General features: G+C 37.3%; 2 protein-coding genes and 1 pseudogene across 2 annotated transcripts; all 3 read left to right on the plus strand.

Annotated features, from left to right (window-relative positions):
• The first annotated feature begins 29,568 nt into the window (after positions 1–29,568).
• On the plus strand, positions 29,569–30,830 carry LOC133308944 (ribonuclease 3-like; annotated as a pseudogene).
• Positions 30,831–33,738: 2,908 nt separating this feature from the next.
• LOC133308945 (uncharacterized) lies at positions 33,739–35,094 on the plus strand. The gene has a single exon (XM_061509675.1). It carries the CDS (start codon positions 33,739–33,741, stop codon positions 35,092–35,094), a length of 1,356 nt encoding a protein of 451 aa, XP_061365659.1.
• Positions 35,095–40,773: 5,679 nt separating this feature from the next.
• Positions 40,774–41,505, plus strand: LOC133308942 (citrate-binding protein-like). The gene is made up of 2 exons (XM_061509673.1): positions 40,774–41,040; positions 41,125–41,505. The coding sequence occupies exons 1-2, from the start codon at positions 40,774–40,776 to the stop codon at positions 41,503–41,505; spliced, it is 648 nt and encodes a 215-aa protein (XP_061365657.1).
• Positions 41,506–62,641: the final 21,136 nt, after the last annotated feature.

Here is a 62,641-nt window from a genome sequence, read left to right on the forward strand (position 1 = left end):
GGCAGAAAATTGACATTCCACCCAGGAGACGGGACCCAGAATTTGAGACTTGGACCAAAATGGGGGAAGTTGAGCCTATATTGCACACCATAGCCAAGCCCGGTGAAAAATGGGAGACGACCAAGGATAAGGTGAATCCTAAATTGCTTTGGTTGAGGCAGCTGAATGGGAAAGCTAGAGTCTGGTTCCATTTTTAGTCTCAAATGTTATGCCCTCCTCCAACCAAGCGGAGGTAATTCTGATGAGAGTTGTCTTGATTCACACTATTATGACCAAAGGGAAAATGGGCTTCCCATCCTTCTTCAGGACAACATATATGATATGGCTCACTCTGATAGCAGTTCTACTGCTTTGGGTCACTGTTCTCTGATCCAGCTTCTGTGCCAGAAAGCTGGTGTGGATATTACTGATAATGGGGTGCCAGTCAAATTGCACCCAACAATTGATGCCAAGATGATCAAACAACAGTTGAAGATTGGAGGAGATGGACCCACAGGGCTGACACCTCGCAGGAAATCCATGGCTGAGGCAGATTCTGAGCTTGAAAAGAGGATAAGATCAGGGGAGTAGTGGCTGATCAACACTGACATTCGTATGGGGCATTTACGCTGTCGTCTCAAGTTTATGCAAACGAGTCAGCAATCATTTCAGACTCACATGATTAAGATGCTGACCGCTATCTGTGAGGCCCAGGGCTTAGAGACAGCTGCATTCCAGCCTGCTGTTTACCCTCACTCCGACGAGGAGGATGCATTTGAGGTAGCTGTCCGAACCCATTATGACGATCATGCTGATACGAGTGAGACTGCTGATGCTGCTACTTCTGCCCATGCTGCTCAGGCCACTGAGGGAGAGACTCCTGCTGCCCAGACTGCTACTGATGCTACTGATGCTGATGATCTGATTGCTGGTGATGCTTCCGCTATGGATGAAGACCAGGCCGCTGATAATGAGTACAACCCGTTGCTTGCTACTGATCCAGGATCAGATCTTCTCTTCACTGATGAGGAGGAGTCAGAGACTGACTAGTCTCCTGATGTTTTTACGTTTTTTGTTATATGGTTTTATTGTGGTTTACTTTAACTACATTTTGTTATTGGTTTTATTTTGTACATTGGTTAAGAACATTGAGATTCACTGTTTTGATTGATACACATTGCGATAGTATTGATGCTATTGAATGATATATGAATGTGTTTTAGTGATCCACTGCTGTTTAGATTTAAATTAGTTGCTAGGGACAGCAACGTTTAAATCTGGGAATTGGGGGTGTGATTGAATGGCATGCGAACTTCATGGAGATGTCACACGAGTGGATGAGCCAAAACAGGGAAACATCTCAATCTCTTTTCTTTAGTTTTTCTTTGTGAATAAATTTTTAGTGTAGTTTAGATGTTAGTTTAGTTCGGAAGTTGGATTTCAATTTTTTTTATGAAATTCCATGAGGATTTGACTGATCAAAATTTTAGATGATTGATCAAATTAAGGATACAATCTTATGCCTTGCATGTTGAGAAATGAAATAATTGCATGACTCATTCAATGTGTAAGAGTAGAGAGATTAGTTTTGATGCATAGAGAGAAAGTCAAGCATGCACTCTGAACTATGAGGAAATTAAGCCTATACAGAAAAAAAATTTGTTCAAAGAGCACTTCATTGCATGAGTAACTCTAGAACTTGCCATGTTTCTTGCTTGAAATGGTTGATGATGTGTAGGGTAGAGGCATTTCCTTCTTGAACCAGTAAGTCAAATGGCCAACTTTTTAGTTCCCATTGCATGAAACACTTGAGCCTAGCCTGTTGTCTATCAAGCCAAGAACCACATTTATTCCAACCCTTCAGATGAAAAGTTTCAGAGAAGTGATAAGGGACGAAGTGTTCTGTGGGGAGGAAAGTGTTTTTGCAATAAGTGAATGCAAGGTGTTGGAAACATAAGAAAGAAAGAAGGAAAAGAAAGAAAAGGTTGTGAAACACAAAGTGTATGGAAGAGCCAGATGGAAGTATTAAAGACACAAAGTGTCTGAAAGAAAAAGAAAAAAAAATTGTTAAAGACACAAAGTGTCAGTGATGCTCACCGGCAAGTGTACCGATCGTCTCCACAGGGATTGTGAGCGAATATCTTATAAACGTCCTTTCAAGATATAAAACTCAAGTGATTTGAAGAACAATAGAAATCAAAGACAAAGACGTATTTTTGGATTTTAAGATAAGAGAATGATGCAAAATAATTTGGATAAAAATATGAGAGATATTGCAGGTAAGTACACTCGCCCTATGATCCCCTCTTTTTACTACGGATTGATTCACAATGTTCTATTAAAATAAACAACCAAACAATAAAAAGAGATCTAGCCAACCATAGTCATAACTGATCTCGAAAAATAAAACATAAACTAGAAAAGACGAAGAAGAAAAACTAGAAGAAATCTGAATGGATTGGAATTCTGAATTGTCTCCAATGTCTTGGAATGGTGGCGGAACACCCTTTAAATAGGCAACTGGTCAATCAGGTTATAATCTTTGAATTTAATTTCATTAATTTTTCATTTTGATCATAATTCCACAATTCAAGGACAGCATTTATGACGCCCACGCTATCAGCGCAAAATCCGCGATCCGGTCATAATTCCTGAATTTATTCTGATTAATTTTCCATTTTTCATCATAATTCCACAATTCAAGGATTGCATTCATGACGCCCGCACGATCAGCGCCAAATCCGTTCCTTGTTTTTTTTCAAATTTCGAATTTCTTCACCTTTTAACCTAATTTCTGTGCAAAGTCTCCTATTTATAAGCCTCTTTTTCTTCTTCCAAAAATACCCTCGTGGAATCGCGTCAACAGGCTTTTTATAATTTTATAATTTTCACTTCTTTTACCTGTATAAACACAATAAATAGGTGAGAAATATCATTGACGTAGAAAGAATCAATATAATAAGCAAATATGTATTTAATTTGCTCTTTTATGACTCAATCTTATCAATTTTAACTTAGAAAACTACACCTGCCAGAGGCATATCAAATCATTCCCAGATTTAAACGTTGCTGTCCCCAGCAATGTACAAGACTCAATCCAGAAAATATTCAATTATTCCAACATAACATCACACAGACAATCAATAGTTCTTTATGCTAAGCATGACTGAATCAATGCAAAGAACTCCTAGCAATGCCTTCTATTCTCATGAAAATGTCAGAATCTAGCTTGAACACCCCTCACCAAGATAAACATATAACGCTCAGCACTCAAGTGTTTGGGGGAGTAACAATCACTCAATCCATCACAGCAATAACACTACCATAAGCTTGATCATATTCTCAAGTTCCTAAAGATGAGGAACATTAACACATGCACAATTGATCAAAAAGACTTCTCATGGATATAATTTGGTCGGGCTTAAGGGTAGGAATTTATGGGAAGTAGCTAAAATTGTGAGTTGAGATTGAAATACTGATATATTCTTGAAAACAATCAAATCTCAAACAAATTTTCAGCTCCAATATTCTTTAAGATCAGGGGTCCATCCCTTTTTATTTTCCACCTTTTTTTTTCTTTTTTTTTCTTTTTTTTTCTTTTTTTTAACATTGCTATAGACCCTTTCAAACTTTTTTTTTTCAAAGAAATATTTTATATTTCTTCTTTTCTTTTTGACATATTACTTTGCTTCAATGGAGCTTACACCAATCAATTTTCTTTTCTTGTCAAGTATTTCAATCTCAACAAAGGTAAGACAATAGGAATATGGCTAAGCAATCAGCAGGAATTATGAACAAAAAGGCTCAGGCTCAAAGGGGTTAACAATGGAGAAATCAAACAGGTGGGCTATCTGGCCATGGCTAACAGAATAAAATTGCCTTAATCATTTCAATCAATGCATGCATCACAGAGAAACAGAGCAAGTTCTAGAATGTTATCACAGTGAGGTCTCTCAGAATAAAATAAGTGTTTAAGCACAAAACCTCACCAGCTATGATGTCAAGCTAGACTTCCAAAAGAAACATCAGGCATCATTAATCATTCAAGCACAAAATTCAGACAAACGAGCAATCATGACTACTCATGCCTATACAATATCATGCCAGAAGTTCATACAAAACATGTTTTCTATGATGAATCAGTCAAGAGCACACAAAATACTAACTAAAATAAAAACAACAAAAGAGTTTAGGATATCTCCCCTGATAAGAAGTGCAGTTCCAAGGTGCTTTCCAAAAGCCCACCATTCCCAGATTTAAAGAATTGTTGTCCCCAGCAATAGTCAAACCAAAAGATGGATGATAAACCTGCACCATGGAACAAACTATGGCATATAGGATAAACTATAATGCGCACGAATAAGCATCAGAATGTTGGGGAAATATACAAACTTAAAACAGCAAAATACTAAAAAGAATAATAAACTAATATACATTAAATCTCCGTCAGCAAGGAGATATACTCAACCCTCCATATCATCCCCCTCAGCAGCGTAGGATGACTCAGCAAATGGAGGATCTGGTGGTGCTGGATGCTTTGGTGTATGAGACCACCATTCCCAGATTTGTTCCAAACCATGAAGCCATGTTAAGAACTCTTTCAAGCTTTGATTTTTCCGAGAGATAGAGTCTCAGTGTCTCTTGTCAAACTTCAGCTCCCGGTGTCTCTTCCAACTCGTATCAAAGAGTTTCACCACTTCCTTTCTTAGTACCTTCTTCAGTATCGGATTACGCCTCCTTTGAGACGTCTTCACCTCTTTGACATCATCTTTGACATCCACTTTTGAGGTTCCATCTTCCTTGTGATCATCTGCTTTTTCAGGAACCTCAACCGCTACATCTTTTTCTTTCTTTACGACTTCAAAACTAAAACAATCGTCTTTGTGAGAAGACTGTTTTAGAGAATCAAAGACGTGAATAGTAACGGTTTCATCATTCATTCTTAGCTCGAGCTTCCCGCTTTCAACATCAATCAGTGCACGAGATGTAGCTAAGAAAGGTCTACCCAGCAAAAGAGGCATTTCAGCTCCCCTTCCATGTCCAACACCACAAAATCAGCAGGGAAGATGAACTTGTCCACCTTCACAAGAACATCTTCAATAATACCACTAGGCTTCCTCAAAGACTTATCAGCAAGTTAAAGAGATGCTAAAGTAGGCTTCAACTTGGTGATCCCCAAGGAATTACAAATAGAAATGGGCATCAAATTAATGCTAGCCCCTAGATCACATAATGCTCTGCCAATTTTTGTGTTACCAATTTCAACAGAAATATTGAAGCTCCCTGGATCATGACGCTTAGGCGGGAACTTCTTTGTAATAATAGCACTACACTCCTCAGTGAGTGTCACCGTTTGGCATTCTTGCAACTTGTGCTTTCTTGACAACAAATCCTTCATGAACTTGGCATAATTTGGCATGCTAGCCAAGGCTTCAGCAAAAGGGATATTGATATGCAATTTCTTGAATATATCAAGAAACCTTCCATATTGTTGCTTCTGATCCTCCTTCTTGAATATGTCAGGATAAGGTGCCATGGCTCTCACATATTCAGGACTCAGCTCAAACTTCTTCTTTTCAACTGGCTTCTCCACTTCAGCAGGTTTTTCAGTTTATTTTTATGCCTCCTTAACCTCCTTTAGCTTCTTTTCAGCTTCCATATTTATTCTCGGCTTTTCTGGAGCTGCTACTACTTTTCCACTTCTAGTTGTGACAAACATACAATCCTCCTTGGGATTTGTAACTGTGTTACTAGGAAAAGTACCTGGAATTCTTTCTGAAACTTGCTTTGCCAAATGGCCTATCTGATTCTCCGGGTTCTTTATGGAAGCATTTGTATTTTTGTTGTTGGCTCTAGTCTCCTCCATAAAGGTATTAGTGGTCTGAGCCATCTCATTCGAAGTCTTGGCCATTTGTGCAAAGGCTTTTTCCCACTCAGCAGGCTCTCGTTGTTGATTCTGTGAAGGTTGAGTATAATTATTAGATTTGAAATCCATTCCAACTCCCTGAGCTCTCCGCTGAAAATTGTTACCACCACCACCAGAAAAATTCTGATTTCTCTGAAGATTTGGCTGCTGAGGGCGCTGGTCATACCATATACCATTCACCTGCATTTGTTGAGGTGAATCAGAAGAAGCAAGAGATGGACATTCATTAGGAGCATGACTGTCCGTACAGTAGTCACAGACAAAGGCAACAGACTGAGCTTGAACTCCCGTGATCTGCATCTTGTCAAGCCTGGAAGTCAAACTAGCCATTTGTTGAGCTAGCAATTTATTTTCAGCCAGAACTGACTCATTACCTTCTAGATGAAGGCTACCTTTCTTAGACTTTGAAGATACCCCTTGATTTTCATTCCTGGCCATCCTCTCTATCAGCTCCAGAGTTTCATTCACCCTCATGGTTTTAATAGTACCACCAGCTGCACCATTCAAAACCATTCTATCTTCAGGTGTGATGCCATTGAAAAATATTCTTACTTGATTACCAGCAGTCAAATTATAATGAGGGCACCTCCTCATCAAGTCCTTGAACCTGTTTCAGGCTGCACACAATGTTTCACCCTCAGTTTGAGTGAAGTTGGTGATATCATTCACCATTTGATTGTATCTCTCCATGGAAAAGAACTCCGCAAAGAACTTTGTAGACAAATCATCCCATGTAGCTATGCTCCGTGCAGGCTGCCTCTCCAGCCAGCTAAGTGCTTCTCCCTTTACAGCAAAAGGGAATAATCTCAACCAGATAGCATCATCAGACACCTGAGGGTGCTTGGTTGAGTCACAGATCATTAAGAACCAGTCTATGAACCTATGGGGATCTTCATGCTCATCTCCTCCAAATTGAACTCTTTCCACCAACTGAATTATGGAAGACTTCAACTCCCAATTATTATCAGCAATATTCGGTTGGACAATACTTGAATTAGGCCTGTTGAAGGCTGGAGTGAGGATGGTATCCATGAGTGGATTTTCAGCTTCATTATTCGCTGCCATGGTTGGGATTTCAGGTGCTTCTTCAGATTGAGCACTTGGCACTTTTGATTTCTTCTGAGCAAGTCTTCTGTTTCTCCTTTCAAACCTTGTAATTTCAGGATCAAATAACAATTTTGTAGGATCAACCCTGCCTCACATAAAACTTCAAGAGAAGATTAGTAGCAATGTTCAAAACAAATTAAAACAAGAACAGAAGAAAATAAAATAAAATAATCACAAAAAGAAAGAAAAATCTCGAAATTCAAGAATATAAGATATAAGAAATCACAATCCCCGGCAACGGCGCCAAAAACTTGATGCGTACCGGTAAGTGTACCGATCGTTCAAGTAATAAAGTGATAAGTAAATTATCGTCTCCACAGGGATTGTGAGCGAATATCTTATAAACGTCCTTTCAAGATATAAAGTGATTTGAAGAACAATAGAAATTAAAGACAAAGACGTATTTTTGGATTTTAAAAATAAGAGAATGATGCAAAATGATTTGGATAAAAATATGAGAGATATTGTAGGTAAGTACACTCGCCCTATGATCCCCTCTTTTTACTACAGATTGATTCACAATGCTCTATTAAAATAAACAACCAAACAATTTATCATCCAAACAATTATCAGCTAAACTCAATTCCTTGCAAATTTAGCCCTTTAATCACAATTAAAACCCCAATTCCTTGCAATGTTTCAATTGAGATCAAGCATTACACAGATAAATTAAACGTTTGTAATCAAAAATGCGTCTATTCCTAGCACGCATGTTAATTATTATCCTACCCCCTTTCTGGACCAAAACCCCAATATTTTTATCTAGGGTTCTAACCCTCAGATTATCGTTCAATACTAAACTGATCAGATTTAATATAAATGATAAGCAATCCGCACAGAGTAGGCATAAATCAATTAAATTAAAGAGCGAAAAGTAAACTGATCCATAAATAAACAAAAGTTTCACATAGGGTTCGTGACCCTACCCACAATAAAAAGAGATCTAGCCAACCATAGTCATGACTGATCTCGAAAAATAAAACATAAACTAGAAAAGACGAAGAAGAAAAACTAGAAGAAATCTGAATGGATTGGAATTCTGAATTGTCTCCAATGTCTTGGAATGGTGGAGGACCACCCTTTAAATAGGCAACTGGTCAATCAGGTTATAATCTTTGAATTTAATTTCATTAATTTTTCATTTTGATCATAATTCCACAATTCAATGACAGCATTTATGACGCCCACGCTATCAGCACCAAATCCGCGATCCGGTCATAATTCCTGAATTTATTATGATTAATTCTATGTTTTTCATCATAATTCCACAAATCAAGGACTGCATTCATGGCACCCGCACGATCAGCGCCAAATCTTTTCCTTGTTTTTTTTCAAATTTCGAAATTCTTCACCTTTTAACCTAATTTCTGTGCAAAGTCTCCTATTTATAAGCCTATTTTTCTTCTTCCAAAAATACCCTCGTGGAATCGCGTCAACAGGCTTTTTATAATTTTGTAATTTTCACTTCTTTTACCTGTATAAACACAATAAATAGGTGAGAAATATCATTGACGTAGAAAGAATCAATATAATAAGCAAAATATGTATTTAATTTGCTCTTTTATGACTAAATCTTATCCATTTTAACTTAGAAAACTACACCTGCCAGAGGCACATCAAAGAGCTATCTACAAAGGATTTTATCAGGCTGAGTGTGTCCCCATGGGGAGCACCGGTAATATTTGTAAAAAAGAAGGACGGTAGCATGAGATTGTATACTGACTACCGACAGCTGAATAAAGTTACAATTAAGAATAGGTACCCATTGCCACGTATTGATGATTTGCTGGATCAATTGAGGGGTGCTTGTGTATTTTCTAAGATTGATCTCCGGTCCGGGTACCACCAGATCCGAATTAAGCCGGAGGATGTTCCTAAAACGGCGTTATGATCCAGATATGGACACTTTGAGTATCAGGTGATTTCTTTTGGGCTTACTAATGCCCCTGCGGTGTTCATGGATTATATGAATCACATTTTTAAATCGTATTTGGACCAGTATGTGATAGTGTTTATTGACGATATTCTGATTTATTCCAAAAGTAAAGAGGAGCATACAGAGTATCTGAAGACTCTGTTGCAGGTGTTGAAAGTTAAAAAGTTGTATGCTAAGCCATCAAAGTGTGAATTCTGGCTATCTGAGGTACAATTTCTGGGTCATGTAATTTCTGCTAGTGGTGTTGTTGTGGACCCAAGTAAGATTGAAGCGGTAAAAGACTGGGAACGACCTAAGACTGTGACTAAGATAAGGAGCTTTCTGGGTCTTGCTGGTTATTATCACAGGTTTATAAAGGGGTTTTCTGCTATGGTATTGCCGTTGACCCAATTGACACGAAAGGATACCCCTTTTGTGTGGACCCAGGAATGTGAAGACTGTTTTCTGACACTTAAAGAGAAGTTGACTACTGCTCATGTATTGACCCTTCCCGATCCGAAAGGTGAGTTTGAAATGTATTGTGATGCTTCCAAGAAGTGTGTTGATTCAAGATAGGAAGGTGGTTGCTTATACGTCTAGGCAATTAAAGCCTCATGAAGAAAATTATCTGACGCACGACTTGGAGCTTGCTGCTATTATGTTTGCCTTGAAAATCTGGAGGCATTTTCTATACGAAATGAAGTTTATTTTGTTCAGTGATCACAAAAGTTTGAAATATTTATTTGATCAAAAAGAGCTAAACATGAGACAACGGAGATGGTGGAATTCTTAAAGGATTATGACTTTGAACTGAAATACCATCCGGGTAAAGCGAATGTGGTGGCAGATGCCTTGAGTAGGAAGTCTGTCAGTGTGTCCCAGATGATGATATGGGATAATGAAGTGATTGAACAGTTCCAGGATTTCAAAATAACGGATTTCTTTCCAGGTAGAGTATATGATATTGAGCTGACACGAACTGAGAATGAGCTACATGAGAAGATTAAGGAAACTCAGATATGAAATGACAGTATCAAATACTTGAAAGGCCAGAGTGGCATATCTCTTAATGAACAGGGATTGTTATTGTATCAGGGCATGATTGTTGGGCCCAAGGAGCTTGCAGAGGAAGTTATGGTTGAGGCCCATAAGGGCCAGTATGCTATCCACCCAGGTGTTGCAAAATTGTATCAAGATTTGAAAGTTAAGTTCTGGTGGCCTGGGATGAAAAATGATGTTGCTGAGTATGTGTCAAGGTGTTTAATTTGTCAGAAAGTCAAGATAGAGCACCAGAAACCTGTTGGTTTACTTCAGCCACTGGATATACCAAAGTGGAAATGGAAGAGCATCTTTATGGATTTTGTTGTTGGTTTACCTCAGACTTGGGCTAATTACGATTCTATTTGGGGTATAGTGGACAGACTTACCAAGTCTGCATATTTCCTACTAGTGCGAGTGGATTTCTCTACGGAGAAATTAGCAAAATTATATGTAAATGAGATTTTAAGGCTCCGTGGGATATCGATTAGTATTGTCAGTGATCGGGACTCGAAATTTACTTCTCGCTTTTGGGGAACCTTGCAGAAGGCTTTTGGCACTCAACTCAGGCTGAGCACTGCGTATCACTCGCAGACTGATGGTCAGAATGGGAGGACCATACAGACACTTGAGGATATGCTGAGAGCTTGCACACTGGAGCAGGGTACTACTTGGGATAGATATTTGTCATTGGTGGAATTTTCGTATAATAAAATTTTTCAATCCAGTCTGGGCATGGCACCGTATTAAGCATTGTATGGACGGAGATGTCGTACTCCTACTTGTTGGACTGAAGTAGGTCACAAAGAGAGATTTGGTCCAGATTTTGTGCAAGAAACTATAGTACAAATTGAAATGATCAGAGAAAAGCTGAAACAAGCACAGAATCGACAGAAAAGTTACTATGATAATAGACACAGATCGCTGGAATTCGAAGAAGGTGACCATGTATTTGTGCGGTTATCTCCGGTGATAGGTGTTGGCCGTGCATTGGGTGTGAGGAAGCTGATTCCTCGATTTATTGGGCTGTATCAGAAAATGAAAATAGTGGGATTAGTGGCCTATCAGCTTGCCTTGCTCCTACAGTTGTCGAATCTGCACGACGTTTTCCATGTAACGCAGCTGCGGCGTTATGTTCCGGATGAATCACATGTGGTGATACCGAATGACATTGAAATTTGGGAGAACATGAAGACTCTTGTAGGTCCTATTGATATCCTCGACCGCAGTGAAAAGAGGCTGAGAAGCAAGAATATTCTAATGTTAAAGATTCAATGGGAAGGGCGTACACCTGAGGAGGCTACTTGGGAACGGAAAGATGAGATTTTCCGGCTGTATCCTGAGTTAGCGGACATATATGATTTAATTTTGCAGACAAAATTTCTAAAAGGAGGGGTGAATATAACAACACCTCACATTTCTAAAACAAATATTAATATATTAAATATGGATTAAAGGGTAGGATTAGTGAAAATCTCGAAAATTAGGTCAAAATACAAAGGAAGGGTAAACAGTAATTAGCCAAACACGTAACCCTAAGAAGGTAAAATTGAGTAGGAGGTCTTAAATGATAAAAACAACAGTGGAAATGGATTCAGAACGAAAAACCGGGTAAAAATACTGCGGTACAGTTGAACCGTAAAGCGTGCCGATTGAATTTTGAGCTCTAGGTTTGGATATAAGTTATAAATGATATATAGAACTAGAAAATATGATTTCGGATGAAAATTGACAGAAATTAGTGAGTTTGGGGAAGCGTGCCCACGACGCGCATAACAGCTTAAAATTGCGTTTTCTTCGAACGACCGAAAAACTCTGGATTCATCTGATCAAGGGCAATTAAAAGGACAATGGTTAATGTTAAAAATTAGAGTTTCTAAATAGGTTATGAAATTATGGACGTTTAGTGGAATATGCGGGAGATTTGAATTAGTTTGAAATCGCGTGAGGTGGCGGTGGGGCCCACCTCACTTAAGTGGACTTAGCCACATGTTAATTCACTATTCATCATCACTTTCAAACCACTTTCTCTCTCCAAAAACCGTGAGCTTCACCCAGAATAGGGGAGGAGGAAAAATCGTTGGTTCTTGATGATTTAGCCACCTAATCCAACGAAATTTGTCATCAAACTTCAAGTAAACGACGATCCGGACACAACCATACCATCCACAAGCCTTGAAACTCACTCATTTGGGAGAAAGGAGGCAAAATCAGCCACGAAAAAGGAAAGAGATTTGTGTTCTTGGAGTTGTTTGGTCCTCCAATGCTTTAGTATGTTATGGAGGAGTCCTAGACCAAGCTTTTGAGTAAATTTTAACAGTTTCCATTGGTTGCTTCATGAATTTTAAAGTTTGTGACCTAAAGCTAAATTGTGTGATTGATGTAGTTAGAGAGCTCAAATGGAAATTGTGTATTAGATAATTGTGGCTTAGAATGATGTTTTAGAGTGATTGATGTGATGAAAATTATTGGTGAATTTGGGATTTTAACTTAGTGAATTTTGAGTATGGTTTCATGACTTTGTGAAATTGATGTGTTGTAGGATTGTGTAATTGAGATGTTGAGTGTTTGTATGAGTTAAAAGTGGGATTGTATGATGTGTGGAGTTGTTGAATTGAGTTGGATATCCCTTGGTATAAGGCCTTGAACAATTCGGCCAAGAGAGCAATTTAGGGAGTGTGATGTTGTAAAATCATGTAATTGATGTGTTGTGTTGTTAAATGGTATTTAGAGTTGTTGTGTGTTGAGTGGATGCGTTGAAAATCAAAGGAAAAATACTTGGATTGTGTAGAGTGTGCAATTGAACCTAGAGTGGATTAAATGGAAAAATGGTGTGATGGTGTAGGATGGAAAGTGGGACCTAAAATGGGGTTGTGATAACCTTGTGATGCTAAAGAAAAATTAAAACAAAATTTAGGAAAATATTTTGTAAAAATGGCCTATGTTGGCCGAACCATGTGTGGGGAGGAGGAGGATTTTGGTGTTTTGTAATCTTGGTGGATTTCACCTTGTATTGATGATCCTTATGTGATCGTTGTAGGTTGCCTCCCTCGGATTTGAACTCGGAACCATGAGCTTGGTAGGTTGCCTTTGGTCCCGGACCAAAGGGATTTTGGTAAGTGCTCGTGAACCTATGCATGTATACTTGATAAACTTGCATGTATTTGGTTGGTTGAAATTGAGATGGAAATGCCTATGTGTAGGCATTTCTGGTGGAACCAAGCTTGGTGATACTGTGATTAGAAGCTATCAAGCGGAGGAGATTATTCAGGTAGTCCCTTGGTACTGGGGTTTGATCCCCGTGTGTGCTCCACCATGCTCCACCATGCCCGTTAAGAGTAGTGGTTGGAGGCGTATGTAGAAAATGTAGTATAACATGCTCATGTATATTGCATGTATAGTGGTACATAGGATGTACCGAGTCTCTGGCCAGTAGATATTTTGCCTTCGGGCGTTACAGACTTCCACTGGATGGGTCTCCATGAGAGAGTTCAAGTTGAGTTGGGATCGTGGTGTGTCATCCGGAGAAGAGAACAATAGGAAGTCTCGGGTGTATATGGATGGAGGGTGCCTTGGTTGATGTTCCGGGAACACTCCTTGGTTTGAAACCCGTAGGCTATGTGCCGAGGCCACTAGGCTGAATGTTGCGAGGTATTGGCATCGACCATTCCAGCTTCATCGTATTTTGTTCCCTATGCTTTCCTACTTCACTAAATCTCTTGCTTTATCTTGTTTTAAATGTTGTATTATGTTATTGATATGCATCGAAGTGAGACATTGGGCGGAGTATTCTCCAGAACCTCTGGGTTACTGAGATATATCCGTATATCTCACCCCGCTTTGGGAACTTTATTTCAGGTAGTGCCAGTGGTGTGGGAGCGGCGGGCAAGAGGCCCGTGGGATGAGCTTGGACATAGAGCCATTTTGCATTTTGTGGCCATTGGGCCTAGGCTAAACTTAGGGCATGAACACTATATATATGTAGAGTTAGTATTATACATTATCATCGATGTTCATGCCATATTTTGTCTAAGTTTAGCTTATGTTTACCACATTTTATTTGGAGGATTTATGTTGTATATTGATGTTATTTCTTTAAGGTTGATGTAATATTTGTAAGGAAGTTGTAATTTGTATTATGGACACTTGATGTAATATGGAAGCATATGTATATGATGGAAGGGCAATAGGCCTATTCTAGGATTGATTTATGTTTTATGTTTCAAGATGCATGCAAATGAATATTGTGATTGAAATTAGTTAACTTTGAGAAAATAAGCATGAATTATGAATATTGATTAAATTGGATATAAATTGTGAAGGGTTGTAAGAGCAACAAGACATTGCTGGTCCTTGAGTGCCACCCATGATTATTAGGTACAAAATTGAGGTTAGATAACACACCTTCAAAGATGAGATTTATTGGAAAAACAAAGGAAACTCTAACGAATTTTTTAGAAATTGGCAGAATTTAGGTGAACTTTGGGAGAGCATATCTCCCTCCACAAAGTCCAATAGGGATGTGCCATATGTCATTTTAAAGCTTGAGATGTCAACTACCTTGTGTCAAAATTTGAGAACCAAAGGATAACCACGTAGCCCTGTAGGAGGCAGAGAACGCGGACTGTGCAGAACGCCCCTGCACATGGGGCTGTTTCTTGCAGTTTTTGGGAAATTTATTCCTGCTTCTTTGCTTGGTAAAATTAGGTGCATGATATGTCAACTTGAAGCTTGAGGTGTCTAGTTTACTGTGTCAAAATATGAGAGAAATTAGTTGAGTGGATTGTCCAGAATAATTGATAGAGTGAAGGCTGTTTGGAGCCCTGTTTGAGGTTGGCTGGCAGATTTGCTTGTCCAACTTCAAACGGTGATATCCGAAGCAAATGAGAACTTTATGACTTGTTTAGAAATTTAATTAAGTCTAGAATAACATACTAAAAGATGAGAGGTTCGCGGCATGCGGTTTATCCGCAGTAATTAAAATACCAAACCATGTTCGAATAGGTAGAAAACGTAAAAGTGAGATTTTAGTTAAGTGGGTTTATGGGAACCCCTTAGTGACTTGAGAGAAGTGTTATATGATATTTAGGAAGTTTAATTAATTATTCCGCAAAAAGTTTATAGTTACGGTCACAACTCTTATTTATTACGCTTTATTATTATTTTAATTGCTCGCGTAATTAAAAGGAGCAAATTTTACTCGCATTTTTATAAATGAATTGCTGTGATTGTAACTGCGCTTAATATCATAATCAAGGTTAACAATACCGGTACGTAACAGGCTATTACAACACGCTTCGCCAAAAACCCTAATTTCATTCAGTTTTCACCAAAAATCATATTTCCTAGTCCTATGTACCATTTCTAACTGATTTCCAAACCTAGAGCTCAGAATTCATTTGGCACGCTTTATGGTGCAACTGTATCACGATATTTTTACCTGGTAAAATACTATTCATCATTTTTCAGAAAATTTCCTAACCACTCAATTTTTCGTTCTGAATCCTTTTCTAGGGTTAGTTTTTCCATTCGAGACATTCTACTCAATTTTCCTTTCTTAGGGTTACGTGTTTGGCAAATTACCGTTTTTCCCTTCGTATGTATTTTGACCCAGATCTCAAGATTTTAACTAATCCTACCCCTTAATTCACGTTTTACATATAATTATATGATTTAGAAATACGAGGTGTTATAATAGCTGTGGCAAGGTGATTTTCTCTCTCATGCCAGTTTTTTTGTTCCTTGTTGCTTTTTTCCTATTTCTTCCTACATTCCTCGTCAGTAGTTCACTGAGCCTTGGAGATATGGGCTAGGGTTACCTAAAATAAACCAACACATAATAAGTCTAAAATTAAGCAAAATATATGGTTTAGCTCCCAGTTACATATGAATTTCCACTACAACGCGTGACTCTTGCTCAAAACATACAAAAAATGCTCCTGACCATAAAAGTAAATATAAATGATAAAAATAACATGCAAAACAGGGGCTTCTTAATATAAAATACACTAGATAACTCCATTTTGGGAGCTATCAATGCCAATCTTTATGAATTAATGAATGGAAAAGGCATGACATAATAAGGATAGTGGAATGCATGTGATGTACTTATGTTAGCTTTAAGCCAAAATTGATATATCCATGGATGTATATTGTATGTTAAGCTTTTGGATAGCTAAACATATATATTTAGTAAAGTTAAATTCTATATTTAAAAAAAAAATGAATTCATGTTCTTAAGGAGAGTAATTGATTAAGTTACAAGTATAGGTGGAAAAGTAAACCAAATTTATTATTATTTTTCTTAATTATTTTTTTGCGCTTAATACCATAATGAGTTAATATACCGGGTATGCACGGGGTGTTACATTTACTCTTAGATAGAAAGGCATGGACATGACTTAGGACCATGTATGATAGTTCACACCATTTAGATGAGTTGAAACCAGAACTTGTGCAGGACTTCCATTGGGATGGAAGAAGTAAGGGTGATATGGATTTGTTAAGAAATTCAGCGCTAAGCTCTAATTCACCATTGTCGAGCACAAAGCTCGTCAAGAAATCTTTTTAATGGAGATGTGAAGAATCAAAGCTTCTGGAGAAGCTATGATACCATCCTATGAAATAAAAATCTCTATATTTTCATATTATGATTCTTGAGTTACATCAATACAGGATACAATATACATTGATATTACAATTAGTCATCAGAAAGAAAAAGAGCGATGAAGCACTAGAAACTTTATAACAACTTGAACAAAAATCTAACTACTTTCTGGTAGGATCAGAAAGAAAAAAGAGAGAGGGAGTGAGTGAGAGAGAGAACTCTAGTAACTATTTAATAAATTAAATAGAAACTCTAACTCTTTTTTGGCAATTTATTTTCATCATGTGTGGCTTTTTTTTCATAAGCTATAGGGCTCCCCGAATTATTTTTAAGGGTATGAGTGGCTTCTTCATGGTCTTGGCCTTTTGTTATTCCTACATGACTTGGGCTTGGTTGATTTGGGCTAAAGGTGACAAAATAGGTTGGCCCATCCCGATCCATAAAAATCGGGAGGAGACGAGTTTATCCACTTATGAGAAGTAATTGAAAACATCAACCCGCTACGTTTTATGACGAGTTAGCGGGTCAAATCATTTAAATTAAAAAATCTTATTTCATAAATTTTATAATGTTATGCAATTTCATCTCACACTTCCGTTCATTTTTTGGGGTCGATGTGCGACTTTAAAAAAATTAGTTTGTCCTATGTACTTTGGAATTCTTTATACATGGGCTTGTGGTCCATTTTGATGTACGACTTTGTTCTTAGCCCTAAGTCCGATTAAAAGCCTACTTTTAACAATTATGAATTTTTTATAATATGATATTTATTAACCATGATAGAATAATTTCTTATTTAAATGTCTCGACCATATTTCAAATTCAGTGTATTGGATTCTTTATTTGGATTATGTTTCATGTAAAAGGAAAAAAGTTCATTAAACTTAGCCATGCGTATCTATTAATGTCCTGACTTCTGTTTGCAAAAAAAATAAATTAATGTCTAGACTTCTTGGGAAATATTTTGTCATAAAAGTAGTTTGAAATAATTCTTAGGTAATATGAGTTCTTTATGCTTTGTGTTGCTTTCACATGTAGCTCCACTAGTTTTTCAATTCTCCAGTTATCATGAAAGTGACATAAATGTCATGACTATGAGAATCTTCTTCATCTACAGTTGTCACCCTTGTGCTATTGTGGGATTAGACTCACCATGAAGAAATAGTGGCCCAATTTTTCTGAACTTTGAAAGTCCAAGAAAATTTAATTTGCTACTTGGAACTCAATTTTGTGCCTTATATCTAGCTCTACTCTTATCGTTATGAAGTTGCTATAGGAGCCTAGTCATCGCCACATTGCCTATACATGACACTAGTCATCTGTTCAAAAATTTTGAACAAGTATTTTGCATTATCAACAAAATGATGGCTTTGCTTGTTATCTTTCATAACTATCAGTGGCAGACTTAGGAATTTTAATGAAAGGGGAAAAAATGAAAAATACTATATCATAAACAAAAGTACTTGAAATACAATACAAACTTAAAATACAAAAACTTGAAAAAAAATCTGTTATAGAAATTAAGATCATTCCATTTGACTCATACTCTACGCGTTTCCATATCGTTAAACTCATCTGTTATTGAATCCATGCTAAAACTCAAAAAAAATTCTTTTTCAATGTATGTAATTAAAAAATCATTAAGAAATTAGTCTTCCATTCTATTTCGAAGCCTAGTTTTGATTATCTTCATAGCTGAGAAAGATCTTTCAGTAGTTGCTATAAAAATTGGAAGAGTAAGTACAAGTCTAATCACTCTATCAATAAGAGGGTAAATGATGGACTTTCCAGTTCTTACTAACCCTTGACACAATTCGGATATAGTTGATAAATTAATCAAATCTGGATGTTTACGAATGTCAAACTCAAAATGTTGTAACTCCATCTTCAAATGCAATTTTTCTTGTTCTGTGAAATCTCTAGAATAAAATTTATCAACAAGTTGGCAAATATCATCAATATTAAATGACTTGTACCTGTTTTGTGGATCTAAAGACATTCTCAAAGCAAGTAATTCAACAATATTATCATTGAACTTGCTATATAATTCTTGCAATTTATAATCAATTGTAGGACAAAAGATATTTACCTACAAAAGTTTTTAGTAGAAAAATCATCTTTTTCATTTCGAGCACGACCTCTCCTTCCAATATATTTTGCACACATATCTGGAATGTCAATGTCATGTTTTATGTAAAATTCTTGAACATGGACCAAGAAAGCATCCCAACTCGTCTATCTTAATTTCTGAAGTAGCTCTTTTGTAGTTGAAACCGGATTTAAAACATTTGAAATATCTTGAGACTCTCGTTGCAAAGCTTGATAAAGGACTTCAGTGATACCCATAATTTCATTCATAAGGTGCAATATGATGACAAAATCAAAAGATGTCAATGATGAGTATGCATTATCTGCATCTCCACGATGTGGCGGTGTCCTTCCTTCATTAGAAATATTGTCAAGAACTTCACATGCGACTTTAAACATTTTAAACAAACCACATATGAAATTGTAATGAGAACTCCAATGAGTAGCTCTAGCTCGATGCAAAGTACCAATCTAATTAGGACCAACTCCTGATTTGAGTTCATCAATAGCAACCATTCTTGCAATTTCCTTTATTTGGGTAACCTTTAACTCGTCATTACGTTTACAATAAGAAGTAACAATATTAATTATGAAGTTCAATTTTTCAAAAAACTGATGAACATGTTTTACCTCATGAAATGCAGCAACCAAGGCAAGTTGTAGGGGATGAGCTAAGCAATGGACGTAATAAGCATGTGGACACTCGGAGCAAATTAAAGCCTGCAATCCATTCCATTCACCTCGCATATTGCTAGCTCCATTATAGCCTTGTCCTCGAATATTGTGAACATCAAGATTATGGTGACAAAGAGTGTTGAATATTCAGTTTCAAAGTCTTATCACTTGTATCTTCCACATGTACAAGACCGAAAAACCTTTCCCATATAAAATAATCTTTATCTATAAATCTCAATACAATAGTCATATGCTTTTTTTCTAAATACATCACTAGCTTCTTCAACAGTAATACAAAACTTGGCATTGGAAATTTCTTCTTGTATTGTGTTCTTTATCTTTTGAGAGAAAACATGAAGAATTTCCTTTTGAATTCGAGGGAAACTATATGATGCATTTTGAAGAGCTTTTTCTAAAATAACTGCTGCAACTTCTTGATTATAGGAAGCTAAAAAATTTATCATCTGAAGAAAATTACCCCGATTAAGTGAATCTAAGTTTTCATCATGACCTCTAAAAGCACATCCTTGAAGAGCAAGCCATCTAGTCACGTCCATAGAAACTTGTAGTCTTAAACGATTAGCTGCAATCTCCTGAGAAGTAAGTTTTTCAACTAGTATCTCAATATGTTGAGATTGGTTCATAAGTTCACTACATGATCTCACATCATTTTTATGCATTGAGATAATATTTTTCCCAACATGGCGTAGAAAAGCACAATTTTCTCCATCATGAACCTTTTTCCAACTTCTAAATCTCTCATCAACAAATGTACTAAGTCCAAAACGACCATGCCACCTGGTTTATTAAATAAATAATAGGGAAAACAAAAATACAACATCTTTACTTGGAGAATACTCTAACCAAGATGGAAACAAATCAAACAAAGAAGAGCAAAAATGACTTCGATTCTTCTCTAACCCATAAAAGGATAATTTTGAAGCTTGCATTGAAATGGACCAAGTTTAAGATAAGCACGACGAATTTCATCTTGTTGATTTGTAGGATATTTCCATATTAGAGGACGTAGTGCAGAATCTCTTTCCATTGAAGCAAGATCAACTTCTTTAACTACCTCTATATTTTAAATTCTATGAGACTTTGAAGAAGGAGTCTCAATATTGGATAATTCAATATTAGGGATACATGAGGGAAAAGATTCACTATTCTTTTTCTTAAAATAAGTATCAATGGTAGCACTCTTCCCCATAATAATCATCTACAAAGAAAATAAAAAATATTCACTTAATCCTTTTTTAAACAATGTGAAACTTCAAAGCTTTTATTTAGATTCTCAATAAACAAAAATATATATAATCAAACATTTGAGTGAGATATATTTATTGGTTTTTAATGGTTAGAAATATATGTCACTTTCCATACTTTGCAAGCTTTATCATACAACTTACTAGCATATTGAATTAAAAATGAATTAGTGAAATTACTACACCACAGTAAGGCTACTATGAAGACTGTTTTCATTATTAAAATTCATAAAATAAAATAAAAACAAAATTTGGCATAACATGTTTCTCTTTGTAAAGGTTTATCCATCATAGCATTTTATCCAACATAACAATTGTCAGATAACGAGGGTAAAAAGATATATTAAAAACAACATAACATTTTATTTGGCCAATCAGATATTTCTTTCTCCAATGTTCTTTATGGTAGCATCTACATAACTACATAAATATAAGGCAAGGTCAATCAACTTACTTGCCCCTAAAACAGAGGCGGATCCACCAAAGCCAAGAACTCCCAAAAGATAAGTCACGGTCACCTGAATATTTATAGAGAGGGAAAAATATATATCAAAATTGAAAATTGTTTAATATTTACATACCCAATGACCTTACAAGATTTAAATAAAAATAAAATAAAATAAATCAGAGATTCATCCTCATAAGAATACACAAGTTTAAAACACTACAACTAGAAATTAAAATTAAATAACTAAGTAAAATAAAATAAAAAAAATAAAAAATAAACAACGCCATATTTACATGATCATACCACAGAGACTCTAAAATCCCGAGATTTCCTTAAAACAAGATTTTCTGATAAAAATAAAAATAAAAAATGAAAAAGCTGTGAAAGAGAAAGTTGTAGAGTTACAAGCAATGAAACAGAAACAACGTCATATTTAATAGTTACAAGCGATGATCAATCCCCACACTATACTAATTTCACGGTGTGGATCCTTACAGGTAACATATGCTTACAACCTTCCTTACATCTCCAAAATACTCTTCATGTTCCCAAACTCTATACTAATCTTCTTTCTATCTGTAAAATTACCAAATATTTGAATTGCCATGTAAACTTCTTCTTCTAACTCACCATTAAGGAAAGCATTCTTCATATCAATTTGATTTATATCCCAGTTGTAATGGGCAACAAGGGACAACAAAGCTTTCACATTAGTAATCTTTGCAACTGAGGAAAAAGTTTCATCATAGTCAATGCTGTAGGTTTGAGTGTAACCCATGGTGACTAACTGAGCCTTATATCTTTCAAGAGTACCATCAGAATTATACTTTAGGGCATAAACTCATTTGCACCCTACTGCTTTCTTTTCATCAGATATATCAACTACCTCCCATGTTTTATTTTTCTCCAAGGCATTCATCTTCTTTTGCATGGCTTGAACCCAATTCTCATATTTTAATGCTTCATGTACTGATTTTGGGATTGAGATATAATCTAGTGCTAAAACAAAGCTTTTGTGCAGCACAGAAAAGTTAGTAGAAAAGACAAAATGAGAGATAGGGCGTTAGATACAAGATCTTTTTCTTTTCTTAGGGTAATAAGTATGTCATCAAAGACACTCATATTAGGTTCAGAAACAAAAGGTTCAGGACTTACCAGTTGTTCAGACGATTGACGTTGCTGGTGAAGCAGTGTGGATTAGTTCTTCCTATGATATACCAAATCGGGGGGGGGTCATAATCTTCCGTATCTCTGGTGTATTTGATGGATCAGACACAGGAGGGAGAGGTGATGAGTCTACTGAACAATTGCAATCCCCTTAAAGATGAGGACTTGGGAAAAATGACTCAGATTCATGAAAGGTAACATCCATAGAAATAAAAAGTTTTCGACTGTCAGGATGATAACACTTGTAGCCTTTCTTATCAAGGGCATAACCAAGGAAGATACATTTAAGAGCCCTATGATCTAACTTACTGTAATGATGTTTATGAACATGGACAAAGACAATACACCCAAACACTCGTGGTGGAAGACTCTACATAGTGGGAACAAAGGGAAAAAATAAAGTCATTGGGTGAATAGGACTTACATTGTCAAGGACTCGAGAGAGTAAATGATTGATTAAGAAAGCTGTAATAAGAATGACATCTCCCTAATAGCAATGATGTACATGTGTTTGAAAAAGTAAGGCACGAGCAACTTCAAGAAGATGACGATTCTTCCCCTCAGTAACCCCATTTTGCTGAGAATGTCCACACAAGTAAGTTCATAAATCATCTTGGATAAATTGGAAAAGACGCTGGATAACATATACTGTACCATTGTCAGATCTTAGTCTTTTAATTCTTTTACCAAATTGGGTCTCAATGATTTTATAAAATTGAAAGAATAATTGTAGTACCTCAAGCTTTTAATGCGTTAAGTAAATCCAAGTTACAAGAATGCAATAATCAATAAAGGAAACAAAACATTTATTACCAAAAACAAGAGGGACTTTAGAAGGACCCCGAACATTAGGTTGAATGAGATCAAAAGGTTTGACACTTTTAATGGTACTAGAAGGAAAAAATACGCGATGGTGTTTAGCAAACCCACAAACATTACAATGAAAAGACTCAATAGACTTAAACAAAAAAAAATATAGAAACAAAGACTTAAGCAAACTAAATGGACGATGCCCCAAGCTTTTATGATGAATCCTAATCAAAGAATCAGCAAGAAACTAGTGTTGTGATCTCGAAGAGTATATTGATCGTTTCAAGTAATAAAATAGTGAGTAGAGTTTATCGTCCCATGAGGATTGAAGAACCAAGTACTATTCGTACTAGTCATTTTAATTTGGACTAATTGATTTAGTTGTAGAGAATAATTTTGAATAAATATAAAACGAAAAGTAATTGTAGAAGAAAACAATCAATAATATGCAAGACCGATTAAAGAACAATTTAAGAATTATATTAAAGAGCTGTAGTCAAGGCATACTTCACCTTTGATCCCCTTTTATTAATATGAATTAATTCTTATAATTAATTAACTCAATAGTTCTGAGAATTCATCTTCTTTAAATTAATCGGTTAAACTATAATATCTTATTGTATTTAACCTTTTAACCCAATTAGAATCCTAATGTCTTAGTAATCCTTCTTGAATTAACCATTAAGTTCAATGAATTAAGAAGTCTACAATTCATACAAGCCTATGTTCAGATCATGCACAAATTATTATTCTACCCTAACTAGAATTAAAACCCCAATATATCTATTGTGAGCTCTAACCCTCAAAACCCTATAAGATTGATCAAGTCTAATAAGGATATATAAATTTCATTCAAGGTAAAATAAAACTGATTGAATTAAAAGAATTATAAAAATAATTCAAATATCAAAAAGGGTTCACATCAGATCCATGACCCTAACTACAAAATAAAACTAGTCAGACATATTCATATCTGGCTTAAATAAAATAAAGAAAGAGTAAAAAAATATCAAAAAGAAGAAGAAGAAACAATGGTTGATCAATTTCTTCACGCTTCCTTCTCTCTGATTCACTGCCTCAGGAAAAACTTTCGTTTGTTCTTTTTCAATTCTCTCACTGTCAAAAAGCTCCTTAATTGGGTTTCTTTCTCCCTACTTATATAATGCAACAAATCTTCACCAAATCTCTGAAGGAATCCTGTTTTAATTAAAAGTCCACTATAACACCTCGTATTTCTTAAACCTATATTATATATATTAAATGTGGATTAAACGGTAGGATTAGTGAAAATCCTGAAATTAGGGTCAAAATACAAAGAAAGGGTAAAACAGTAATTATCCAAACACGTAACCCTAGGAAAAAATGGGAAAAATAACCCTGGAAATGGATTCAGAACAAAAAATTGAGTGGTTAGGCAAGTTTCTGGTAATTTGGTGAATAATGTTTTTACTGGGTAAAAATACCACGGTACAGTTGCACCGTAAAGCGTGCCGAATGAATTTTGAGCTCTAGGTTTGGATATAAGTTATAAATGGTACATAGGACTAGAAAATATGATTTCAGGTGAAAATTGATAGAAATTAGAGTGTTCGGGGAAGAGTGCCCACAGCGCGCATAACAGCTTAAAATTGTGATTTCTTCGAACGACCAGAAAACTCTGGATTCATCTGATCAAGGACAATTAAAGGACAATGTTTAATGTTAAAAATTAGAGTTTCTAAATAGTTTAAGAAATTATGGACGTTTAGCGGAATCGGCGGGAGATTTGAATTAATTTGAATCGCGTGAGGTGGCACTGGGACCCACCTCACTTAAGTGGACTTGGCCACCTTGGACGACACAAATTTCTGAAATTTCTCTCTCCTTCCCCCATCCAAAACCCGCGACCACCATTGAAGGAGAAGGAAACTTTGCTTCAAAATTTCAATCCTTCCTAACTCACTCAAATCAAACAAAGTTTGTCACCAAAGTTGAAGTAAATCACCATCCAAACACAACCATACCATCCACAAGCCTTGAAACTCACTAAATTTGGAGAAATTCCCCATATTCAGTCGCGGCCAAGGTGGTAAATTTGGTGTTCTTAGAGTTGATTGATCTTCCAATGCTTTGGTATGTTGTGGAAGAGTCCTTGGCCTAGCTTGTGAGTAAGTTTCAACACATTTTATTGGTTGAATCATGAATTTGTATTTTGGTGACCTAGAGTTAAGTTGCTTGATTGATGTAGTTAGAGAGCTCAAATTGAGATTATATATTAGATAAAAGTGGCTTAGAATGATGTTTTAGAGTGATAGAAACCATAAAAATTATAGATGAATTTGGTTGATAACTTAGGCAATTTTGAGTTGGGATTTCATGACTTTGTGAAATGACTTGGTGGTATGAATGTGTAATTGAGTTATGGAGTATTTGTATGAGTTAATTATAGGATTGTATGGTGGGTGGAAGTGTTAAATTGGATTGAATACCCCTTGGTTGATGGGCTTGATCAATTCGGCCATTGTGGGCATAAAGGATGTGATGATGTAAAAATTATGTTATTGGTGTTGTGTGATTGTGAATGATGTTTAAATGAGTTGTATGTTGGTGTGGTGAAGTGGAATTGGAAGAAAAAATATTGGATGTGTGTAAGAATGTGCATTCGACCAATTAGAGGAAAATTAGGGAAAATTGTTGCTTGAATGGTTTTAAATTAAATTGATGACTTGAATTGGGGTTATAGTGAACTTAAGGAACCATGGGAACCTTGAAAAATAATTAAGAAAATTGTTTGGTAATTTAGGCCATAATGGAAGAACCTATGCATGTGGGGAGGGTGGAATTGGGTGTTTTGTAAGCTTGTTGGTTGCACTTTATATTGATGATCCTTGTGTGATCATTGTAGGTTGCCTCCCACGGAAGTGAACTCGGAGCTTTGAGCTTGGTGGGTTGCCCTTGGTCCTTGACCAAAAGGATTGTGGTAAGTGATTATGAATATGTGCATGAGTTCTTTAATAATCATGTATATGTATTGGTGGATGGAAATTGAAATGAGAATGTCCTATGTGTAGGCATTTCTTGTGGTACCAAGCTCGGTGACGTATTAATTTGGAGTTGTCAAGTGAAGGAGATTAATCAGGTAATCCCTTTGTACTGGGGTTTGATCCCCGTGTGTGCTCCACCATGTCCCTTGAGGGTAGTGGTTGGAGGTCTATCTTGGTAATATAGTATAACATGTTCATGCATTATTGTATCTTTAGTGGTACATAGGAGGTACCGTGTCTCTGGCAAGTAGACCGTTGCCTTCGGGCGTTATGAACTTCCATTGGATAAGTCTCCATGAGGGAGTTTCAGTTGACCTGGGGTCATGGTGTGTCATCCGTTGAGCAGCACACTAGGAAAGTCTTGGGTGTATATGGATGGAGGGTGCCTTGGTTGATGTTTTGGGAACACTTCCTTGGATTGAAACCCGTAGGCTATATGCCGAGGCCAATAGGCCGGATATTGCATGGTATTGGCATCGATCATTCCAGCTTCATCGTATTTTATTCCCTATCCTTCCCTACTTCATTAAATCCCTTGCTTTATCCCGTTTTGAATGTTGTAGTATATTATTGATATGCATCTGAGTGAGCCATTGGGCGGAGTAATCTCCAGAATGTCTGGGTTACTGAGATATATTCGTATATCTCACCCCGTTTTAGGGACTTTATTTCAGGTAGTGGCAATGGTACCGAAGCGGCGGGCAAGAGGCCTGTAGGATGAGCATGGTAGCTTGAGTTTATTTTGCATTTTGTGGCCATTGGGCCTAGGCTAGACTTAGGACATGAACATTGTATGTGATCTAGGATTCAGATTGCCATCTTTGTTCATGTTGCATTTTGTCTAAGTTTAGTTGATGATTTACCATATTTATTTTGGAGGTTATTATGTTGTGTATTGGTTATGCTTTATTTGAGGTTATTGTAATATTTGTAATGAAGCATTGTAATTTGTAATATTGTGACTTTGTGTAATATTGAAGCATGCTATATGATGAAAGGGAAATAGCCCTATTCTAGGATATGATTTACGTTTTATGCCGAAAGAATGCATGCAAAGGAATTAATGTGATTGAAATGGTTTAAGATTTGATAATGTAATTGATTAGTTGTAAAGTAAGCTATTTGATGTAAATTGTGAAGGGTTGTAAGAGCACCAAGGCATTGCTGGTCCTTGAGTGCCACCCATATTTATTAGGTACCATTTGAGGATAGATAACGTACTTTGAAAAGTGGGATATGTTGGAAAAACAAAGGAGACTCTGGCAAAATTTCTATAAACTGACAGATTTTGAGTGAGCTTTGGGAGAGCATATATCCATCCACAAAAGTCCAATAGGGACGTGCCATACACCATTTTAAATCTTGAGATGTCAACTACATTGTGTAAAAATTTGAGAACCATAGGAGTATCACGGTGCTGTGTAGAAGCCGTGGAACACAGACTGCCCAAAATCCCCTGTATTTGGGAGCTGTCACTGTCTGTTTTTGAGAAAATTATTCCCGCTTCAATTCTTTGTCAAATTAGGTTCATGATATGTCAAATTGAATCTTGAGGTGTCTAGTTTTCTGTATTAAAATTTGAGAGCAATTGGTGTAATGGTTTGTCTGGAATCTTGCAAAAAGTGAGGGCTGTTTAGAGCCATGTTTGAGGATGGTTGACAGATTTGCTTGTCCAACTTCAAACGGTGATATCCGGAGCAAACAAAAACTTTATGAAGCGTGTGAAAGCTTTTATAAAGATAATTAAGTCTAGAATAACATACAAAAATATGAGAAGTGCATGACAAGCATGTTTTTTGCAGTAACCAGAATACAGAACCATGTTCGGATAGTTAAAAAATGTAAAAGTGAGATTTTGGCTTAGTGGGTTTATGGGAACCCCTTAGTGACTTGAGAGAAGTATTATATGATATCTAGGCACTTTATATTATTATTCTGCAATGAGTTTTCAGTTACGATCACTGCTTTTATTCATTACGCTTTATTATTATTTTAAATGCTCGCATAATGAAAAGAAAAAAGTTTACTCGCTTTTTTATAAATGAATTGCTGTGATTGTAACTGCGCTTAATATCATAATCAATGCTAGCAATATCGGTGTACAACGGGATGTTAAATCCACGTTATTTAAGTACTTCACGCGACATCCGCGCAGTTAGCGCCAGTACCACGCTAATCGCGCAGATGGGCAGTGAGTTGGACAATCTTCAATTATTCCTGACGCGAATCGCGCCATTCGCGCAGAGGGTCTGTTGCTAGATTTCCTTCTGTGAATTATTCCTCTTTCTTGCACTTTTCTTCTACAAAACACAGAAATTCAGTGAAAGTATGCGTGAGTATGGATTATCAATATTTCTAATAGTTAGTAATATTTATTGCTCAATCAATATCAAATCTTTTCTCTTTTTAGTCTAGAAAACTATATATGCTGGAGGCATATCAATTGGCCATGAGTCAGCAAGATGTGATCCTTAACGCCATCCGCAGGAGATTATGAAACCAGACAATATAGCCAACCCTGCTCCTTAGCACCCCTAATCGTCTTCCCTGTGGTGAGATCCCGAAAAACATAGTGAGCAGGAAATAACTAAGAAGGTTACAGTGCAATTCAATCCAAAAGGACCAATTCAACCAAAAAGCTTAAGCTATTAGGTGAGACTACCTTAATGAGTGAATAGAAATTGGAGATACACATATCTCTGAGATATTATATATTGGAGATATATATTGAAAATACACATATGCCTGAATAGAAATTGTAACCCAAATTCAATGAGTGTAGCTCAGTTGGATACGGAGGCTAAGTAGATGGATAGAGAATTTGTGTTCGATTCCCACCAAATATATCTTTGAGAAAGGTGAAAAACTTTAACTTTAACTTTAACTTTAACTAACCCGATTTGGAATTAGTCTCATAGTCGGCTCAAAGAATTAAAAGTTATGTTGATACTCGGGAGCCAACTCGCTTCCAAGAGGTAATTAGAATTGGTATAACAAAAAAAAAAAAATTTGTTACCCAAGAGCTTTGCTACCTTTGTGGTCTTGCCCAACTTAATTTAGTCAACTAATCAAAGATGCATGATCCGAAAAATGTTGTAGTTCTTTCGATTTTGCGAGGCTACTAGTTAGCATAGTAATGTAGATTTCCTTTTGAACAAGCAAAATGTAAGCGAATATCGAAGGTTATGAAGTAACTTCCTGAATCCAATGCATGGTTACTCACCAATTTAGCAACAAAGTTATCTCTTAACGATCTGAAATCAAATGTACGCGCGAGTAACGATCCATATTTCAGTCAGACTAACATATTGTTGGGAACTTAAAAAGCAGAAATATGAGAGATGGGTTAGGCGCATTTCCTTCACGCGTGTGAAAACTTTCTTTCTGTTAGGGTTTTTCTTCGCTGATTTTTGCTGGTGCCATGGGAGATCCAATGGAGATTAGGAACGAGACTTTGTCCATGATAAGATGAAGTACTAAGCGTACCAAAAGTGGTGATGAGATTCCAATCGTAGATCGTATGCGAGTCTCGATCAAGGAATTTCAGAAGGGAGAGGCTGGGTCTGCGAAGCCGCGATCGTTTGCTGAAGTCACTGGGGTGGAGCACGGGGTGTTGGGAGAGGCCACTCCATGGCTAACTGGGGAGGAAGAGCCTGAGGGGGTGTTTGGTTGGGGTAAAATTTTTGAATACTAGGAAAATGTAAATACCAGGGATCTGCAGGGAAAGTGAGTTAGATAGGAAAATTTTAAAAAAGTTGTTTGGTTGGACAAAATTTTACCAGGAAAATTGAATGAAATTTCTGAGTGTGTGTTTGGTTGAAGATAAAAGATTGATGGGAAAATCCTACGAAATTACAAAAATATCCTTATAAAAACACCTTGTTAATAATGTGTCTCTCTTCCATTTTCGCTGTCGTAGGTAGAAGGGAACTTTGAGAGGAACAAGGTTGGAGATTTTGCAGGTGTTCTGCATTGTACCTATTTCGTTCCAATATGTATCAGTTCTATGCCTTTCTGCAGACGATTTTGATTTCTTCTACTTTGTTCAGCAGGTAAATCATAAGTTCTGCTAATCTTGAATGTTTCTTTTTCCTTCTTCTTTTTTCATGTATTGATTCGTTTAAGTTTTATATCTCTCTGCATATTTACATTTTATTCTGATTCTTATCTTTGAATTATGAATAATGCAGTGACCTGGATCATACTGTGACACGAAGCAGAGTTGCTGCTATCCAAAGACTGGAAAACCTACAGCAGATTTCGGCATTCATGGACTCTGGCATAAGGTTCTGGTCACATGAATGGCAGAAACATGGTACCTGCGCTGAATCTGAGATTGATCAGCGTGAGTACTTTGAAACAGCTCTCAAACTGAAGCAGAAAGTGAACCTTCTTCAGAACCTCAAGGATGCAGGTACACGACACTTTATCTAGCTCCCAATACAAACTTAAACAGACAGAATTTTTAAGCCTCTGATGATGAGAGCTTAAAAATTAAGCATATTTACAAAACTCTTTCTAATCATTTTAAGGAAAATGAATTTCAGGGATTGAACCAGATGATGAATTTTACAGCCTAGACAGCATTAAAGAGGCTATAAAATAGGGTTCTGGGTTTACCCCAGGGATAGAGTGTAATAAGGATTCAAGTCATAACAGCCAGCTTTACCAAGTTTACATGTGTGTGGACACTTCTGGCTCAAATTTCATTGAGTGCCCTATCTTTCCAAAGAGCAAATGTGATTCACAAATACAATTCCCCAAGTTTTAAGAGAATTTAGTTGAGCAGAACATTGTTTAAACTTGTTGCTTTCTAGTTATTATAGTACTTCTAATCTTTCACAAGATGACTATGCAGCCATCTTCCTTTGTATGTATGTGCCTTGTAATAATAAAAAGTCTACGGGATTGTGATGTAGATCGATAAATTTACATCAGATTGCCAATTCGGATTTTGAATTGAGCTCTTGCTATGCAGGAATGTCAAAGGGACCCCCCATCTCATACTGATTTTATCCCACAATTTAAAATGCTTACAAAATGAAAAAATAGTATATCCAATTTGAGGATTGAGTGGTGAATACTATTTTGTGTAAAACCTTTTGAAACTGATTAGGAAATGGTTAAAAATGCAAACCCAATTGACGAGTCATTGTTTGTGTGAAAATAATTTAAACGGCCTTGTGCTATGTCATGCTCATTCACAATGCAAAGGGTTACAACTCCTATAATGTCCTCAATGAAAGCATCGGTCACATTAATAGAAACTACATTAAAAGTTTGTTATACTTGATATTATCTCAAGAAGACTCAAATCCACAACAAAGTAAAACTTTAGGCTGCTGGTTATTCCATTGGCCATCATGTTTAACCATTAACATGAACTAATATGATTATGAACTAACCAGTTACTATACAACCCATTCGGAAGCCATCTTAATAAAAGAAGCAGTTCCTGCAAGATGCAGACATCCAAACAAAAAACTGTAGATCATTGTAATTTAACCCCTTGAGGTAGCTGTAAAATACATAGGAGGACCTAACTCTATGCTAACGGTATGGGCTAAACTCTATCAAAGGTAAAAGGGCCAGTAAAACTCTTTTTTCATGAAACTAGCTGCAACATTTCCATTATATACCATCCTTGCCTCCTTGAAAAATCTATATATGGCTTGGTCTCCTCTTCCCAGAATCTGTTCTATGGCGCTTTACATGTTTTGCCCAGGCAACTGACCCACCCCCGTGCATGGGGAGTTTGTTGAGCCACTCTAGCATCCTTTGGGGTTGAACCTGACCTTGGACTTCTTATAACAGGACCCATGCTAGGTGGAGAAACAGGACCAGCTGATCCAATCCTAGCCTTTGATTATTTTGATGAAGCAAGACATTGATCTGACAATAGAATTGGTAAATTCGTTCCACCACCAAAGCTTACAGCAAGACAACCTCTCATTATCAAAAAATCATGAAAAAAACCATTGGTGAATAACAAAATATGATCAAGTAATTGCCATCCAGGAAACCAAATCTGATTCATAACAAGATTTAAGTATATCTTCACTTGAGGCTTTAAGCCATCAAAATAATAAATGAATCAATTATGAAAAGCAACAGGACATTGGAAATCTGCATTATAATCTGCATGTATAAAGAATCAGAAATTGGGTATGGAACGATTTTGAGGAATTTAGCTCAGCTTTTCCAGTTTCCTTTACCATATTTTAAGAGAGAAGCATATATTAATTCATTCCAAGTATCTGGTACTCCAGGCAAGCACCAATGACTGCACTGCAATGCATCATATTTCTGGTATATGAAGTTACATACAGCTATTGCATCATAGTGGAGACCATTTCAGCATCACCCTTTCAGAATATTTGCTTTCCTGTCAATTTCTTCACGTTTAATAAATCTTGAGACAGAGTGGAAACATTATAACATTAGGTTGCCTTTTTATTATGTTTAATATTTTATGTTATCACTTTAATATTTTGTAAAATATTAACAGTTAAAGATTCATAAGAATAATTTAATAATAAAAATATTTAAAAAATTCAATATAATAGTACATCAATGATCAACCTTTACAGAACTTGAAAGAATTTTTTAGATTTATCGATTAATTAACTAATTTGATTAAGTTAGATAAATGATAAAATTTTACATCCTAAATTTTTAACACTCGATTGGAAAGTATCTTTGAATATTATACAGAGGGTCAAAGATATAAACCATGCACATCTTTTTGGTGGCGAGCTAGACAACAACGTTAGGTGTGAAAACAAATGCATACTGCCTAATAATTTCGTAAATTAGCTTCCAAAATGAAAAACAAGAAAAATAAATAATAATAATTTGACATAAATTAGGTTTTAAGCTTGTCCATTCACTTTGTATATTCTTACCGAAATATTCTGACGAAGACTGGCCAAAAGAAGAGGATCTCTTGACTGTACCTAATAAAATCAGGCGGTGGTATTGATCCAAGTAGCTTGTCCGTCGAGGTAGATCCAAAACAGGGGTGTCTTCTTTAGCTACGCAAATGGAAAGTGAAACGAAAGACAAGAAAAATTATCAAGTGGCTTTCCAATGAAACTGGACACAAAGCTTGATTCCAAAACAGACAGATGTTACCATTACCTCAAAACCGACCACAACCATCTGGGTTTCATCAGTCATGGTAAGGTTTCGTCAGTCCAAACTCTTGGGTTTCAGAACAGCGCGAAGAAGATTGTGAATGATCAAATATGGCACGCGATGAGAGATAGCTCCATTCACCAAATCGAAGTCAGACAGCAAGTTGTTTGGTATGTGGCTGACATTGGATAAGACGAGGGGTAACTTTGTCAAATTTTTCGTCCCTTTTCAAGTTATCCGGTATTATCTCAAAATACCATCGTCGAAAAGGGTTTCTTGAACAGTGAAAATTGCCCTGATTTACACTAAAACATCGATAGCTAGGGAAGTATGTTTGATGGCTAAATTTTGGGTTATCCCCAACCAAACGTGGAAAACTGAGTTACCTACATACACTTTGCTGGGATACTAAGGAGAAGTCCCGAACCAAACACAACCTGAGGAGGAGCCTCTGGATCCGAATCTAGGGGCGATTTCTGAATAGGGCTTTTAAACAATTGTGAGGGAGGACGGATCGGTAGAGATCAAGAGTAATAAGGAAGCGAAAGCTCGTATGAGGCAGCGCTGGAAGAATGCCCTGATTGTGAAGCTCCTTGGCAAGAAAATTGGGGTAGGATTCATGAAGAAGAAGTTGGAATCATTCTGGGCAAGGACAGGTAGCGTCACTGTCGCTGATTTAGGGAATGAGTTTTTTTCCGTGCGATTCACTAGCTTGGAGGATTTAAACTTGGCCATCACTGGAGGACCATGGGTAATCTTTGGGCATTATCTAGCTACTAGGAAGTGGGAGCCATATTTTGATCCAGAACAGGCTAACATCCATAAGGTAGCTGCCTGGGTAAGACTTCAGGGAATTCCTCAGGAGTACTGTGAGTATCCTTTCCTCAGTCAATTAGGGACAGTAATTGGTAAAGTCCTAAAAGTGGACAAGACTACTTCAACTGGTGATTGGGCACGATTTGCTAGGGTGTGTATTGAAATTGATTTGGCTAAACCTCTGAGAGGAGAGTATATTTTGGATGGATGTCTGAAGAAGGTAGAATATGAGGGGTTGTTCCTGATATGCTTGAGATATGGTCGTTATGGTCACAATTCAGACTCTTGCCCTGACTTTGCTAAACCAGTCCCTATGGCAAACCCTGTTCCAGTTCCTGAACAACCAGTTGATATTTCTGGGGTGCAAGGGGTAGGACTGTGGATGGTGGTGCAACGTAGGAAGAAAGGTGGTCAAGGCAACAAGAAGGCCGAAGTAAGCTCTAATAGATATTTTGGGGAGGATTTATCCAACAAGAACTCTAAGGTAACCACTAAGAAAAGTGTGTCAGTGATCAATTCTCAGAAGAGTATGCCAGTTAATGTGCCTACTGTGGTGCCTCCTACTAGTTTGGTGAATAAGGAAAATCTTTCCTTGGAGAGTGAGACTCTGATTCAAGACCAGGGAATGAAGTTCTCAGCAAAGGCAGCTATGCCAGTTAGGAAACCTGTTGGATCAAAGCCTTCGGTGGCTAGCAGTAGGAAGTTGTCTTCCAAGGCTTATGCAGTTAAGGGCAAGGGGGTAACCCAACCTATAGCTCCTGTTGTAGAAGACAGTAGCAGCTCATACCTGAGGGAGCCAATTATGGATTATTCTCAGGGTCCTGTGGAGATGCAGAAAGGAAAGCTATGGGGAGATTCGATGATGGCAGTGGATGCATCCTTGGTGAAGCCTGACCCTAACCAATCAGAAGCTCTAAGGCACTCTGCCTTGTTGCTTAAGGAGATTACTTTGAAGGACCCAGACCCTCCTGATGTTGTTTTGAGTGTGACTACTAGTAAGATTGGAACTCAATCAGGTATGGAGGTTGACCAGGCTATTTCCTCTTCGAATTTAGTTTTGAATTGTGTGAATTCTGATGTTATTATAGAATAGAGTAGTCAAGATAATCAGGATGCTGAACCTAGTACTGTTAGGGAAAGTAGCAAGAACTTAGGAATCTTGCATCATCCTAACCTATCCTTATGAATATATTGACTTGGAATTGTAGAGGTGCTGTAAATAATAAGTTCAAGAGCACCTTTAACAGGTTTAGGAAAAAATATGGGGTTGGAGTGGCTGCTATTTTGGAGCCAAGGGTGAGTGGTAATAAGGCTGTTAATATAATTAGGAGGCTTGGCTTTACTAATTACATTATCTCTGATGCTAAAGGTTTTGCTGGAGGCATATGGATCTTATGGGATCCTTTGGATGTACATATTTCTTTGATTAGGAAAGATGACCAGTTTGTTCATGTTTGGGTGGAATTTCCAGACAAGAGAGGTTTTTATTGGACTGCTGTGTATGCTAGTCTAAAAGAGGATAGGAGGTTTTTTCTTTGGGAAGATTTGAAACACCTTGGTAGGAACATGAATGATCCCTGGATGATGTCAGGTGATTTTAATGAGATAGCTTCTGCTTCTGAAAAAAGAGGTGTGCTCCAGTTGATCTTAGAAGGTGTAACAGATTTAACAATGTGTTGAACTCATGTGGTGTTATGGATTTAGGGGGAGGAGGTAACAGGTTTACATGGAAAGGGCCCAAGTTTCTTCACTTGAAAAGGATTTTTAAAAGGCTGGATCGTGCTGTTGCTAATGATCTGTGGAGAAATTGTTTTGATCTAGCTGATGTGGTGACCCTTCCTAGGATGTTCTCTGATCATTGTCCTGTGTTACTCTGATTGGAGATAGTTGAGTCAGCTTGGAGGGAGAGACCCTTCAGGTTTCTTGCTGCTTGGCAGAAGGATCCAAGGTTTAGCCTATTTCTAAATACTAACTGGGATTCTACTTCTAAGCTTCAAGATAGTCTGCAATCTCTTATTCATCAGGTGAAGCTTTGGAACAGGGAAGTGTTTGGATTCATTGAGCATAGGAGAGATAGGGTGACTGCTAGGCTGGAGGGTATTCAAAGGCTGTCTAATTCTACAGGGCATAGTCATTTAGAAGACCTGGAGAGCAAATTGAGAAAAGAGCTAGCTGAGATCCTGGACTATGAAGAGCAAATATGGTTCCAGAAATCAAGGGGTGACTGGATTAAGGATGGAGATAGGAATACCCGTTTCTATCACACAAGTACTCTAATCCGTAGAAAAAAAAATAAGGTCATTAAGCTTCAAAATAATTGTGGAGGTTGGGTGACTGGTGAGGAAGATCTGATTGAGTTAGCCAGAGACTACTTTCAGAATCTGTTCAAGGAGGAGAGATCTATGTCAAGCTGGTTTCAAACCTGTTTCACTTGGCCTGTTATCAGTTTGGACCAGAAGCTACTTCTATCCTTAGAGGTTACTGATGAGGAGATCAAGGAGGCCTTTTTCCAAATGCCTTCTTTGAGAGCTCCAGGGCCAGATGGGTTTCCTGCCTTGTTTCTTCATAAAAATTGGGGTTGCTAAGACATCAGATCATTGGTTGTATGAAGTTTTATCTGCAGCATCCAGATCAGATAAGGGAGATTAATCACACTCTGATTGCCCTCATTCCTAAGGTAGATAGGCCCTGCTCGATGAAATAGTTTAGAGCTATTGCTCTATGCAATTCTATCTACAAAGGTTTGAGTAAGATACTGGCAAATAAATTAAAACCTCTCCTAGGTGACCTCATTTCACCTAATCAGGTCAGTTTTGTCCCTAAAAGACACATTCAGGATAATATTATCATAGTTCAGGAACTTATCCATGCTATGCACAGGATGAATGGAAAGAAAAGTTTCTTCTCCCTGAAGATTGATTTGGAGAAAGCTTATGATAAGCTTGATTGGAGGTTTATCAAATCTATATTGGAAGACTTGAAGCTGCCTGGTGACTTCACTGATGCTATTATGGGATGTGTAACCAGTCCTTACCTTGAAGTGCTGTGGAATGGAGCTAGAACTCCTGGGTTTTATTCGCAGAGGGGTATAAGGCAAGGGGATCCCCTATCCCCTTACCTTTTTGTTCTCTGTATGGAGAAACTCACACATTTGATATTGGATGAGGTGGGGAATAAGAAGTGGCTTCCTATTAGAGCTGGAAAAAATGGTCCCTTTGTTTCACACTTGCTCTTTGCAGATGACATTGTTCTCTTTGCAGAGGCTTCTATCAGTCAATTGGAGTGCATAACTGGTTGTTTGGAGAAATTTGCTAATATGTCTGGCCAGAGTGTTAGCTTGGAGAAATCCTGCATCTTCTTTTCTAAGAATGTAGGACAGGAAGCAGAAGAATTAATTATTAGGGTCAGTGGATTTAAGAAAGTTAGGAATGTTGGTCGTTATTTGGGAGCCCTTATAAGGCATATAAGAGCCAAGAGAGATCACTATGCAGATGTTATTGCTAGAGTTCAAAATAGACTCCAAGGCTGGAAATCCAAATGCTTGTCCTTGGCTGGCAGAATTACTCTAGCCAAGAGTGTCATTTCTGCTATTCCTGTATACCATATGCAAAATAGTATGCTCCCTGTTCATGTGTGTAAAGAGATTGAGAAAATCCAACGTTGCTTCATTTGGGGTGATTCTGAGGATAAGAGGAGAGCTCACTATGTAGCTTGGGACCAGATGTTCCTGCCAAGGGAGTATGGAGGACTTGGTATCATCAACCTCAGAACCCAAAATGAGGCATTCATGCAGAAAATTGATTGGCAGCTCACAAGTGATCAAGAGAGCCTTTGGGCCAAGGTTCTTTTTGGTAAATATGGTAGAAGTCAGGATCCAAGAAGAAAGTTTTTAGCTAAAACAAGCGATTCTCCCCTGTGGAAGAACATTTGCATAGCCAGAGAAAAATTATCTATGAACTTAACCTGGATGCTAGGTAATGGGAAATCTATTTGCTTTTGGATGGATAGGTGGGGTGAGTGGCAGGATTGCTTGTTTGAGCTTGCTAGTACCAAACCTCCAGACTCAGACTTGGATTTGAAAGTCTTTGACCTTATTGACAAAACATCAGGGGACTGGAATTGGGAACTGATGGAGAAGTACCTAGATGAAGCCACTCTATATAGACTGCGTGATATTTGTCCACCTGCTTCTGTTAATGCAGAAGACTGGCTTGTTTGGAGAAGAAGCTGCCCAAGTAAATCCCTTGTTCGAAATGCCTACTGTCAAAGTTTTGACCTCAACATTAGTAAGGATAAGATTTGGTCTAAGCTGTGGAAATGGAGAGGCCCCTATAGGATTGCTGTGTTCCTATGGTTAGCCTGCTTGAATAAGGTTCCTGTTAGAAGTATCACTTGTCATTGGAGTGGAGGAGAAATTTTATGCCCTATCTGTTTATCCCATCCAGAGTCAGTGATGCATCTGCTTAGAGACTGCAAAGGTGCTAGGAGTGTGTGGAAGGTGTGGTTTGAAGGAAGTATTCCTAACTCATTTAATTCTGCAGAAGGGCTTGATTGGTTTAGGCTTAACATTGTTAAGACCTTCTCTTCTAAGGCTTAGAATTCTTGGCAAGAAATTTTTTATGTTTCTATTTGGTTCCTTTGGCAATGGAGGAATGATGTGGTCCATGACACTTTTTTCTCCTGGCCAAATAATCCTGTGTTTAGGATTTTGTGTTACTTGAAGGAAATGAAACTGACTTCTGGTGTTGATCCGTTCATAGTTGATAACTCTGTGCCTGTTTTAGCCCTGGGAGGTCCAGTTCATCTAGCTGAGATGGAAGGAATCAAAGTTTATGTTGATGGTGCTGTCAATATTTTTTCCAGAATTGGTGCTTGTGGTGGAGTCATCTGCACAACTAGTGGAGTTTGGCTAGGGGGTTTCACATTCAACATTGGTTCCTGCACCATTTTGGAAGCAGAATTATGGGCAATCTCTCTTGGACTCAAACTTGCTGGTGATTTGCAGCTCTCAAATGTGTGGCTAGGCAGTGACAGCAAAGAAGCACTTCTCTGCTGTGATACTAAAGCTGGTCTGATTCATCCTCCCCCTTGGTGCAGAGACTGTTAAAAGAGATCCATGGTTTCGACCAAGTTAAACTGGAATTTATTCCAAGGCATTTGAATTGTTGTGCTGACAGTTTAGCTAAATTAGGATTCAATAGTAGGGAAGGAGAGTTGGTGTTTTTTCACTCTCCTCCCACTAGTATTCTTCCTTTTTGGAATGAGCTTTGTAAAGAATTTTTGTTGGAGCATGTTTCTGTGAACATGCTTACGCTTTCTATATAGTATTTCTGGGCTAGGCCCTCCATTTTTACCAAAAAAAAAAAACATATTGTTGGGATATTGAACATGTTTTATTCATTTATTTTTTGAAAACTGGAAAAACTAACAGGAATTAAGTATATAACTGAACATGCATTTTAGAGTTATCAAAATGGTTAAAAGTCCACGGGCCAACCTTTTTAGCCCTATTTTCAACCCCATTTTTGTTAACCCATTATGTAATAGAGCTATTCTTGGCCCCAGCTGTCCCAACCCTCTTAATGCTTTTATATATGATATTAATGTTCCTCTTGTTGAAGGAGATAAAATTATCTCATACAAACTTAAAATGATGTCATTTTGTAGTTACGAGTAAACTATTTTTTCCCTCTATATATAAATATAGGGAGATGATCATTTGACACAAAATCGTAGACTAAAGATTATAATTTATTGAGAATTAATAATTTAATGAATAAATGTGACCAATAAATTACAAACATTAGATCTACGGAACTCAAATATTAAGATTTAGTATCAAATTTTTTAATTTGATATCGGTATTGAATAATTTTGTCTCATATATATATATATATATATATTTATTGTTGATCTTGTCGTGATCACTACGAAAATTGGGCACCGTCTGGCCCAAAATACGAATAAAACATTAATGCCATCGGGGCTTCTTAATGTTATATAATTATATATAACTTGAATATCATTAAGTGCTTGTCCACTTGCTGAAAGTCGTGTGGAGCTAGCAGAGTCTATTCAAGTTATAATTCTTTTTTTTTGGTGGATGGTATTCAAGTTATAATTCTAATTACTTTTTATATTGGTATATTTTATGGATTTAATGACTCTCATTTATAGGAGATAAAATTATCTCTATACATATAAAAATACGAGCTTCAAGTAAAGCTATATAAAGAGAAGAGAGAAAGAGAAAACATGACCCACTTATACTTGTATATATATATAGAAATAATTTTATCTATAACAACATTAGAGATATTAAACCCATTTTTTTATGAAAAAAGTGTATGTCATTTTAAAGGATATAAAGTTGTGTCATTTTAAGAGAGAGAAAGAGATAAATAATGGAAGAGAGAGTTGACAAAAAATAAAAATAAAGGTGTTGGTCTCATCTCTTTGTGAGAGTAAAATGATATAAGTTGTGTAGGATAAACATTTTTCCCATATTTTATATATCTAAACACTTATATCTAAAAATCTTTCATTACTCTAATGTTATCCCTTATCGGACTCAGCATGGAAAAACTTAAAAAATGAGAATGTAGAAGGACAGCATGTCAAGAGACAGTCCGGAATGGCTGCTTGAAATCATCTTATCAAACATCTGACTTTCTTCTATATATTGATGCAACCGTGGTGTAGTCCTATCAAGCCTTCGACACATACCATTTATATTCAGGAAAAACGAGCTAACCATCTTCAACTTGCAACAATGGGGCTGTTACCAATTTTGCGTCTGACCCTTTTGCCATTAATCATCTATCACACCACCTTCACCTCGGGTGCTGTAGATCCCACACAAGGCTTCACCCTTCTTCCGTTAGATAACGCAAACTTTGTTGTCCAAAAGCCTTACAATGTTCCACAAAACCAGCGTTACTGCTTTACAAATGGAGTGCACAAGTTTTGGGTATATTCCACAGACAAGCCTCACACACCTAACAGCAACACACAGCCACGAACTGAGATTCGTATCTGTGTAAGGCCCAATAATTTAATCGTTCATTTATTTCACAATTCATTATTAAGAAGCAAACATGAGCCTAAAGTTTTCACTTTGCAGGGATACGATTATACATCTGGTGTATGGCAATTTGAAGGTTATGGTTACGTGCCTAGTGGCACAACCGGGGTGTGCATTATGCAAGTGTTCGGTGGAAGTTCCTCTGCCACAACCTTGCAGCTTAGGATCTATGATGGTTCGCTCACTTATTATAGGTCCTCTGTTCTGTCTGAGAACATCTACAATAGGTGGTTCAGGGTGAACGTGATTCATGATGTGGGTGCCGCCAATGTGAAGGTTTATATTGATGGGGTTCTAAAGTATGATGGAGCTGACCGTGGAGCAGACACTCATTACTTCAAGTTTGGGGTTTACACACAGAATGATCCTTCCAACTACATGGAATCTCGATGGAAGGATATCAGAGTTTTTAAAAAGTAGGTTGTGCTTTCATATCAGTACCTAATTTGAATAAGACAATACAAGCAGAAAACTTGTTTTACATATGACTGTTTAGAAATCAATTTTTTAATTGTAACAGACAGGTTTGGCCTATGATTGGTTACGATCTTAATTGGGATGGAGATACTCTCTGTCTTTGTTCGGTTTGACATTATTTGAAAGTGTAAAATTTCATCATCTAATCCTTTATAAAAATAAGTGTTTAATATTTTGCTTATGCCATACAAATTCTTATTATGGCGTATTGATATAAAAATGAGTGAATTTAAATAATATTTTCTCTCTCTCTTTTTTATATTGTGATCAACTCACTTTTACGTGAGTGTGACAATTTTTTTTTACAACAAAAACAGAAATATTATTTTCTTAAAATAATAATCATTCTATTACTGGTAATGAAGGAAAAAAAATAAAATTCAGTGCAGACATTGCATTGAACATCAATGTATCAGTAATTTATTTATCCTAGAATATGCAGGTGGATCATGAGATTCTAAAAATTTACACAGAATCTACTTATATATCCCACAATAAATAAACTACCAATGTACCCAAGGTGCATCGGTTGCGCTAAAGTTTTGTTCTTACAGTGGAAAACATCGACAAATAACCTTCAATCAACAAGTTATAAAGGAAGATCACAACTAGAACTAAAACGGAAAAAGCCAGCACAACCAACCTTACCAGTAATTTCAAAAGGATATTTGACTTGCTTATAATTTATTTTTGAGATAATTTCTACCTTTTTTACTTTTCTATCTTCTTTAATAAAGCGCAAATTTTGAGTCCTGCAAGTAAATATTTGTTTGGAAGAATTTCTCGTAAAGTGGAATAAAAAACAATGATTATCGCCGCTGATTTGGAAAACATAATATTTATATTCTCTCGGGAGAGAAAGACACAAATTTTCTTGACAAAAAAAATTAAAATATTACTATTTTAATAAATAATTACGAATAGGTTACATTTTGAATATTATTTTTGAATTTATTGCAGTCATTCACGTCTAAATTAGGCGTGACTATTCACACCTAAGTTAGGCGTGACTCTCAAGGCATTCACGCTTAAATTAGGCGTGACTCGTCTGGTGTTGACACGTAATTAATAGTGTAATCGTAAAACTTTATAAGGCCATAACTTTTGACTCGGGTATTTGAATGAGGTAATTCTTTTTTTTGATTCCACATAACGTTTCGAGATTTACGCAATGACATCTCATTTGATATATTTTATCTCCCACAAACACAATTCAAATTTGCAACAATGATACTATAAAGATGGCACCAAAGTGGATTAACTCATCTATAAATAAGATGACACCAAATTTCCTATTAAATACAAAACGCAATCAGCTCCTATTAAATACAAAACACAATCAACTCTTATAACATTAAATTCAAAGTTCAAATAACCTCCAGCAAATTTATTTGAATTGGCGACAATCTGTAACCAACTCACAAAATTATAACGCAATCAGCTCCTATTAAATACAAAACACAATCAACTCTTATTAAATACAAAATGCAATCAATTTATGAGAGGTTATTTGAATTTTGAATTTTGAATTTAATGTTATAGTACCATTATTGGATGTGAATGAGTGCAATATATTCGTAATTAGGTTCAAAACGGAAATTTATTCGTAATTATTTATTAAAAAAGTAATATGTTAATTATTAAAATATATACAAATTTATATAATATTCTACCAAGTGTTTAGAATATTTATTTAATTATCTTCTTTATTAATACAGATTTTTCAAATTGATTTTTGAGTTTAAATTACAAATTAAATATATTTTTTTCTTATTAATAATAATTTTTTAATTTTTTTTTGTAATACACTATATAATACAATTATTGCAAGTTTGAATTGTGTTTGTGAGAGATAAAATATATCAGATGAGATGTCATTGTGTAGATCTTGAAAAATTATGTGGAATCAAAAAAAGAATTACCTCATTCGAATACCCGAGTCAAAAGTTATGACTTTTCAAAGTTTTACGGTTCGTAAATTGACTTTTGTCGCCACGTGTCAACACCAGATGATTCACGTATAAATTAGACGTGAATGTCTTGGGAATCACGCCTAATTTGAACGTGAATAGTCACACCTAATTTGGACGTAAATAATTTCAAAATAACTATATATTCATAAATATTTATTAAAATAGTAATATTTTAATTTTTTTGCCAAATAATCTTATAGAAAGACTTATTATTGGCGGGCATAGGAACTTGGTCCGGGCATAGGACCGGACCAAACGCATATAAAAGAAAGGGACTTTTCGATTATTTTTCTTTTTATTTTGTAGTTGCTAAAAGAAGACTTGAGAACTGAGAAGGGAGGATTAAATCAAGCCATCAACGATGACAGTTTCTGGAACAATACCCTGCAAAAATAAAGGCACTTGATAACAAAGTAACTAATAAACTTCAAATGTTAGTCAAACATCTTACAAAGGTTATAAGATAAGTACCAAAAAGCAAATATTTCAAAAAAGAACACAAACAGATATAAGGCAGCTAATCAGAAAAATAGACTGTAACACTTAGTAAGCTAGATCAAAGAAGTAAACAAATAATAATAAGCGAAGGGAAGCTTGCACAAGTTATAATTGTATTTGCAAAATTCCTATGCAACAAAAAAATTGTATTCCCCCCCCCCCCCCCCCCCCCCCCCTTAATTAACATGACGTGGTCATTTGTATGAAAAAAAAAAATAGAAGATGATCAAAATCAGGTATATAGAATATCCTTATAGGGCCCCCTCCCTTCTTAATTAACATGACGTGGTCATTTGTATGAAAATAAATAAATAGAAGATGATCAAAATCAGGTATATAGAATATCCTTACAGGGCAGCATAAGATGAGACGTTAATTTCAGTACAAACGGATTCTTTCAGCCGGTTGCCGTCTGCTTCGACAAAGAGATTCTCAACAATTATTGCTCTGGACCTCGAGGTACTCCCCCTCCTACGCCTATATATATGTATATTATACTATAATTTGACTAAGTTGCCATAAGCCACTTCAAATCCAAATCTCAATGGATCCTTTTGGAAGAATGGGATATATTTGCAAGGCTATGGTGTTGGAAACTCGGTTCCTTCAGATTGGCTCAGAAGTTTTTTTGCGGAAGTCAATCAACAAGATCTTCGATCTTGGATCTCGGCAATACCTCGGCCTGAACTTTACCAGGTCGGGCAGTGTAGCGGAAAAAATCAAAACGAAAACGGGAGAGAGAAGGAGAGAGAACACAAACAGTTTTAACGTGAAAAAACTTTCTCCAATGAAGAAGTAAAAACTCACGGGACCTAGTCCAGATCAAAAATTCACTATGAAAATAATGGTTACAAATAATTCGAATCACCAATGTGGTGGTTAACTCAACCTCTCCAACAATGGTAATAATCAAACCTCCCTAGAGATGTTTCACTCAAACTCTCTCTAGAGATCTCTCAAATACAAAGCATAAAGCTTTGCTATTAAATCTCAAACAATTTTCTCTCAAATATCAAATCTCTCTCATCTAACCTAGCCTCCACCATCAACTAATGAATATATAGAGGAGGTGGAATTTAGGATTTTTGGGAAACCCCTCAATGGGCTTGGGCTTAGCATTGAAGGAGGAAGCCCAACAAATCTCCCCCTCCGACTTCAATGCGTCGGCTTCAGCATCAACCCGGCTCCTTCACAGCGGTCTTCAAATTTCCTTACTGGAACCAGCTTTGTCATCATGTCGGACCAATTTTGGTCAGTGTGCACTTTGACGAGTTCGAGCTCTCCACCTTCCACCACATCCCGGATCCAGAGATACCTCACATCAATATGCTTAGTGCAGGAGTGATAGGTCGAATTCTTCGCAAGATGGATTGCGCTTTGATTGTCACAACCCAGCTCATACTTGTCTTGATCATGGCCGAGTTCCATGAGGAACTTCTTCATCCACAGCATCTCTTTGCTTGCCTCAGTAGCGGCAATGTACTCAGCCTCAGTTGTCGATAGTGCAACACATTTCTGAAGTCTTGATTGCCAAGAGACAGCTCCTCCGAAAAATCTCATCATATATCCCGTCGTCGATTTCCTCGAGTAGGAATCTCCCCCTAAATCAGAATCCGAGTAGCTTTGCAACTCAGCTTTGCCTTCTCCAAATCGGAGACATAAATCAGTCGTACCTCGGAGGTACTTGAAGATCCACTTCACTGCTTCTCAGTGTTCTTTGCCGGGGTTTGACAGATATCGGCTTACGATTCCAACAGCATACGCCAAGTCGGGTCTAGTGCAAACCATTGCATACATCAAGCTTCCGACGACGGATTGGTACGGGACCTTCATCATCTCATTTTTGTCTTCATCAGATTTCGGACATTGCTTCTGGTTCAGCTTTATGTGTCCGACTAGGGGGGTGCTCACTGTTTTGGCTTTGTCCATGCTGAATCTCTTCAATATCTTCTCAATGTACTTCTCTTGACTCAGCCACAATAGCTTCTTTTGTCTATCTCGGATAATCTTGGTTCCGAGAATATGCTTTGTAGGGCCGAGGTCCTTCATTGAGAAGGACGAGCTCAATGCCTTTTTCAGGGCGGCTATCCTCGATTTGTCTTTCCCTACAATAAGCATGTCGTCAACATATAACAACAAAATCAGAAAATCTCTGGCCTCATACCTCTTCACAAATACGCAGTGGTCGGCTTCTATCTTCTCAAACTTATGATCAATCATGAATGATTCAAATTTCCTGTACCACTGTCGAGGTGCTTGCTTCAAGCCATATAGGCTCTTCTTCAACCGACATACCAAATCTTCTTGGTCTGTAGCTCGGAACCCTTCAGGTTGCTCCATATATATTTCTTCTTCTAAATCACCGTGAAGAAATGCCGTCTTCACGTTCATTTGTTCTACCTCGAGGTCCATCGAAGCCGCCATGGCTAACACGGTTCGGACCGAGGTCATTTTCACAACAGGAGAAAAAATCTCCTCAAAGTCTACTCCTTTCACAACACGGTTTGTATCTCGACTTCTGCCCGTTCTCTTCATTCTTAATCTTGTAGACCCATTTGTTTTTCAGAGCTCGTCTTCCTTCTGGCAACTCGGTCAGCTCATAAGTCTGATTCTCGTGCAGAGACTTCATCTCGTCTTGCATTGCATTTTTTCATTCTTCTTTCTCTGAGCTCATTACAGCCTCATCATAACTCTGAGGCTCACCGTCTTCAGCAACAACGGTGTATTCATCAGATGGGTATTTTGTAGAGGGTCTTCTTTCTCGAGTTGGATATCTCGGCTGTTCTTCAGCTTGAGAACCCGGTTCATCATTCTCATCCCGGATCTCATCATCAACTCGGACCTCAATGTCTTGGTCATCCTCAGCTGGTTGCTGGTCATCAATTTCTCCATTTTCATGATTTTCTCCCCCTGCTTCAGCTCGGACAGGAGGGATGGGTTCTTCACGTTTGACAGTAACCCGGACTTTGGGCTTCGAGATGTCATGAATGTTCTCATCTTTAAGAAAGATCACATCTCGGCTTCTCACTATCTTCTTATTGATTGGATCCCAAAGTCGGAACCCAAACTCACATCTCGGCGAACCAAGATAAATGCATTATTTAGTCTTTGCATCAAGTTTGGCCCTTTAATCTTTAGGGATATGCACAAAAGCTCGGCATCCAAACAATTTCAGTTGATTATAGGCCGCTTTCCGACATGTCCAGACTTCTTCTGCAATTTCTCCTTCAAGTGGTCGTGATGGTGAGAGGTTGATCAAATCAACAGCAGTTTTGATGGCTTCTCCCTAGAATGATTTCGGCAATCCGACATTGGATAACATGCTTCGGACGTTCTCTTCAATAGTTCTTTTCATCCTCTCAGCCAGTCCATTCAATTGTGGAGTCTTAGGGGCGTCTTCTCAAGTCGGGTCCTGGCCGCTCTGCAATAAGCATCAAAAGGGCCGCAATACTCACCACCATTTTCAGATCGGACCACCTTTAATTTCTTGCCAGTCTCCCTTTCAACCATAGCATGGAATTCTTTAAAGGATTGGAGTACCTGGTTTAGACTTCAACAAATATACCAACACTTTGCGGGAATGGTCATCAATAAATGAAACAAAGTACTGAGCTCTTCCAAGGGATCTGTCCGACATGGAGCAGACATCAGTATGGATGAGGTCAAGAATATACCTGCGTCGTCTAGGTTGATCCGATCTCACAAAAGAAACCTGGTGCTGCTTTCCAGCTAGGCAGTGTGTGCAACTCTCCAACGCTTGGCCTTTCAACCCGGTCAGTAATCCTTTCTTGTTCAGGATTTGAAGTCCTTTCTCGCTCATGTGGTCGAGGCGCTTGTGCCATATCTCCAAGCTAGGTTCATCTCGGACAGAATTGGCTTCTCCGTCATTGATCTTTCCTTGCATCACATACAAGGAGCCTTCCTTCTTTCCTCGGCCCACGACCAATTTTCCCTTGGCCAGCTTCCATCTAACACTACCGAAGTAGTTCACTAACCCGACATCATCAAGTTTGCCTACCGAGATTAGGTTCAAACGCATGTCAGGTACATGCCTCACATCCTTCAACACAAGTCGGCATCCGACATCTGTGGTCAGGGTTATATCACTGACACCAATAATTTTGCTGGTCACCTGATTTCTCATCTTTACGACTCCAAAATCACCACCTCGGTAAAAGGAGAAAAAACCTTTGTGTGGCGTACCGTGGAAGGAGGTACCGGAGTCAACAATCCAGGTGCAGTCATCATATGCAACATTCAAATAATTATCCTCACCAAGGAGGAATATCTCGGCATCCGGGTTTGCAACCACCGCAGTGGTGCTCTTGTCTTCCCTCTTCTTGCGAACAATCTGATCCAGCTTCACAGAGTCGTTCTTCTCATCATTCTACAAGGTTCAGCAGTCTGGCTTCTTATGGCTTGTTTTTCCACAGTAAAAGCACTTTAACTCATATCTTGGCTTTGACCGACCTCTGGACTTTCCTCTTCTATCACGATCTAAACCCTGGCTTTTGCTTCTACCCCGGGAGTCAGATTTTCCTCTGTTCTCAGCAACGTTGGCCTCAGACGTGCTCAAAATAATTCGTTCTCTTCTCCTGGCTTCTTCGCCCAGGAGGTTGTCTGTCACAACATCCATCTTCAATTTTTCATCTGGGGTTGAATTATTCAAGGTCACCACCAGAGTATCCCAACTTTCTGGCAGCGAGCTCAACAGCAGTAAAGCCTGCATCTCGTCATCAATTTTCATCTCAGCCTTTGACAACTGATTCACAATACCTTTGTAGGTGTTGAGGTGTTCAATCATACTCATGTCGTCTTTGTATTCAAGCTTCACAAGTCGACGAACCAGGTGTGCTTTGTTCCTGGGAGTCTTCTTTTGAATCATGGACTCCAACTTCGTCCACAACTCATACGCGTTCGTGAACTAGGACACTTGCTCAAAGAGGATCTTGTCAATATATTTTCTGATCGTAGCTACCGCCTTACGACTCTGAATCTCCCACTCCTTATCGGTTTTGCCTTCCGGTCTCTTTTCAAGGGTAATGGGCTCATGTAAATCTTTGCAGTAGAGATGATCTTCCATCATCGGTCTCCAATAGGTGAAATTGTCTGCGATCAGCTTGAACATGTCTCCATGATTGGTTATGCCACTGGTCTCCATCTCGTCTCCCTCAGAACCCGTCGAACTCGGGCTCTGATACCACTGTTGGGAACTCGGCTCCCTCAGATCGGCTCAGGGGCCTTTTTGCGGAAGTCAATCAACAAGATCCTCGATCTCGGATCTTGGCAATACCTCGGCTTGAACTTTACCAGATCGGGCAGCGCAGCGGAAAAAATCAAAACGAAAACGGGAGAGAGAGAAGGAGAGAGAGAGAACACAAGCAGTTTTAACGTGGAAAAACCTTCTCCAATGAAGAAGTGAAAACCCACAAGACCTAGTCCAGATCAAAAATCCACTATGAAAATAATGGTTACAAATAATCAGAATCACCAATGTGGTGGTTAACTCAACCTCTCCAACAATGGTGATAATCAAACCTCCCTAGAGATGTTTCACTCAAACTCTCTCCAGAGATCTCTCAAATACAAAGCATAAAGTTTTGCTCTTAAATCTCAAACAATTTTCTCTCTAATATCAAATCTCTCTCATCTAACCTAGCCTCCACCCTCAACTAATGAATATATAGAGGAGGTGGAATTTTGGGTTTAAGGTTTAGGGTTTTTGGGAAACCCCTCAATGGGTTTGGGCTTAGCATTGAAGGAGGAAGCCCAACACATGGTTGCTGTAATTCTGAACTTACTTCTTTGTTATTCATTCATCCATGTGGCAAGAAGCTCGCCGGTAGATCCAACCCTTGGATTCACTGATCTTCCATTGAACCAATTAAATTTTGAAGTTCAGAAAAGCCTTGTAATGTACATGAAAGTGCGCGAACGCTTTAGCTTTGTAGATGGAGTGCACAAGATGTGGGTGTACTCCACGGATGATCCTCACTCCATATATAGCAGAACCTTACCCCGAACAGAAATAGGCATTAGAGTAAGCAATCTTTTTTGCTTAACTTTTATATATGCTGTGAAATTAAAAGCTTATATTTCATTAAAAAAATTTACAAGCTTATATATGCCTATTGATAGTGGTTTAATTACTTTAATGTGCCTTGCTTGTTAATTTTGTTAAACTATTCATAGTACAAGAATTATATACTGTGAAATTATAAGCCTATACTTCATTAAAAAATGAGTAAACACCATTTTTAGTCCCTGTCAATATTTACGAAGTCCTTTTTAGTCCCTGGCAATAAAAAAGGACCAAATTGGTCCTTGAAATTACAAAAAAAGGGTCATGTTAGTCCTTATGTCAACTCCCAAATATGTAGAGTGACCATTTTCTTGTACTTTCAGGGACCAATTGGGTCCTTTTTTATTGTCAGGGACTGAAAAGGACTTCGTAGATATTGCCAGGGACTAAAAAGGGTGTTTACTCTTTTAAAATTATAGGCATCTTTATGCCAATTGCTAATGATTATATTGCCATGACCTCTCAAGGCTACAATTATTCCCACTACTAAAAAATGCATTTTTTTCGACGGAAGAATTCCGTCGAAAATGAAGTTTTCGACGGAAATTAAGCCGTCGATTATCTCTTCGTTGGTTACAATTTTTTCGACGGAATTAGAGATTCTGTCGAAAATTTTCGTCGGAAATTTCGACGCAAAAACAATGAAATTTCGTCAAAAATTATTGTGATGGTTTTCGACGAAAAAGTGGATTCCGTCGAAAGTTTTCAACGGAAATTTATTGATTTTCCGTCGAAAACTGATGTAAAGATTTCGACGAAAAACAAATTCCGTCAAAAAATTGCAACGGGAAAACAACGAAATTCCGTCGAAAATTATTGAAAAAGTTTTCGACGAAAAATAACTTTCAACGGAAATTTATTAATTTCCGTCGAAAACTTATGTAAAGATTTTCGACAAAAAATAAATTCCATCAAAACATTTTAGATTTTATTTTTTAAATTTTTTGCCTACAAAATTAATACCAATTTTCCATACTACACCTGATAAAAAAATATAATCAAAATAAACAATATAACAAAATCAAATCACCTTAATCAAAATCAAATCTCCGTAATCAATACAATAAAATCAAATCTCCTTAATCAATACAATAAAATCAAATCGCCGGAATCAATACAATAAAATCAAATCTCCTTAATCAAATCGTCTTAATCAATACAATAAAATCAAATCTCCTTAATCAAATCGTCTTAATCAATACAAAAAAATCAAATCTCATTAAATCAAATCTCCTTCACAAATAAATATATTTTGTAAGTAGACCACTGCATCTATGTGCATCAAAGAAGGATACAACTTAATTAGTGTAGAAGAACATATAATTAATTAATATAAATTCTTTTTGATTTTTTTTATTTAATGGTTTTAGACTGAAAACTAATTTCGTCGAAAATTCATAAATATAATTTTATTTATTTATTTTATATAATGACTTTCGACGGAAATAGAATTCTGTCGAAAATTCATAAATATAATTTCTTTTTGATTTATTTTTATATAATGGTTTTCGACGGAAAACAAATTCCGTCGAAAATTCATAAATATAATTTCTTTTTTACTTATTTCTTTATAATGATTTTCGACAGAAAATGAATTCCGTCGAAAACTCATAAACACAATTTTTTTTTGAATTATTTTTATATAATGATTTTCGACGGAAATCGAATTCCGTCGAAAAGTTCATAAATTTTATTTCTTTTTTATTTATTTTTATATAATGGTTTTCGACGAAAAATGAATTTCGTCGAAAACTCATAAATATAATTTCTTTTTGAATTATTTTTATATAATGATTTTCGACGAAAATCGAATTTCGTCGAAAAATTCATAAATTTAATTTCTTTTTTATTTAATTTTATATAATGATTTTCGACGGAAAATGAATTTCGTCGAAAAAATCGTAAATATAAATTCTTTTTGAATTATTTTTATATAATGGTTTTCGACGAAAATCGTATTCTGTTGAAAATTCATAAATATAATTTCTTTTGTATTTATTTTTATATAATGGTTTTCGACGGAAAACGAATTCCCTAGAAAACTCATAAATATAATTTCTTTTTATTTCTTTTTATATAATGGTTTTCGACGGAAAATAAATTTCGTCGAAAACTCATAATTATAATTTCTTTTTGAATTATTTTTATATAATGGTTTTCGATGGAAAATAAATTCTGTCGAAAACTCATAAATATAATTTCTTTTTATTTCTTTTTATATAATGGTTTTCGACGGAAAATAAATTCCGTCGAAAACTCATAAATATAATTTCTTTTTGAATTATTTTTATATAATGATTTTCGACGGAAAATGAATTCCGTCGAAAAATTCATAAATATAATTTTTTTTGAATTATGTTTATATAATGGTTTTCGATGGAAAATAAATTCTGTCGAAAAATCATAAATATAATTTCTTTTTGAATTATTTTTATATAATAATTTTCGACGGAAATCAAATTCCGTTGAAAATTCAAAAATTTAATTTCTTTTTTATTTATTTTATATAATGGTTTTCGACGGAAATTGAATTCCTTCGAAAAGTCATTAATATAATTTTTTTTTGATTTATTTTTATGTAATAGTTTTCGACTCAAAACTAATTCCTTCAAAAATTCATAAATATAATTTCTCTTTTATTTATTTTGTATAATGATTTTCGACGGAAATCGAATTCCGTCGAAAATTCATAAATTTAATTTCTTTTTGATTTATTTTATATAATGGTTTTCAATGGAAAACTAATTCCGTCGAAAATTCATAAATATAATTTCTTTATTTATTTATTTTATATAATGATTGTCGACGGAAAACGAATTACGTCGAAAATTCATAAATATAATTCCTTTTTTATTTATTTTATATAATAATTTCGACAGAATTGATTTTCCGTCGAAAATTGTCGAAGGAAATTGAATTCCGTCGAAAATTTCCGTCAAAAATTTGGACTTTTCTAGTAGTGTCCTCTGGGGTATGGCAATTTGAAGGGCATGGTTTTGTGTCAAATAGTACTTCTGGCGTGATTATTATGCAAATGTTTGGGGTTGCTTCTCATGCCACCACTTTTATGCTTAGAACCTACAATGGTTCTCTTATGTATTATAGGAGTCCAGTCCTGGTTCCATACATCTGGGGAAGATGGTTTAAATTAAATGTGATCCATGACGTCAATGACTCGTATTTGAATATTCACATTGATGGAGTTCTGGTTTATGTGGCTCCTGGCCGTGGCGGTACCTCCCATTCCTTCAAGTTCGGGGTTTGCGCATAAGAAGATGATTTTTACTATACGGAGTCCCATTGGAAGGGAATAAGAATTTTGAAAAAATATTCATGATTGAAGCTTGGGATATGCTGTTTAATATCTAGTTAAATAAAGTTCGATGGGAATAAGATTTTTCATTGAAGTTGGTGGATATATACATATGTTGTTTTATTTAGTGAAATGCATTAGTTTAAGGAAGAAATATTTTCTCAAGTTGCATGAGAATTCAATTATCATGTTGTGATCTTTCAATTTGTGTGCAAAGTTATTTTTTTTAATAAATATGGGGCCTACAATTAATTGAGCTACAACATGAGAATTCAATTCTCATGCAATATGAGAAAATCAAATCCCTTAGTTTAATTATTTGGTTAGCCTAAATATTTCTTTTAATATATAACATGCTAATTATTTATGGATCAAAAGCTCTCTCATCACAAACCCCTTAGGTGTGACTTGTGATGAAAAGATATGACTCTTGATGAAAAGATATCACCTTTGGTAGGAAAGTGTCACTTCACTCTCTAAAGGGACTGATTCAAGTAGTACATGTTTGATTCCACTTAAGTAAAGTTTTGGTTTCAAATTATTGTGAATATAAAAAAATCTCCTTTGGAAGAGTTAACCCTACTATTATATGGATGTTCCTGTTGGCTTTTGCTCTTTCACTAAAGCCCAATAGGGTCTAGTGTGTAAGAAGAGCCCAAGAAACTTAAAGCTCATTCTGCTTAGGGCTAGGGTTTCTTGGAACCCATATACATTCTACACTTATAGTCATCAGCCTCATTAGTCTTCACTTTGGGGTTGCAGAGGCTTAGGTAAGGTCATCCCCTGAAAGTGAGAGAGTGTCCACACACTTTTCGTTTTCCCTTGAGACATAGTCTAGAAGATCTGCCACAATCCAGCTTCAAGGAGGTTGTTCGTGTTGCGGCGCTGAGGTGAGCAGTTTATGAAAAGGAATCATACAAGAGAAGATTCTACACGAGATCTGCGCACCAAGAGGTAATCGTGTAATGAGGATGATTCGGTAAGTATACCAATGTACTAGGTCCTTAATCGCTTCCGCATAAATCCAATAGTTCCTAAAATTGGTATTAGAGTCTTGGTTGTACATTGGTATGTGAATCTAGTTTCACTATTCATGTAATTAGTTTTGCTTCGTAAAATATGGTACCAAGGATTCTATATTTGTTATTCAAATATTTGCATGAGTATTTTTTTCATTAAAATTCTATTCTTTAAATGCTATTGGCTTTAATCCATGGTAGAAATTTCTTTGTATTTTCTTGAGTTGTAACAAGGAGGCTAATCCCATATGATTAGGTTTCCTCCTTGATTTTTTTTTCAATTTTGTATTTTTTTTTCGATTTGTATTTCAAAATTGTAATAAAAGAAAATCAAGAAGATGAACAAAGAAGCGCGTTCGTCACTGTTTTGACACGTTCGTGACCTTTCGGTGGCCGATTTCAGAAACCAACCACATCAGATGAAAGAGGACAAAATGATGAGCACATCGGTGGTCGGAACACCGCGAACGGAGGCCGGACACGCCCTCACGCGCAGCCTAAAGTGGCTGTGTAACAGCCCATTGTACACCGGTATTGTTAACATTAATTATGATATTAAGCGCAGTTACAATCATAACAGTTCATTTATAAAAATGCGAGTAAACTTTTTCCGTTATTACGCGAGTATTTAAAACAATAAAAGGCGTAATAATTAAAAGCTGTGACCGTAACTGTAAAATCTTTGCGGAATACTTATTTAAACTACTTTTGTAACTTATTTTACTTATTACAAGTCACTAAGGGGTTCCCATAAACCCACTTAGCATAATTCTCACTTTTACGTTTTCTACCCTTCCGAACATGGTTCGGTCTTTATTTTTTCTGCGGACAAACCGCATGACGCGTGATCCTCATCTTATAGTATGTTATTCTAGACTCAATTACCTTTCTAGGAATCTATCACACGAGTTATTTTGAGCTTGTTTGCTCCGGATATCGCCGTTTGAAGTTGGACAAGCAAAACTGCCAGCCAACCCCAAAACATCTCCAAACATCCTTCATTCCACGAATTACTGCAGAAAATCCACTCAACCAATTGCTCTTGAAAAACGGGATAAAGCAAGGGATTTAGAGAAACTGGGAAAATATAGGAATACAAAATACGACGAAGCGGGAATGGTAGCTACCAATACCACGCAACGTCCTGCCTAATGGCTTGGCATATAAGCCTACGGGTCTCATCTAAGGCGTGTTCCAAGAACATCCAACCAAGGAACCCGTCCCATCCATATACACCCAAGACTTCCTAGTGTGCTCCTATCCGGATCATACACCACGACCTTAGGTCAACTGGAACTCCTTCTCGGAGACCTATCCAGTGGAAGTCCGAAACGCCCGAAGGCAAACTGTCTACTGGCCAGAGACTCGGTACCTATGTACCAACATACATACTAAATGCATGATCATGTTATTCTAGATTACTTACATACATTTCCTACCATCACCCTCAACGGGCATGGTGGACACACAAGGGGATCAAGCTCCAGTACCAAGAGGTTACCTTAATAAGCCTCTCCACTTAGCTCCAAAGCAGTATATTCTCCAAGCTCTTTACTCAACAGAAATGCCCACACAGAGGACATTCCCGATTACTTAAAAACTCATACGAACACATGCATGTTACCAAGTATACAAGCATTGTTCTGATCACTTACCTCAATCCCACTTGGTCCAGGACTAAGGGCAATCCACCGACTCACGGTTCGGGGTTCAAATCAACGTACGACAACCTACAACAACCATATACGAATCATCAGTACACGGAAATTCAATCAGAATACGAAAAATGTCAAAAATCTCCCCTACACCCTTGTAGGTTCGGCCAAACATGTGCAATTTTTCATTTTATTTTTTCTAAATTTTCTTTCTCATTTTATTAGGCATCCTTAGGTTACCAAAAGGAAAATTTAAGTGCCACTTTTCATTTTACGTCTTTTACACGTCGTTTTGCTTAATACTTTGCTCTATGTCCAATTAAACACTCAACACTACCAACTATTTTTCCATTGGTTTTCCAACCTTCAAACCACCACACAACCCATCTAATTATCATATAACACATAATACATCATCAAGCAATTTCCACAACATCATTTCCCCTCTTTTTGTCCAATGGCTGAAATTCAACATGGTGCACTCCAAGGGATTTCCAATCAATTCTAATTATTCCACACCTCATACAATACTATTATATCATCATACAATCATACAACAACTCACCAATCCAATCCTAAAACATTTTCAAAACTCAAAGTCATGACACCATCAAATTTTCCTAAGTTAAAAATTCACATTTTTCATCAATAATTTTTATTGCATTTATGGCTACTACACATCATTCTAAGACACATTCATGTTCAAATATTTTCCATTTGAGCTCTATTAACACATCAATCAACCAAGCCCTCTTTAGGGTTCATAATTTCAATCACAAGATTAAACCATTGAAATACAAGGAAACTTACTCAAAAGCTTGGCACAAGGCTCCTCCTAAACATACCCAACCATTGGAGCTCCAAACAACTCCATGAACACAAAATTTCTCAAGCAATTCGTGGCTGATTTTTGCCTAGTTCTCACCAATGAGAGGGTTTCAAGGATTAAGAGTACTACCAATGGCTTTAGAAGGTGATTCCCATCAAGTTTCAAAACAAGAATCAATGGATTTGGTGAAGAAATGATCAAGTTAGGAAGGATTAAAAAATGAAGGTGAAATGGCACAAAGGGGAGCGGGTTCACGGTTTTTTGGAGAGAGAAGGGAGTGTGAAAATGGTGATGAATAGTCATGCACATGTGGCTTTAGTTGGCTTAAGTAAGGTGAGCCCCACCGCCACCTCACGCGATTTCAAATTCATTTGAATTTCCTTCCGATTCCACTAAATGTCCTTAAATTCACAACCTATTTAGAAACTCTAATTTTTAACATTAACCATTGTCCTTTAATTACCCTTGATTAGATGAATCCGGAGTTTTCCGGTCGTTCGGAGAAAATGCTGTTATAAGTTGTTGTGCGCGCTGTTGGCACGCTTCCCCAAACTTACTTATTTCCACCAAATTTTATCAGAAATCATATTCCCTAGTTCTATAAACCATTTATAACTCATATTTAAAGCCTAGAGCTCAAAGCTCAATCGACACGCTTTACGGTGCAACTGTACCGCGATATTTTTACCCGTTAATTGCACTGAATTTTCACTTAATTGAGTGGTTAGACAAGTTTCACTGAATTTTCTGAAACTTGTCTAACCACTCAATTTTTTGTTCTGAATCCATTTCCAGGGTTATTTTTATCAACTGAGACATTCTACTCAATTTTTATCTTCCTAGGGTTGCGTGTTGGCTAATTACCGTTTTGCCCTTTCTTTGTATTTTGGCCTAATCTTTAAGATTTTCACTAATTCTTCCCTTTAATTCTCATTTAATATTTTAATTTCTAATTTAGAATTGCAAGGTGTTATAGGCTGCGCGTGGGCCTCACTCGCTGGTAAAACGACGACGGATTCGTCTCTTCAAGGCGGTCATTCCCCTGAAGTTTCGTGCTGAGATGAGTTCGGGTGACGGCACAATGGACGTGACGGCTAGGGTTCCTGAAAGTTGACTTAGGGTTTCTGAACCCGCACCGTTAATTAAGGAAGTTAATTAATTAGTTATGTGAAATTAGGAAATAATTCCATAATAGACCCTAATAATTATTAGAAGGCTTAAATAATATTGGTAAGTGATTAATAATGTTGAAAGTCGTTTTTCTGATGAAAAGTGCAGATACCGGTTCTGTTACTCGGTATAAATGCGTACCAATGAAGTATCTTAAAAAAATTATAATAAGTGTGGGAATATTACCAGAATGAAATATAGGACTTGTAAAACAAGTTTCAAGTCAAAATAATGAGAACTGGTGCCAGATCTGATACTGGCTAAGGAAAAGCGCGTACCGGAAAGGTGCTGCGAAAAATAAAATAAAAATATGAAGAATCTTAGAAAAATGAATAGGTTCAGAATCCTAAGTTTGAGATTAAAATGCTAAGCGTAGCATTTAACACAAATATCGTGTGATTAAAACTAATTAGACTATATATAGGTGTGCACAAGTTTCTAGGTCAGAAACTTAACATTCTATACGTGAGAATTTGCTGAGTGTGAGTTGCCACCTTCTTCCTTTGGCTCTCTCGCATGAAAACTCTCCCAAGTCACCTCATTTACCATGGATTCTTCTATTTAAGCCTTGTAAACACTTAGAGGTGTGTATTTGGAGGGTGAAAGCCTTCATCTTTCTGAGTTATGAGCATTGTCTTAGGAGGGTTTTGGGGCTGAGTTCCCTTGCTTGGGTTGTGGAAGCCATTTCCTTGGTGGTTGGTACTCCAAGAAGCAATCTTTGTGAAGAAAATACCTTGCTTGCTTGGTATTTTCGTGCCTTTGTGAAGTCAGAACTGTAGAGGCAGTGTGGTGAGTTTCAAGAGCCATTGTTGCTCTGTTTTAAGCTTGGGTAAGTGTCATCAACCTTGAACATGAGTTTCCTTAGTTAAAAATGAAGTCTTGATGCATGTAATGGATTAAAGTTGATAACTTAAGGTTGGGTAAAGTTAAACACACCTAGAAATGCATGTTTAAGCTTTTGTAATCGTGAAATGCACCACCTTTGGATTGATATCTTGCGAAATGCAGAATCTGGGTTCTGCCGCGAAATATCCGGATATGGGGTTAAAATATCCGGATATTGATATCCGGATATGGGGTTTTGAATATCCGGATATTGATATCCGGATATTGCAAGACAGATATCCGGATATTGATATCCGGATATTGATATCCGGATATGCCCCCGACAAATATCCGAATATTCTGAGTTTTTGAAGAACAGTAACGGTACTGTTCATACAGAACTGAGTTAAGGGTTTGTGGACCCTAGATTGTGGAAGTTGAACTTCTGTAATGATTAAGTTAAGTCAGAATCAAGGGATTAAGGGCTTGTTGCTTTGTGAGAAGCCTTAAGACTTGGAACGCAAAGGAAAGGCATTGTCTTTATATCGTATGCTTGTAGCGTATAAATATTGATGTTGTTATTGGTCCTAATAGATTGTGATTGTGCTGTGTGTGGACCTTGAGCTTGTGTGGACTCTTGGCTTGGATAGCTATCTTGCAAGGTAAGCTTTCGTGTCCTCAGTTTAGCCATTGTTTGTTCCACCATGTCCTATGGGGGGATGGTTATATGCATGTTGTGTTTTCATGTATTGTTTTGCTGAAATGCTATTGAACTGTTAAGTGAAAATGCTATATGATATGTATGTGGTGTTCTGCCTAGACAGGAAGCCATTGGGTAGTCCTGTGGGCGGGTTCAGCATGGGCATGTACTTATGTGGGTAATAGACATATTCCTGCATTTCTCTGATCAGTTGAATAGTTATAACACACATGACATGAATATCTGCTGCATTGCACTGATTTTGGAACTAATATTGAATTACTGTTTTTAGAACTTATATTGCACATGTAAGTAAGCTTGGGGTGGAAGATCCTTGAGGACCCCTTGTATTACTGAGATTTCTGTTTAGAGATCTCACCCTACGTTTGGGGCACCATTTCAGGTTCAGGTAATGCGGGGGTTGAGACCTCTAGCGGCAGGACGCCAGAGCTTAGCTGATTTCATGCTATTATGATGATTTTGCTGGATGCTGACATTGCTTTATCTTTACTGTTATATTATTTGCTTGAGACTGCTATTGGGCGTTGTTGCCTTATTTGGTGAGCATGGGGATTTCCCATGCCACATTGACTTGACTTTATGTTTTAGTAGTTTCAAGTTGTAATTAATAATGTATCAGGATATTGTCCGGACTACGTGTTGTAGTTCCGTGACTTAGATACTCACATCTATGATATGAGGTATTTCAGTTAGTTGTTGGATTGCAATCACATACATGCGATATTTTGTAATTGGATTTTAATAATCAACTTGGCTAAGTATAATGACGTCATAATTGAAGAAAAAAGTTATTCCGCATTTTTATATTAAGTGTGACTTAATACGATGACATGTTAACAAACCGGGTTAACACGTGGTGTTACATTTTATGGTATCAGAGCACTTTCTACGGAAAAGCCTGTATGTATTGCAATAACTTAGAATGTTTGGTTACGAGTCTGTCTTGTGTGTTCTCTTTATTGGATTTTGCTATGATAATGCATATGTGACCACATTGCGTGGGCCTGATCAACTCATTCCTTGTGTAACTTGTGCAGAGTCATGGTACTATCTAGGAGCAACCGTGAGACCACTGAGGATCAGCCGGATCCTGTCCTGACTGCATTGGCTGAGATGCAGGCGGCTAGACTAGCCGATGAGGAGGCCACTAGATTGGCCAACCAGGCGATGTTGGACGTCGTTCGAGAGGCGAACCGGAAGGCCACAAAAGATGTTTTTGAGGCAAAAAGGCTGGCAAACATGACCATGATGAGGGTCATGTTGGAGGAGATGAGGGTTGGCCGCACCGAGGGTCAGTTTCCTCCACCGCCACCACTGCCACCGCCACCGCCTAGTCTGCAAGACGACAGCCAGAGCAATGTTGAGGGCACTGGTCATGTTACTGGGTGATGGAGCCCTATGCGGAGCCTGTTGAGGATCGTGATATTATAGACCACCGACTTAATGCTTTCCGCAAGCATAAGCCACCTTCCTTCGATGGGTCGCTTGATCCCATTGCTGCGGCGAGATGGCTGCAGGCATTGGAGAAGATCTTCCGGGTTATACAGAGTACGGACCCGCAGAAGCTGATGATCGCCACGTACATGCTGGAGGGCGATGCACATGAGTGGTGGATGAACACCTCTCGTGCCTATGAGATGCAGGGTCATGTTATGACATGGTCATTCTTCGAGGACTTCTTTTTGGGCATATACTTCCCTTATGATGCGCAGGAGAGGAAGCAGGGGGAGTTTGATAGATTGGTGCAGGGCTCAATGTTTGTTAACGAGTACCTGGCCAAGTTTAATGAGCTAGTGAAGTTCGCCCACTTTCAGATGGCGGTGCCCACTCTAACCTTTTTGGCTGCTAAGTTCCGCAAGGAACTTAGTGAGGTGATTGCAGAGCATATTGCTGGAGCTGCATCGAGAGATTTTGGTACACTGGTACAACAGTGTAAGGACATTGAGGATGTCTGCATTACGAGTAAGGCCAAGAGGGCAAAGATTGCTGAGACGAAGGGAATTGGTAGTTCCACTTCTTGGAGAGACAGGAAGTTTGCCGGGAATGGCAAGGGGAAGCAGTTGGCGGCTAGGCAAGCGCCAAATTAGTTTAAGAGGACTTCTGCTCAGGGGAGTACATCGAGACCTCCTACTCCCAGATGCTCGGGATGTGGGAAGGTTCATCTGGGGCCGTGTGCTACAGGCCAGACTATATGTTTCCAGTGTGGCAAGGAGGGCCACTATGCTAGAGAGTGTCCATCGTCGACGGCGAGAGCTGCAGCAGTTCGAACAGTTCCATTACAGATGGTTCCCCTTCCACCTACTGCGGCACCTGTTGTGCCACCTGCCACGGGGCGAATTTACACTTTGGATCGGCAACAGTCGGACTGAGCTCCGAACCTTGTCAGAGGTACTGTTTCCATCGGTGGATTTTCTGTTGATGTATTGTTTGACTCCGGGGCTACGCATACCTTCATAGCTACCCCGATTGCTGTGGGGCTTGAGTTGCCCATGTCTGTGCTTTCTCCACCGTTGCAGGTGACTACCGCCACCGGAGAAAAATGTGATTCTACCACTGTTCATCGTGATGTAGCGTTTCAGTGGGATGGTTGTGAGTTCTCGGTAGATCTGATAGGATTGCCGATGGCCAATTTAGAGATTATTCTGGGCATGGATTGGTTGTCCAGAAATTGTGTGATGATCGATTATTGTGCCAAGCGTGTGGTGATGTCTCCGTGTGACTCCACATCCAGTTCCTCACCTTATATATCATTACTGTAGGCTAGGAGAGCCTTGAGGGCAGGGGCATTCAGATATGTCATGTTGGGAGGTTTGGTAAGTGGGGCACAGGAGGATATCACTAGCATTCCTGTGGTGAGGGAATTCCTCGAGGTATTTCCTGAGGACATCCCTGAGTTTCCGCCGCAGAGGGAGATAGAGTTCTCCATTAACTTATTGCCTGGTGTGGGGCCCGTTTCTTTGGCTCCATATCGGATGTCGCCACCAGAGTTGGCGG

This window comes from Gastrolobium bilobum, unplaced genomic scaffold, assembly GCF_033153095.1.
Source record: "Gastrolobium bilobum isolate Gb01-03AN ecotype WA unplaced genomic scaffold, APGP_CSIRO_Gbil_v1 utg139411, whole genome shotgun sequence".
NCBI classification, from domain to species: Eukaryota; Viridiplantae; Streptophyta; class Magnoliopsida; order Fabales; family Fabaceae; genus Gastrolobium; species Gastrolobium bilobum.

Coding starts and splice junctions, on each gene's coding strand:
- LOC133308942 (XM_061509673.1), top strand. CDS start 40,774: ATGGGGCTGTTACCAATTTTGCGTCTGACCCTTTTGCCATTAATCATC. Junction 41,041..41,124: donor GAACTGAGATTCGTATCTGT/GTAAGGCCCAAT, acceptor TTCACTTTGCAG/GGATACGATTATACATCTGG.
- LOC133308945 (XM_061509675.1), top strand. CDS start 33,739: ATGAGGCAGCGCTGGAAGAATGCCCTGATTGTGAAGCTCCTTGGCAAG.